This window comes from Chelmon rostratus, chromosome 23 (genome assembly GCF_017976325.1).
Source record: "Chelmon rostratus isolate fCheRos1 chromosome 23, fCheRos1.pri, whole genome shotgun sequence".
NCBI lineage: Eukaryota > Metazoa > Chordata > Actinopteri > Chaetodontiformes > Chaetodontidae > Chelmon > Chelmon rostratus.
The window spans coordinates 842689-914777 of NC_055680.1; the positions used below are offsets into that span (position 1 = coordinate 842689).

General features: G+C 41.4%; 2 protein-coding genes across 2 annotated transcripts; both read left to right on the plus strand.

The window, feature by feature from the left end:
- Positions 1–1403: 1403 nt before the first annotated feature.
- znf16l (zinc finger protein 16 like) lies at positions 1404–12147 on the plus strand. The gene is made up of 3 exons (XM_041964914.1): positions 1404–2232; positions 3163–3354; positions 7726–12147. The coding sequence occupies exons 1-3, from the start codon at positions 1482–1484 to the stop codon at positions 8430–8432; spliced, it is 1650 nt and encodes a 549-aa protein (XP_041820848.1). The 5' UTR covers positions 1404–1481; the 3' UTR covers positions 8433–12147.
- A 27141-nt stretch (positions 12148–39288) lies between these two features.
- On the plus strand, positions 39289–40395 carry sstr1b (somatostatin receptor 1b). Its single transcript, XM_041965128.1, has one exon. It carries the CDS (start codon positions 39289–39291, stop codon positions 40393–40395), a length of 1107 nt encoding a protein of 368 aa, XP_041821062.1.
- The last annotated feature ends 31694 nt before the right edge of the window (positions 40396–72089 follow it).

Consider the following 72089-nt stretch of genomic DNA (forward strand, 5'->3'; position numbering starts at 1 on the left):
CTAATGGAAATCCCACTTGTCACATTTTAAGTGGCCTATAAAACCATATCTTACTCGAAAGTAGAAATTGCACCTGAATTGAACAGGAACAGGAACAAGTACATCTTGAAATGTTGTTATTGAAGCGTTTTGGATATCAGAATGTAAACACAGGCAGTTTTATGTGTTTTCAATCTGTAAATTCTCTTCCATACACAACAAGATCATACTTTGTCTTGGGAATATTGTATCTGACAACCTCACAGCAGGAATAACTAGAGGACGTAATCAGAGTAAACTGAGAAGTCAGAAGTCAGTGAAAGTACAACAAGGATTTTTTAACACCATGAGAATATTCGACATTTTACCTTGTCCCTGCTAAAATACATAATCTGTGGCATCAAAGAAAAAAGAGTTAAAACAGTGGGAATTATATAAGATAAAATCATTTAAATAAACATACTGTTGTGTGCAGGCAGTGGGGCAGTCAAGGTCTAAAGGTTTTGAGGTCACCGGTCGAATCCCCTGGACTGGCAGAAAAAATGTGGGCATTTTCACCTCCCTCAACACTCCACGGCTGAAATGCCCTGAAGCAAAGCACTTAACCCCCAACTGCTGCCCACTGTCCCTGCTCACCACTCATAGTGTGTGTGTATAGGATGGGTCAAATCACTGTGTGATCAATAAAGTACTTTATTCTTTCTATACTATTTTCATTATCAAAACATGTTCAAACATTTGCACTGATGATTTGTATTGCAAATGACTCCTGCGTACCTGTGTTGTGCTTTCGAGCAGTGCATTTGAAACAGCACAGCTTTTCCTTGCTATTAAAACAGGGGTTGACATTTCTGTGCATGTTGGGTGGTACCACCCCTTGAACTTTGTCCACTGAACCACTGGTTCTCCGCTTTGCGCAGTTTTGCAGACAGTACACATGAACTTACGTACACCCTTCTTTCGCATTTTCTTTTTCTTTCTTTCTTTCCTCTGATGGAAATCGCACAGTGTTTCTGATAAGTCCAGTACAGCTGAGCCCCGAGTTGCCTCTCATTCAGTAGCTGGGGTCTTCCACCTTTGCATAGGACAACTTATAAACTGCATACAACTTATAAACCCTGCCGTGCCTTAGTGGAAAGTAGCACCATGATATGTATAGAACTGTCTCAACTGTGTCCCACTCCGTACTGTAGAGGGCGCTGCTAATGAGAATTGATCTCAACTCTGCCGAATTCAGCCATTACTGCAACTGTTTGGCTGTCAAGTAAATTAAAATAAACTAGCACACTTCCGTTTACTGCTTAAAAAACAAAAGTATAATTGAAATACGTCTATGTGTCTTTGATTTTGTTTTGAAAACATATTCCTGTTACATCCGGCGTTGCTCCCGCTAACTGACAAACCGAACTACAGTCTATTAGCATCATCCAAACATTAGCTCGCCGAGTAGCTTCTAGCTAGCCAAACTCTCCAGAAAATAGAGCTTGCAGCCTGTGTAATCTATGAGTCGCAAAAGAAACCACGGTTTCGCCGAAACGAGTCTTTCTCCTGAACTCCACGGCGCCTTCATGGAGCCTCCAGGGTCAGCGAGCCGAGCCGACGGCGATTTTCTGGAGCTGGAGACCGACGAGGAGCTGCTCTGCTCGGTCAGCGACATCACCGAGCACCTCGGCAGAAACATCACGGTGGTGCTGGAGACAGCTCTGTCTGAGATCCGCAAAATGGTCAGCATCAGGATACGAGTCCTGAAAATGGAGCTGCGGGAGAAAACCGAAGAAATCGAAGTGTTAAAGGACAGACTGGATGCAGTCCAGAGGGATGGTAGGGACCCTTTCCCCGGCGTTGCGACCACGGATCCGTCTGCAGATGCTGGCCTCAAGAAATCTGATTTCAGCTCCGTCAACAAACACAACAATGTCGACCCCAGGAGAGCCAAAGCTGTCATGCCTGGTGTGAAAAAGGAGAATATAGATGCCATTTGTGACTATTTGATGAAAGACAAGAACTCGAGGGGGTGTGCTGAAATGGACGGAGATCAGAGCAGTCAAGCCAGCGGCGACAGGGAGGCTCGCCAGGAGCAGGACCCGCACTCCCTCAACCTGTGGCCGGACAGCGGGATGGCGGGCTCCGGGCCTGGGCACGGAGACTCCGAGTCCGCCACGGATGACATCTTCAGCATGCTCCCGTCTGGCAGCAAGCGGATGTATGACTACGAATGGATAGCACCGATGGAGTATTCTGCAGACCTGAAAGGTAAACACACAGACCGATGACAAGGTGTGTATGGCGTCACAGACACCTGAGGACACTTCTGAAGACATGCACTGTGGAGGAGCCAGCACAACGGCTGGAAAGTTAGGAGGAAACTAATATACTAAAAGTTATGAGGTCTGTCAAACTTAACAGATAGTCACAGTTCTGAGACTCAGAGGTCAAAGTTTGATGTAATAAAAAGAAGTTTGGGGCTGTCACCTCACAGCTGTGGCCATCCTCCCTGCCAGCATGTGTGAGGAAGACTGCATCATGGAACATTGCATTTTCCTGTGATTTTTGCATCACTGGGATTGAGTACTTTGGTTGGTCTGCCGAAAGCAGACATTGCTGCCACAATGACCCCCCTGCCCTTGTTATACCAACATATCTCTTTATCATGTCATATCATGACAGTTAAACAGGAAGTTCTGTGTCATAGTGGCCCCAATATACCACTAATTTGACTTTACTAACCCTTTTGAAACTGATTTTGCACAAAATGTGCTACCTATATATTGATATTACAGTATAAAATGACGTATAGCAGGAGAGTATTTGGATTTTATCCATGTGGACCACCACTGATTTGTAAGTTAAAATAATGTAATATGAAATCATAATTATGAGAAACCAAGCACAAATTTCTAAGATACTACATTGTGTTGACATGCGACTGGTGGGATACACCCTAGACAGGTCCCCCAGTTAATCACAGGACAGACAATCATTCACATCTATGGACAATTTAGAATTAACCAGTTATCTCACATGTCTTTGGACTGTGGGAGGAAGTCAGTTTTTGCTTTTGCTAGTGGAAACAGGCATGCATGTGATGAAAATAGGGAATTACAGAGTACCTGATGGAATTGGAAAAACGTGCACAGTAAATTCAGGCGTGGATCAAGTTTTATGTGGTCATATTTTTCTCAGTCATGAAGGAGCCTGAGTGTGAGAACACCCCCACCTGTGAGACGGAGGACGATGAGGAGGACGAGTCGTCGAGGAGGGAGGGGGGTGGACTGGTCCAGACCCGGCTCTCACACGTCCAGTCCTCTGAGTTCTCCATGGAGCCCCAAAGCTCTCCGGGGGAAGGAGAGGGCAATGCAGACAGGCCCACAGCAGGTGGGTAAGAATGGGGAGAAGGGAGAGGGATGATGGCCAGAATTCCAAAAACAAAGCTGTAAGTTTAATACACTTCACAGTTAGACTGATAGATGTTGGTGTAAGATAGAGCTGGATGAATGACTGTCACATGACTGTGTAGCCATCAGGTAAGTGGAGCCAGTGTTCCTGTCATGTATGTGATGGAGTGGTTACAGGATGGACCCAAATAAATAAAGTGGAAAGTAAAGCGTGCTCCAGTGTTGGGAATGTGGACGAAGTGGAGTGTGGCTGGCTGGAGAGGTGCAGGATAGCAGGCAGGTAGACGAGAAGGCACGCAGAGAAAAACAGGTTAGAGCACACACACAAACACACAGACACACAACCCACAACCCACTCGGAGCAGCAAAAACTGCATATGGCCTGAAGACAGCTACCACTGCAACGAGGAGCCGGTGATGAGTGGGAGTAATGTCGAGTTTGAAATACTTCCAGGCTGACAAGCAGGTGGGCAGGTTCAGAGGGTGTGTCTCAAATGCAGAGATCCAGGAGCTGGGAAAGTGAGGGGGGGGGGGGGGGGTCACACAGAGAGACAGAACGGAGCACAGGCAACACAAAGAGGGGGAAACACAAGGGAAAGAACTGGGACACGGCTATGACCGTAACAGAGTATCAGCCAGAGGACTGAAACCTTCAAAGCTGCACGAAGGATCCTCACTCCTCTTCATCTGTTACTCTCTTGCAGCATGTTCCCTGTAGACATCCTGTCCTTCCTCTCCTCTCGCTGTTTTGTAGCATGCTTTTTTAATAATTTTGACTTGAGCCAGTTAACATCTTGAAAGCAGAGAGCTTCCTGCTCACCCACACTCTGAACTCTGATGATGAACAATCTACATCTTTTATCAGCGAACAGCTCGGCTCTGACCAGACTCAAAGACAACTCTAGTGACTACTGGCTAAATTATGGTGGTGGGGGACGGCTCAGACCTCCATGGGCCTCAAACTGAACCAAACACACAAATTCCATGAAGTAGTCATAAATGAAATCTAATGAAACAGAGCACAAGAAGAAGTGCAGCATTTAATAATAGCGTTTCCAAACACACATGCATTGACTGAACTAAGCTAAAGCTAGGCTGTAACCAATCAAAACAAAGCACGGGATCGTTTCTCGTCATTGTTCCTATCTTATCCTTCATACTGTATGTCACAGCATCCCATAAGTCCAGTGACATGACCCGCTCCTTGAGCTCCTCCACACACAGGTGCCTTTGTTGTGCAGATATGGCACAAACATTTCCAGGACACACGGATAGAGGAAGAGGTTTTGACCCCCTCTGGACTAAAATCCTTCACAATGAGTCTATTTATTTCAGTTCCCCGACAACACAGACATGGTAATACCATGTGGACACATAAGACAAGACATCTATTCATGTATTCATGAGAGCACAATCATGACCAACAGCAGAGTAATCATTAGAGTAGACTCTTACTTCTTACCCTAATGACATATTTCAAAGAATATTGTAAGCTTGTTTTTCATCACCCTAAATACAGTATATGTCTGAGGTGGCTTGATTTTCTGTAATAACATGTTTTAATATGATAGTTTGTGTCTGTCCTCCCTCCACAGACCTTCTGAGTTGATAATGACATGTTGATGTACATGTCTAACCAGGGAACTGATGGTAGCTTGTGATAAAAGAAACGTTGGACTGAAATGTCAGTTCTGCTGCGCCTCTGTGTGCGTGGGCTGTAAAACCCCTCATCTTTGCAATCTCCTCAGAGACAGACAAACAGACACATTCCTTCACAACAAAGTGTACAAATACTGACATGAATTCATTTATTTGACTCATACAGGTACAGTTAAAGCCTGGTTAGAAGAGTCAGTCCCGTGGTAAACTCAAACTAAATGCTGAGTGGCTCAGCGTGAAGTTCTGATCACTGACATGTTCTCCTTGTGTCCACTAATCAGTGCCTCTGATTATGCAAGTTGTGTGTGTCCCATGGTGCCCCGAAGTCATTCTCATTTATTTCATATAAATACACAGTGTGCAGAATTATTAGGCAGATGAGTATTTTGAGCACCATCCTTTTTATGCATGCTGTCCTACTCCAAGCTGTATAGGGTTGAAAGCCTACTACCAACTAAGTATATCAGGTGATGTGCAGCTGTGTGATGAGAAGGGGTGTGGTCTAATGGCATCAACACCCTATATCAGGTGTGTATAATTATTAGGAAACTTCCTTTCCTTTGGCAAAATGGGTCAGAAGAGAGATTTGACGGACTCTGAAAAGTCTAAAATTGTGAGATGTCTTGCAGAGGGATGCAGCAGTCTTGAAATTAGCAAGCTTTTGAGGCGCGATCACAGAACAATCAAGCGTTTCATGGCAAATAGCCAACAGGGTCGCAAGAAGCGCGTTGAACAAAAAAGGCGCAAAATAACTGCCCGTGAATTGAGGAAAATCAAGTGTGAAGCTGCAAAGATGCCATTTGCCACCAGTTTTGCCATATTTCAGAACTGCAACGTTACTGGAGTGTCAAAAAGCACAAGGTGTGCAATACTCAGGGACATGGCCAATGTAAGGGAAAAACGACCACCACTGAACAAGAAACACAAGATAAAACGTCAAGACTGGGCCAAGAAATATCTTAAGACTGATTTTTCTAAGGTTTTATGGTCTGATGAAATGAGAGCGAGTCTTGATGGGCCAGATGGATGAGCCCGTGGCTGGATCAGTTAAGGGCAGAGAACTCCACTCTGACTTAGACGCCAGCAAGGTGGAGGTGGGGTACTGGTATGGGCTGGTATCATTAAAGATGAGCTTGTGGGACCTTTTCGGGTTGAGGATGGAGTCAAACTCAACTCCCAGTCCTACTGCCAGTTTCTGGAAGACACCTTCTTCAAGCAGTGGTACAGGAAGAAGTCGGCATCTTTCAAGGAGACCATGATTTTCATGCAGGACAATGCTCCATCACATGCATCCAAATACACCACAGCGTGGCTGGCCAGTAAAGGTCTAAAAGAAGAAAAATTAATGACATGGCCCCCTTGTTCACCTGATCTGAACCCCATAGAGAACCTGTGGTCCCTCATAAAACGTGAGATTTACAGGGAGGGAAAACAGTACACCTCTCTGAGCAGTGTCTGGGAGGCTGTGGTTGCAGTTGCGCGCAATGTTGATCATGAACAGTTCAAGAAATTGACAGAATCTATGGATGGAAGGCTTTTGGGTGTCCTCGTAAAGAAAGGTGGCTATAATGGTCACTGAATTGATTTTGTTTTGTTTTTTGAATGTCAGAAATGTTTATTTGTATATTTTCAGTTGTTATATTGGTTTACCTGGTGAAAATAAATAAGTGAGATGGGTATATATTTGGTTTTTATTAAGTTGCCTATTAATTCTGCACAGTAAAAGTTACCTGCACACACACTAAGCCTCCTAAGATAGCCCAAACTAAAAAAGCCCCACTCCAACTTCCAGAAATATTCAGCTTTGATATTATGCGTCTTTTGGGTTGATTGAGAACATAATTGTTGTTCAATAATAAAATCAATCTTCAAAAATACAACTTGCCTAATAATTCTGCACCACCTGTACTGACTAATGTGCAAATCCACCACTCCCTCTTAGCGAAACATAATTATTAACTATAATATCCTTTCATGTAAAAAACGATGACCGCCAGTTCAAACAGGTGCCCTGCAGTGATTCCACCTCCTGCATCAGCACAGATACTTTACATCTTAAAATGTTTTTCTTTAGCTGCATCAGATTGTAGACAGCTTGGTTCTGCTCGAGGTTTCTGCCTCCTTAAAGGAAGTTTTTCCTCGCCACTGTCGCCAAGTGCTTGCTCATGAGGGAACTGTTGGGTCTCTGTGGATAAAGAGTCTGGTCTGTACCTGCTCTATATGGAAAGTGTCCTGAGACAACTTCAGTTGTGATTTGACGCTGTATAAATAAACTTGAACTGAATTGAATTTAATGCTTGTTTTATAACACGTTGCAGCACACTATGCTTTACTCACCACATTTCTGGATTCAAAAGGGGTTCCTGTTATATTTTGTGAAAAAAATATTTTTAAAGAAATTACATTAACGTCATATTTTGTGTACTTTGAATCTCTGGTCATCCATCAGTCACATGACTGATCAGTTGACTGTTGACTGTTGGCGAAGTGTTGAACACAGCATGGTGGACTGGAGATGCATCGTGTTTTAGTTTTTGACCTGTTTGGCAGCTGACATTGGTCTGCACCTCTCTCTGTCTCTGTGTGTGTGTGTGTCTTCTCAAAGGACAAAGTCAAATATTCTAGTTTGCCATAGTTCAAACTTGAATGGGCTGCTATTAGCTGATGAAGTTGTGTTTGTTTGTGATTTCAGGCCAGCAGTTCCCCAGTCACACCTACATCTGCTCTCTGTGTGGAACCTTCTGCCCTGACTCTGTGTTTCTGGAGGAACATGTCAAACTCATACACTCGGACTCTGCTGATGCCCAGGCTCTCCAGGCCCTGCAGTCTTCCTGCTCAGCTGCACCCACCGTGGGGGATGGCAGTAGTGACTCCAGGATGGGTGGAGGGGGGCAGAACGAGGGCGGTACGGGAGTAGGCGCTGGTGCCGGGGTCGGTCGGGGAGGGGGGCACGTGAAAAAGGATATCAAAATCGAGGGCGGGTATGAGTGCGGGGACTGTGGCCGCCATTTCAACTATCTTGGTAACCTGCGGCAGCATCAGCGTATCCACACTGGAGAGAAGCCCTTCATGTGTCCAGAGTGCGGGGAGAGGTTCCGCCACGCAGCCCGCTTAAAAAGCCACAGACTGGTGCACAGCGGAGCCCAGAGCCCCTTCCCCTGCCCCCAGTGCGGGAAAGGATTCTCAGTGCTCTCTGGACTCAAGAGACACCAGCGGGTGCACACCGGTGAGAGCCCGTACGCCTGTCCACAGTGCGGCCGGCGCTTTAAGGAGCTGGGTAACCTGTACACCCACCAGAGGATCCACAGCGGAGCGACGCCATATTGCTGCCAGCAGTGTGGACGCAGCTTCCGTCATCTGGGAACCTACAAGAGCCATCGCTGCACCCCAGCACAGTGACCAGTCCTGCTGCTACGCTTTCTATGCTTACTGATACCAAGACATTTAAAGACAGGACATGGTGCTTACTCTGAGGCATGTTTCTTCATTGTGTAGCTCTCTGTTGACACCGGTGGGGGGTTGGGGGCGCTGGTCTTGTGGAGAACAGGGGTGGTATCCTGAAATGCTGCCCACGCTTTCATGCTCTGTCACATTTCACTCCTGCATCAGCCATGCAGAAAAGCTGCATCACTGAGCGTGACCTCAGACACAGCAGTGTAACACCACTGTTAGCTCCAGGTCTGCATCAGCCACATCACACACGCTGCAGCAGACTTTTCTCAGTTGTCATGAAAGTGTTTTTCTGAGGACTTTCAGGACATCTTGTCCCTGTTGATTCTTCTTCTTTTCTCCACAGTTTCATGACAACAGAGCACACTTCACCTGCTGACGGACACTGCGTAGGTGTGGCTGAAAGCTCTGCAACGAGCTAGAGGTCAGAATGTTTTGTTCATGAGCTGATCAGAGCCCTTCAGGCACCGCGTGGAGCATGTAAGAGGGGATTGTGTTTTCAGGTCAAGTCAGAGTTATCATGGATCCACCCCTGAAACCCCAGAGGATGACCTCTTTTTTTTTTTACTGGAAGGCATCAGTGCAGAGGGCTCAGTCTCACAATCACTGTTTTAGTATGTTTGAGCTGATTTACTTTAATTTGAACATACTTTAAAGGATCTTTCCTGCTTATTAAAAACTTTGTCATTCATCATTTCTATCTGTTGTAATATTAAGTCCAATGGGGTAAGAAAAGCAAGCAGTCAGATGATCAGACAGGCTGTGAACAGACTCCCTGATCAGGGAGTGAAGGTGAAGTATTACTCAGACTGTCTGTAAACAGCCATCACAGTTTACAGACTTCAACTTTGACCTGCTGTGCTTCCTGCAGTTGTGTGCAGTTTTCTGTGCAGTGAGGGATCAGTAGTAACATTTCCAGCCCCTCACTCAAACTAAATCTAGTGGTTTAGATAATCTGGATAGAGTGTTCAGCACAGTTCAGTATACAGAATATTCAGTACGCTGTGGAAATTAGCCTGAATAGACTTGAAGCTGGCTTGAGAGAGGTCATCGAAGCAAACATCATTGATTTCATTTTGTGCTGTCCCTTTGTTGTTGTGTACACTGTAGTAATGCAGCTGATCAGCAGAGTGTAAGAGTGCAGTCATGTTTGGTCGCCAACTCTAAAAGTGGTAGCCTGCTCATAATGTCCGTGTCAGACACTCAGTGTTTGCTGGAGAAGGAGCTGTACCAATGCAGTGGTTTCCTTCGTGAATAGCTGAAGCCCTAACCCCAACCCTTCCTGCAAGAACAGAATGTGTGAATATGAAAATTCTCGTCTCATTCATTTCAGTGACTCCAGTCTGGTGTCAACACAGAGGGCTGTGGCAAAAAAAAAAAAAAAAAAGCAAAACGCTGGCTTGTCTGGTAACAATGCTGAACCTGGCTCAACACAGCGAGGCGCTGCGCTGGCCAACTGCACACGTGCAAGCTCACATTCCTCACAAAAAGGCTGTATTTCTGCTGTTGACCTGAGATAATTGTGGTAACTCTCCTGAGTTGTAAAATACCATCTCTGATTATAAGAAACAGAGTGTTTAGTGTCTGAGAAGCAGTTGCAGGAAGTCATTTAAAAGTACACTTCTACACACTACACACTATATTTTGGAGGTCAGTATTGTACGTTTTACCCCAATACATTTATTTGACAGCTTCAGTTACTCGTTACTTCGCAGATTCAGATTGTTCATACAATATATCTGAATCAGCTAATGACCTATGATGTATTAATATAGATTAAGCAACCCGACAGCATATAAAGTAGTTGACCTTAGCTCCACCTCTACTAGCTGCAACATGAGTGATGTGTAAACGTTAACTCGTCACTAATTATAATCCAGTGATATACGTTATTCTGTAGAACAACTGCTTTTATTTAATCAAGACTTATTTAATCAAGAAGTATTGTTGCAGTGTAATAATGGTCAGTTTTCTGAAGGAAAAGATCTGAGTACTTGTTCCACCACTGCTGAGAAGCTTTCACATTCACTGATCTGTTACTCAGACTTCCTGGATTGTGTTTCATAGGTATCTGAAGCAACACACCCCCACCAACGCAGCCCCTGGCATTGTTCTAGCAGGGCTGATTTTGATCTGAACACCCGCTAAAACCACGGCTGCAGCATAATCCACCTTTCATGGAAACGTTCATAGTGTTTCAGACTTTTTCTAAAAATGTGTAAATGCTCCATTTTTCGCAGATCTTCATAATTGGAACATGGTCGCACGTTGGAATTTACTGTAACTGACATGAAGCACTTCTTTGTGAAAGAATAAATCCAAATTTTAGCAGCCATTAAAGCCTACAGGGGTGGATGTTTGATGCTACACCCACATATAATCTATAATTTAGTATTACCTTAATGGACAAACCACACCAGATTGACTCCTTTCTCACTGTTTGTGCCACATAATGCCGGTCATGATGTTCATTAAATGATGCGCCGCGATACAACTCGGCAGGTGTGTGTTGCAGTTAAGGCTCAGAGGTTCGGAGCAGCAACATTTCTTACAAGTTTACTTCAATTTTTCATGGCACAGTAACTGAACTACAACTGAGTTCAGTGAAAATGCTGCTGATGGATTACAGATCTCAAATACATTTCACTGTGTTTCATGAATGGCTGCCAGCAATGAATGTGAGTGGAAATGGTTGAGAGATTTGAAGAGACATGGTGGAAAATCTGATTTTATAGAAAGATACTATTGATTCAGAATTAAACAACATTAAACACTGATACTGTACACGTGGTTTCAGCCCAACAGGAACTCCGACATAATAAGAAAATCTGGGTACTTTGGACATTGGCCACCAGTCTGTGGCTTTGATTAGGAAACATTAACAGTGTTGAATAGATCCAGTGGTTTAGATTATGAATCCATTCATTCATTTCTGCCTTAACCTGCTGAGCCTTCAGGATATCCCGTCGCGACCTTGCTGTGTGGTGATGGATGGGACTGTCCGAGCACCATCACCCACATGTGGTCTGACTGTGGAATCGCAGCAAAACAGATCTCATACTGCTGACTGTCTTTATCATGACACTGCTTGGTGCTACGTGTAGAGCAGAACGTTAATCATCTCATTTTTAACCAATGTAATGTAATGTTACAGACTGTATATTGGTTATTTTGTATGTTTGCCTATATGACAACTGAAAATTGTGTAATGACAAAAAAAAAACATTCTTGAAGGAAAATAGCATCTCTGGTGTCTGGTGTGTTCACTCACTTGGTCCGAGAATTTGACCTGTTACTCAAGCTCGTCTGTAAAATGAGTTTCTTAGCACTGAAAAACAAAAACACAACTTGTGGAAGTGAAATTCTGATCATTGACGATCTGCTTTCTTACAAATGTTTGTCTTAATGTCATAAATGAGTGTGGCTTTTTAACAATGGTGGAATGTAACTGAGAACATGTACTATACAGCAAGTACAGTACTCAGTACACACAGTACTTGTACTTTCCATTTCATGCCACTTTACTACATGTCACAAGGAAAGAGTTTTTACTTTTTATTCCATTACATTCATTTGACAGCAATAATTACTACTTTTCAGTTCAATTTTTCCAAACAAAACATGATTTACGTATTAAATATGATATATTGTCGTTCTGTACCCAATGTGTATAAAGTTAAAATTTGCTCCAAATACAACGTCAAAATGTTAACGCATCAGTAATGATAATCAAATTACGTAATAAATAATAATAGAACATGGTCAATCAGTCTAATTGATTGTTTGATATACATATATTTGGATTAAAATAATTCCCTAATTTTATTTAAAAGACCATACCAGTAGTTTTGCATGGTTTAACCCTTTAACTACAAATCACAGTGTTTTTACATCCCAGTTAACCATGCACTTTGCACACAAAGCTGCTGTACTTTTTCAGTGTGAATGTCTTTTTTCCAGTTCCAGACATCTGTTGGCTTCCATTTACTTCCATACAGTGTGTAAATCATAGCGAACATCAAGTCTGCATTACACATAAAATAATGTTACTTTGACAGATGTTTGAAAATGGTCGACAGAAATGTGAGGTGAGGAGCTAAAACATGAAAATACACTACGTACAGCATGGACTTGCTTCTTTCACATAAGTAAAGCAGATGAGTAAAGGATGTTAACAGATAATATTCTGTACATGCAACATACAATATGTAGTGTATACAGTACACCTGTACAGACGCTGGTGCTCGTGAGGTTGGTGAACAAGTCTGGAGATAAATGTGATCCAAAAGTTTTGTGAGCGTAAAAAAACTAATAAAAAGATTAGGAAAAAGAAGTGAAACTGAAAGTTGAAGTATCAAAATTTAATCCATTAAAGAAAAAGTGTTTAAATCAAAATGTAATTTTTGTCCATTTCTGGATTTTTTTCTAACTACATAAAAAAAAATAAATCCCCAGTTCATTTCATTTTGCAAAGGCCTATGTGTTTGCTGAAAAGAATTTAGTAAGCCTTTGAAGCCAGGTGCGTAAATCACGCACAGCTCCTCTCTCTATTTGGAGACGCATGAACTGATCCTACTGCAGTTTGGCCAGAGTGAGATATGTGCCTGACAATGCATGCTTCACACCAAAAGTGTGAGAGTTGGCAGCACTGTGATACTGGAGGAGATGGAGCTAAGTGGATGTCAGGAGGGACAGCTCAGCCTCGGTGGGCTCTGGCCCAATTAGATGATTATTGCAGTCGATGAGAAATAGAGCACCTTTACTCGTTAGTCTGTCATTGATGGAGCAATCGATCATTGTGAAAAATAAATTACAGACATCTCTATGTTGTCTAAATGAAGTAGACAAATTGACACTAGTTTGATGTACATACAAATGTACACTGGGTATCAGTTGGTCAAAGAACTACTATCTCTCTGTTGTTTTTATTGCTTTATGATTTTATATTCAAGTAAATGACATGGGATGAGTGGATGAACTATGAAGGAATCAAAGGCACCCTGCTGAGACAGTCAAACAGCCTCTCTAATACTTTATACCTTCTCCCTGTAGGGGGCGCTGGTCCTCTTCACATCAGCCAAGGGGCAGCTGTGTGTGGATGCCACAGTTTATTACTGTGGTATACTGATTTAAAGAGCTTCTGTTGGTGGTTCTAATATGTAAAATAACCTTCAGTGGGAGATTCTAAAAGGCTTCAAACGTTTCTTTGAGTGAGAAAATGGATCAGCCCACATGAGAGGCACAGTGAGATTCAACAATGACGCAAAACAAGCTGGAAACATGAAACATTTGGGAAAAATTTGAAAAATTGTAAAAAATATACAGTGGATAATGGGGGTGCAGGGAAACTTAATTGAACATCTAATTAAAGCAAAACAGGGCTTATTGTAGCTTCATGACACAAATGACTAATGACTAAATGTCTTATACAGGGAGCATAGGGGTGTGGAAAGATCATGTGACATTTTGAATCATCAGAGAATCTGCAGCGCAATAAATAAATCCCCAGTTGAAATTTAACAGGAGCAAATGAGCTTCACGTGACTGTATCTGGCTTAATGACTGAAAACACAGCCAGTAAACTGATCCAGGATGATCCATCATAATGACACGCTACAGTATGATGAGAACAGCACGTGAAAGAGGTCATGAAAGACTTCATGACAACAGATCCTTAATTGAAAATGGGAAGGGGAACTAATGAGTTTACTGCAGATCAACATGGATTTACATCGAGCCTTTTAGAGCATCCACGTTGAACAATAAACATCCCATTAAAAAACACTCAAGATGACAAGCTGATTCAATCTACTGTTTGATGAAAGTGCAAGACGATGCTGAGCTCCAGAGAGAGATGAAGTATTACAGCAGGTAGATAGCTATAGCTATAAAAAGCATCTTGTTAGCACAGGAGTTCACCAGATACCTGATATTCCTGAGCAAAGTAACACAGTAAATATCATATGAAGTTGTCGAGGAAAATGGTGTGTTCGTATAATGTGTATACTTGTATTGTATTCATAGAAATGTAAGAATTGGTATAAATAAAGGATTCAGTGCAGCTAGCAGCTCTGTAAGGCTGACCTAGGCTCAGTGACTGTGACGTGAATTAAATGCTAAAGCCAGCATGTCAACATGTTCACAGTCACAATGCTAACATGCTGATGTTTAGCAGGTGTAATGTTTACCATGTTCAACACAGGGATGTGATAAAGAAGTGGATACTGGACTCCAACATGGTGCCCACTCACTTGAATGAAAGCTCTCTCAGCATGAGCCATAAGGTTTGCTCAGTCCTTTGACTTCACAATGTGATGACATCACCTGCAAATGCAGACTTCTCTCACTTGATGCGTTCTTTCATTCCTCAGTCTGTCTCTGTCTGTCCACTCATCTCTTTGGTCCAGGGTGATTCATCTCAACAGCTACTTTGATCACCACAGAGTGAAGCTGAGCGCTCCCATGAGCTTTCCTTTACCATTACTTTCAAGTCAAGGGATGCATCCCAAATCTCTTGATTGCATCCATGTTTCCCTCTTTTGCATCTTTTTTCTTGAGTTTTAATCCCTCCCACCAAGAGTCGATGGAGGGATGCAGGCAAACCATGAGAGCAGAGAAGAAATGAGAAATGAGAGGTCCTTTTCTCTGAAGGATCAGCTATCAGTCAACAGCTGTGGAGACTTTCAATGAATCTACACACTTGTGCATTGTGCTAATACTGCTAAAGACACACAGTCATCAGACCCAGAGCAGCAGTGTCTTCTCTCTGTAGCCTGTTTAACAAACACCTGCACATGAAGAACAATGTAGTAACACTCTATCATACCAATATAACATAAAATGTCTGTATTTATACTGTGTACTGTGCCCAAACACTGTGTGTTACAGTACCTTGAGATGAGCAACAGAGAGGTTAAACATTTTAGGAAATTATACCATTAAATGTTACACATTGTTGGCACATTAACTATAAATCACACATTGTCCATCTTACCTCACTTGCTGCCAATTTCCCAAATCTGTTTCCATATGTTTTAGTTTCCTGCCTTCCAGGCAGTCTTTGCTTTCCACTTATCTCAGTGCACTGTTAAACCAGTGTGTGGACTTTCTTCAGATAAGTAAGCTATCATGGTGACCTTTTCATTGCATGGCTATAGGGAGCAGGGACTGACTGCATACAAAAACACAAAGCATTAAGAGTCAGCTCTGTAGCAATTGCCATTTTCCTTCTCGCAGACTGTCAGCGCCAGTGAGCCAGTGAGCTTTGCATGTGAGTTATCTAGAAGTAGTAAATCAAAGACAGCACAGCTTTCTGTCCGGATATTGGCATTTCTCCACTCCATCTAACAGGTTGCTCATTCTCCACCCATCCAGCCATTACCATTCGGAACAGTTTGCAGGCCCGTGCATTGGAGGGAGCGACTGTATTCTCCACAGGGTGCAGGTAAAGCAGCAGAGCTTGAAGCAGTCTGTTTCCATGAGGTTGGCCATAAAATCACGTGCAGGACAGCAGGTGTCATTCATTTCTGCCTTGTATGGATCTGCTCACCTGCTGCTTCTGTCAACAATGCTATACTACTTAAGAGGATTTGACGAGACTGATGCTGATGTCACATTGCTGCTATACAGCTTCACAGTATGCTCCTGCTGACGTACATTAGTAACGACTGGGAGGAGATAACATAAAATAAATATACCTACATCTTGACAGACGGATTTACATTTACACCTTTGCACCTTTTAATCCATCTTGAATGTTTCTTTGATGTATTTATACTTAACTCTGTTGAGATTGGATCGCAGCATCACTCAGGATGCATGCAGTGACTGAGTATAATTGTTAATGGGAGACTAAACATCGTGTAATCAAAAATAAAGCACAAAAAATGGGGAAAAAGGTGTCAATTTGTATTAAGACTGTTTCTTAATTTGAACAACAACCTCCTGCCTAGCTAATTAAAAACAACCACCATACCCATATTGCATGACCAAATTATTATTTTACAAGCTTGACTTTGTACTTTGAGGTCTGTGGTGGGTGGCACTAATGCAGATATTTTCTCTGCTGTCAGAGGTGATAGAAGCCATATGTGAGAGTGGCTTGGGACAGCATCAACATCGAGAATATGTCTTGAAAGTACAGCTCAAGCTATTAAAAATGATTTTGCTAATTATCTCAGTTATTACTGCTACACCTGGTCCTAACACACAGCCAAGATGCAGCCATGGAGCTAGCGTTAGCATTCTCGAGGACAAAGCTGATGATGAAAAGAAAAGTCATTCCTAACATCTGAATTGATTACAGACGTGCAATGCCGCAAGGTCACAAGAGCAGGCTTGTGCATTTGTTTTCTGAGTCCAAATTCACTCAAAAGTTATGAAACCAACTGAAACAAGGTTGTGCTGAAGAGAATTGCAGATGAGAATGAATATGGCTTTAGAATTAGGCTTACTGGTGCCTAGCCTGGCTTGATGATTGTTGTCCAGCCTTTAATTTATTGTGTCTGTGCATGTGATGACTCATTGTGTGGCTAAATCTGCTATATAGAGTTGCTTTTTGCAGTACTGCGAATAGTGCAGTAAGTTCTGTATCTTAAACCAATAAGATGAGTATACGAGACAATTAGCCACAATGTCTATCACACGCAGCAAGCAATTTCCCAGAAAAAAAGAAGCAATCTCCCAGTCTTGGGATTAATAAAGTAAATAAACCAAAAGAAGTTACGGAATAAGTAACAAGTAATACGAGTAATATACCTCTCGCACATTACTGAGAACCAAAGAGGATATAGGATTAGTCTGGTGCTATTCAGTGTATCCATCCATCCATCCAGTTCTTCAGTGCAGCATCTCCAGCTACAGCATAGGTTGTGAGATATGGTCAGTGAGCACAGGTTCTGGTTTTGACTCCAGGAAGCTGCACACAGCCACTGGACCTGACTGCTGTTCACCAAGAAATATTCTCCATGCTAAAGTAGGCCAGCCACATCCTGCCTCCAGCTTTGTTCTTAACACACAGACATGACACTGATGAGCAAATAACCTTATTTCCAAAACTAAGTATTCCTTTAATGTCACTAGTTTGATTGCATTTCCAATAACATCATATTCAGTGTAAGTAGAGGGTATTATCACTACTGACTGTAAACATCAATCATCTGTATTTGCTCCTGCCGGTCCACCTCACTGGCTCTGCCTCTTCTTCTGCTGCAAACTTCAGCACTGTGACATGTAGAGAGACATGAGAGTCAGTCAGCATCACCTAATCTTTACACAGTTTCTGTCCAGACTCACCGAGCACAAAGCCCAGCTCCAGAAAGTCAGTAAAGGTCAAAACACAACAGAGGTCTGAGGACTGAGCTGAACAACGGTCTGTACACATGTGCCATTCACCTGAAGGTACAAGGGGTGTCTCTCTACCTTTGGCAACGGTTGCCAAGGAAACAGCAACAGGCCTTGTAATCCATGAAGTTTTACGTGAGATGTTTGGCATGCCAAACCTTTAATGAGCTGCCACACACACACACACACACACACACACACACACACACACATTCTTAAGGCAGAAATTACGAAAGTGGAGTCTCATATCATGTTCAGCACCTGCTACCGAATGAAAGACGTATGGCATAATGCTCCCTCGTGGCTGTCAGCCACTCACTGTTCGAGTGAACCTGTTCAGCTCAGAGGTGAGCCATGTGGTGCACATTATAACAGCATTAATAACGATTCACACCTCCCACTGCGCAAATGCCATCCAACACTGGAGGTTTCATTTGGCATTTAATATGAATCGCTCATCAGTAACATGTTATAAATGCATGATATTCATCTGTATTTATGAGAGAACAAAATATCATTTACAGTGGAGGTTGTAAACAAGCACAAGAGGGTGCCTACAGAGGGACTGTTTCATCAGGTGACAGATGGTGGCTGATGGCAGATCAGTCACTGGGGGCTTTAAAGCTCAAATATGCAACACTAGTACATACAATGGCAATAAATAAATACAGTGTTCTACACTAATAGCCTGCGTTCATGCCTGAATCCCGACTCAAATTAGGTTGGCATTTTAATAACAATGATGAGGATTTTAGTTTGACAAAATAATCTTAATGTCCACTTACTAGCTTTTCCTGCTTAACTGGTTTGTTTGAAAGTAAAGATTCATGTTTTCATTTCTCAGTTGGGGTCGTACAACCAGAATGCAAAGTGCTGCAAAAGTGACCAAAATGTTTGAAGAGTAGGCATATAAAGGGCATCACTGTACCAAGTATGGTGCTTTTGGTGAATTACAATAATATTTTGTTACTATAGCGCCCCCCTATGGGTGCATTGACAATTAGAAAATCAAATACCAAATAAATAAATGCATGTGGTCATTTTGAGGTTGTGTAAATATAGTCAACTTTGCTTGGTTTTGTGAAGGTTGGCTGAAATATGTTAGATGTAGGTGTTTTTTGTAGAAAGGGGTAGGAAGATGGGTACGGTTTGGTGGTGCTATTGGGACTGTGTTTTTGGGACACTGACAGCAAAATGATAGTATTTTGTTATGTATTCACCTGCTTACGTCTCAGATCAGAAGAGTCGTGCTAGCATTCAAACATGCTGCAACATGCAGCACTCTCTTCCTACTCTGGTACTTGCATTGTTGATCAGCTAAGATTTATGACCACATATGTTTATTAAAACAGATGAGCTCTTTCAGCCGAATCCTTCTCATGTTCTTTCAGAGTTCCTCCAAAGAGCAGAGCCTTTTCTCCCTGATCAGTGTAACCATTTGCTGTAAATGTCTCTGATTGCAGGCACATTTTAATGGCAGTTTTTTACTACCCATCCACGTCAGAATGACAGAATTCATGTTTCATTCTGCAATATGGAAATTTGATTTTCTCATCTCTTGCATTTTTTTTCTTTTAGTAGCTTAGTAATTGCTTTGATTAATTTTTGTGTCTTTGTTTTATAGTTAATTTGCACTCTTTTATGAATTGTCTCAACCTTTACATACATGCATGTATATTTCTACTACACTAAGTCTATCCAAATCCTCTTCTGCTGCCTGTCTGAAATCCCCACTCTGCATTCTTATTTATCTCCCATCTCTTTTTCCCTCTACCTCAATGCAATAACCCATTTTCAGCCCATCAAGCTTTCAGTATTTTCCTCTTATCTCACCTTGAGATGTAATTTTCAGGGAAATGAGTGGGTTATGTCTCCCACACAGGTAGCAGAACGTATCAGGCAGAGGTGGCGCTGAGATTTGAAACAGTGGCAAAAAAGGAGATAAAAGAGCGAGTGTGTGTGTGTGTGTGTACATAAAGCATAATATTTTAGGGTGAAAACTCGGGTTGGGGATAGGGTAAGGGTTAGGGTTAGGTTAGGTAAGTAGTGGTTATAGTTACGGTTAGGGCTAAGTCTACAGAAAATGATTGTAAGCCAATGTAATGTCCCCAAAAAGTGATGGGAACACAAGTGTGTTTGTATTTGCGTGTGTGTGTGTGCGCGTGCGCGCATGTGTGCATGCGTGTCTGTGAGAGAGAGAACATGTGAGCTTGCTACAAAAACAAGTGTCTGACAGCACAGAGGGAGAGACAGCGGGCTGAGAGCGTGTGGAGAGGCAGAGTGTAGTGGCATTAAGCAGCTCACAGATCAGTGGATGCTGACAGATGCACAGCTGCTGATGGGAAGAGAGACCGAACAACACACCACAAGATCCTCTCTCTCTCCAGAGGAGGAGACCAAACAGACTGTCCATTTTCATCATCACAGCGCTTAGCATGGGAGGACAGCAACATCTCTGCAGCTACTGATACGGTAAGTGACCAGCACACACCTGCAAGAATGAAAGTTAATCATCAGATTAAGTGAAGGTCAATGGAAACAGGCTGTCATGTGTTTATGAACAGGTTCAGGTTTGGCTCCTTTCTGCAAATTTACTATTATACTATTTGAATAGGATGCTCAGTGTGAATGCAGTTTTTGAGAGTGTCACAGTCCCTGCAAATGGCAGCCCAGACTCCTATTCAAAATGAAGACAGATCCTCAGGAGCTTTTAAAACATGTCTTTTGTCTGACCTTCATGTTTTGCATGGCCAACAGTCATTTCATCAGTGACAACTCATACAGTCTACTGCATCTTTGTAACTGCTGTCTAAATGGTGTTATAATTTGCTCAGTTACAATTTTTTTTACCTAAGAGTATATAAATAAGATGTCGTTGTCATATAATCTGAAGAAAGCAGGTGAGATAACGAAACTAATTATCTCAAAGCTTATCTGATGTGCAATGATGCAGGAAGGCTGTATCTTAAAGCAATGAGGTGAGTATATGAGATGAATGGCTACAGTCTCTCCACAATGATGTAGGTACACAACAGACAGATAGACAGATAGATAGATAGATAGATAGATAGATAGATAGATAGATAGATAGATAGATAGATAGATAGATAGATAGGTCCTGCATTTATAACAGCTATACATCTTCAATCAATCTTGCGAATGGAAAATTTTGATGGAATTAGTTATTTTGCTTATTTTGCTTTTTACTTCTTAAAAACATGCTTCATTTACATAATAGAGGCCTGATTCTTTATGAAAGATAATGTACTTAAATATAGGTAAATATACACTCAGTTTTTTATAAACTAATGCATTGTAATATCCAACAGTCCTGCCATAAATCTGCTATTGTTGAAGGTTGTACTGTTCAGTTTGTGTAACTGTGAAACTGTCTCATTCAACTGTATGATCATTTTGGAGGTTGTGATTTGTGGTGCTGTTGGATTACACTATCATTTTGCTGCATTTTTTCTAATATTTAACACATATTTGAGCATATTGGCATAAAAATCTTCAGTTAATTCTCTGGTAATATTTTGCAAAGCTGCCATGCCACACCTAGAAAATGCTTGTAATAATATCCATGATTGTAAAATTGTACTGTAAAAGTGACCTTTCACGACTCAAGCAGTTATATTTGTACATGTCGCTACATGTAGAACGTACACCAGAGCTCTGCAGCAGCTGGAACAACGTGCTCCTCACTGCAGGCAGGCAGGGGGAGAGATCGAGCAGGTCAGGTGTCACACTCACCTGCTGAAATGAAATCATCAGACTCCTGGGACTGTGATTGTTGAGAGAGTCAATAAGATGGAGGGCAATGCTCCAGTCAAACCTCAGTGGAAAATGAGGAGGAAAACAGGATGGAAATATGATGTTCTGTTTCTCTGTAATAACTGGAGGAAGGCTACAGCCTCTGATATCTGTTTTTGTGTGAGTATCTTATAGCGATGATTAAATGAGCACAACATCAGAACTATTTAAATGATATGATGTGGGCTTTCCTTTAGAGATTTGGAACCAGGGTTTCTCTTTGTCTCTCTGACTGTGTCAACTGTCTGCATCCATGTGTGTCGGGTGTTGCTGGATAGGCAATGCACAACTGGTGATAACAAAGAGAGAGAGAACATAGCCAAAGCACTGCATTAGCCTAGCAAGCTAATGGTTGTTAATAGTTGTTGTAAAGACGTTTTTTCTAATGCAAATTTATTTGGCAACCAAACTGCCGATGTTCAGTATTCACAATTTAAATGCTGTTCCATGATAGCAATAGAATTGGCAAGCCTTGACTGCAGAGACACTTCCTGAAACTGTTGGCCACAGCCATCAACGTTTTCCTAGCATTGAGGTATCAACCAGAAATACGGCCCCAGACCTCGAGTTGTGTTCAGGGCTCAAATTGTAGCTGTATAAGTCATGTTGCGTTAGGTCAGGTCTTACAGGAAAGCTCCTACCTATTAAAAGTAGAAATTATTCTTGTGATTTCTGTTGATAATAGCAATATTGTTCTCATCAACCTAAATGCTTGGACATGACAACAAACCCATGTAAATCCATCCTCTGCAAAATGTGATGCTAAGAGCAACGAGACGTAGTATAAACAGGAAGAAAGTCCACAAAAGGAGGAAAGGGGCATGGATGGGTGGGTCAAACAGACACACTGCATTCACCAAGGAGACCAGGGTTTGTGTCCCCAGAGAAACCAAAAGTGAACCACTTTTCCTTAAATTTAAGCAAGTAGTTCTGATGCCTAAAACTCAGCAAGTTTTGGTGTCTAGGGCCGTAAATGGGTTTCCGCTGGAGTTAGCTGAAAGCCCACCCGCTGCATCTCATAGACGTTCTTAAGGCTACATTTTGTGTCCGTATGAGACACTGAGGGACGTGACAGAGTGACAAAGCAGATGCTTTTAGCTTTGCTAGTAGTAGTAACAAGTAAGTTATTCTGCTGACTTTGACTGTGTCTTAATGTGAACAGAGACAACGCATAAAAAACATTAGTCTTGTGTAAAAGAAGGAGAGATGTGATCTACCGGTGTTTTAGGTACGTGGAATACTGAAGTAACCATACTTTAAAAACTGCAGCAGTACACATCATGATGAGCAGAGAGTTTCCCAACAGTTTTCAGCACATACCCATGATCAAGGCCGGGTATGTGCTGAAAAATCAGTAAGATTTTTGCCATTATAAAGACCTTTTGGTGTTCTCTCTCCTTCTAGCCAGTTTCCACAGAGGTGCAGGACTTACATGTGAGGCCACAGTGAGTTAAAATGTGACTGAAACTGAAAGAGAGAAAGCAACCAGGAACTGCTTGAGGTTCAGAGGTTCAGTCTTCCTCCAGATTGTGTTGATGTTGTCTAACGTTCTAGCTGCTCCTCTCAAGCTAAACCTAGGAAGTGAACATAATTTTAATGAAGAAAGAAAAGCGAGTCCTATATATCACAGTCTGGTATAAACAAATAAATAGTGCCTTTTCCACTAGCCTCTCAATAACACATTTACATTAAACCAGACTGGATATGTTTTTCTTTACTAAAACGACTACTTTTAGAAAAAAAAAAAAAAAGAGCAGACGGAAGAGGTCCAAACAAGATCCACAGGAGGGGGTTTGGGTGATCCTGAGGAACAGGGTCCAGACGAGGATGAGTGGCAGGATTTCCACACGAGGGCTCACAGGAAGAGCTGAGCTAACTGAGCACAAGCAGAAATGATGCAGACTGGCAGACTAAGCTCATAAGGAGGTTGTCATTACCACACTGATAGGCAGAATATTCGACAGATACTGATTGAATCTCCAGGGTTGATATACTGTGGGTGCATCTCAATTCTCTTAATTGTCATTTCCTTGCTCCTCGATCCTCACTCGAACCGGAAATACTGCTGGTCCGCCATCTTGCAGACCGTCCCAAATCTTTTATTTCTGCTCCGTGGAGCGAGGAGGAGCCATGAGCGAGGATACATGAGTGCATCCTTCCCGGACGTCTTTTAACTGAATGGTATGAAGACTCCACCCCCACAGCTGGCACATTTGAATGAGATGGAGAAACTGTTTAAGTGTAAGTATCCTGCAATGAAGGCTGTAATTCAGATGTGCCTAACTTAACGGTGCATTCTCCAAAGAGCAATAATACAAGAATATGAGGATCCGCCATGCTTCAATTAAATTAATTTTATCTACAACCTGTTTAGTTATGATATAAATCTCACTAACAGCAGCCTCCCAGCATGTGTGGAACATATTTGATCATACAGACGACAGCACCCTGTTATTTATCAAACTTCACGTGTTGGAACTTTGACGTTATGATTACAAGCCTTCACGTGGCCACGTTCAGTTTCCAGAACTGTCTCTGATATATAAACCAAACACATCGGCCTCTCGTCATTTGTTCTACGTGTTATCTGAGTGAAATGAAGTGTTTCATGGCTCGTAGGTTTGCCTTCACTGACAGCTCTGAAATGTGTCTCATTGAACAGGGACAGAAGACACAGCGAGGCTGATAAAGTTCAGGTCAGAAAATGACCACCTGTTCACCGGGAAGAGACGTCCAGCCAAGAATGAACACATTAATTCTCATGTGTGTTAATAAAAGTGTTACGTACTTATTTGCTAGTGCTGGAGACTTTTTTTTTTAAATAATGTAAATATAAGTGAATGTGTCTAAGCGGTAGATGCAGCAGATCCAGCTGTCTAATTGAAATGATAAAACAGCTTTCTGTGGATTATACAAGTGTTTTTGGCGAAATATTTTACTGGATTGGATCATCTGGACCTTTGGCAATGTAACAAGACCGTTTTCATCGGTACAATCGATGCCATTTCATGTTGGCATTGATCGTACCTGTTGTGGTATTGTCATTGTATCTTGAAGTGGTTTGTATCGATCCAAACACAAGAATTACAGCTTTCCATCCATGTATTGCATGGGCACAAGCTTAAATGTAGCACTTGTGTACAAGGGGTGTGATGGGTGGAGTACTTAACACTGAGATGGCCTGAGTGGCAGCTGACTGAAGAATTAGATCCTCCAAAGGTTTATCTCCATAAACAAACTCCTAATATTCACAATCAGGACATAACAGTAGTGGATGTACACATGTAATCATTTGTTGTTGTTGTTTTTTTTTGTTTTTTTTTTGCCAAATGTCTGGATAGATACAATTTTTGTTAATTTTGGATGCAAACTTGGCCACAGACTAAAACTAACAATAGTCACAGGAAAACTAAACATTTGTGTCGCAAGCCTGATTTACTGTTATTCATGAGTGATTGTTTTTCAGAGGGCTTTTCCGAGTCACAAAGACCTAAGACTGTTGTTTTTCAGAAAATAGATCAAACAGTTGAGGGAAAACGTGTTTCATGAGGAGTGATTCTGACCGATAGGGCAAATGGTACATGTGAGTGACTGCCTTGACAGCCAAGGAACACCCCGAGGTACAACAGTGCTAACAGTTAGCCTGATTGCTTCTTTCACACCCAACAGTTTCCTCTCTCCTCCTGCCATCTTGGCTGCATGTATGTGAAATGTATTTGAAACCTCTGGAGGACAGACGTGTGGTGACTAACGGTGTGTATTGTTAAGCTGGGTCTTTAATGTCCAGCACTTCCAGACCCAATTTAATGAAGATGGCAGCGTGGAAGTCTCAGCTGAGTAAATGTAAAATAAACGACACATCCATGTTCCTCTCTTAAATGGACTCAGCACTCTTTAATTAAGCACCCTACAACCACAAAAAGTTATTATTCCTCATTCTTGATTCTTTCTCAGGGGAAACTTGGTGGTCAATGCGTTCAAAAATCAATTCTGAATACACGTTTCTGTATGCCAAGCACTATGAACTGAATGTGTATGACTATTTAATATTCTATTTAAACTGGCTAGGACAAACTGAAATACTAATGATGCAGCAAATATTTAAAATAAGATAAAAAAAAAAATGCATTGAATAACAAACATTATTATAATGTGCTACTATTACTTCATATTGTATGTGATTAATTTTTTACATATTTTTCATTCTTGTGAGAATATTATTCAATATTATCGACACCTTACCTCTTAAAATATGTTGTATCCTTTTTGAATTCATGGTGTTATTACTTTAAGGCTTCTCTGTGAAAATCTGCGACTTACACACACACACACACACATACATATACATACATATATATGTATATACATATACATGATAGTATATATGAGAGAGAGAGAGAGACAGAAAGAGAGAGAGAGAGCTGGAATGTTCATGACACCCCACAATGCAAAAATCCTGGAGCAAAAAGCATCCCTGTTGCTCCTGTCATTTCAAGCATTTCAATATTCAGATGAGACTTAAGACCCTTACATTTACTGAGCTACATATGTATTTGCATGCGTGTTGGGCAAATCACAAATCTGGTTATAATACATCTTTGATTTCCAGGCCAAATGTAAATCACACTCAGTCCTCCTCAAGTCCAAATGGAAGTAATGAGGCACATAGTCTATTTTTGACAGAAGCTGCATCAAGCTGCATCGAGCTGATCCTGCCAGGCAGGAGGTCAGACACAGAGATAGACAATCCAGCCCAACGTAAAACACCCTGAGCAGACTCCTGATCTTATATCAACAATAAGCACAAAACAGACAAAAAACAGAAACCATTTAATTATGAAGTCAACTTATCCTTCATTGAAGCTCAAACATCAAGGAAAAATGGGCACATCAGCAGAATCTGAGCAGACAACACAATCAGGCTGGCAAACGTTCTGCTTCTGAAAAGCTCTGAGTGGGGTTTGAAGTCGTGTCGAGGACGGAACAAAAGCCAAACCAAAATTCAGAATAATCTTACCCACAGTAGTACTGTAATCCTGTTTTCTTGATTGGTAGCATTTTCTGTGGGTAGCAACAAGCTACAGTTCCTCTTTGAATAATCTTCTTTAACCAACACTGCAAGACAGTGTACACCCAACTTCACTGTGTGGGGGTTCACAGCAGATTCCCCACGTTGTTCTCAGTCTTTTACGCTCACAACTGTCCCTCATAAAACAATGGCAGGTAGAAGCTAAAATTACTGTTTGGCAAAGGGCACCTGAAACAGCAACTTAAAAATTACACATATAAACTTAATATAGTCAAAGCAGCAGCATGTACAGTAACTAAGGTTATACTAGTCACAGCACTGTGCTGCTGACGGCCTCATTTGTCTTTTATTGAACTGTTTATTATATTTCCTGTCATTTTCAAATTATATTTAGACCCAACATAGTCTGAATAAATGTTGGGTCAAATCCCTCTCTACACAGGAATAACATTCTGGTGGAGAAGTACAGATTATTTGAAAGAGAAATATTTAAATATTAAATATAATATTGGTGAATGCCACAAATTATCTTAATCTGTATGAATTTTGAATAAAATAAGTAATAATTTAAATATCAACTAAAAATAATAAAAATAAGTAACTTTAAAAAAAGAACTTCATTATTTTATTGGATAATTTTGTCATTTGATAGGCTGCAGTCCAACTCCAGACAGCTGATTAAAGATGTGAGCCTCTGTCTGGGTGAACATCCTCTGCTGTGACTGACAGCAAAAAGTTTTAGAGTTTTAGAGTTTTCTAAAAGCAGGACTTGAACCTCCTCAGCGTGAAATTGTTCATTTTACTTGTTGGTAACATGTTTGTGAATTAAGCTTTATTATTAATTCATTATTAATCAGGCTGAAATGAAAACAAAACTGCAACTGAAAAAGGAAATAAAACCCAGATATTTTATTTGGATATTTTCTGTACTTTGATATGTTTTTCAGGGACTTCTGTTTTTTTTTTTCAATGACATTAGCTCTGCTAGCTGACATTAGCTAAGGTTAGTGGTTGTTTAAGCAGAAAGCAGCATGTTAGTTAAAAGGTAAATTTAACCTCGCCTAGTTCAGAGAAACAAGGGCAGCGAGAAACAGACGTCATGCACTTGTGGTTCGTGAAGCCAGTGCTCAATGCTTGGTGTGTGGTGATGTCAGAGGCTTGGCAGAGAGCCGCGGGGCCACAGGAGTGATGTTTCCTCATTATTTTACAGATGTGTAAATTGCACTCTTCTTGCCCCTCCCTCAAAGCCCTCGGCTCTACGCTAAAACAGCGATACAAGGTTACAGAGCTAATGTCACTGAAAAAAAAAACTAAAAATACAAAAAATATGACAATAGAATGTTCAAAATTACCTTGTTTCAGTGCCAGTATAACTTCTTATCAATAGAAATGTTTCATTGCCAACGTTTCCTTTGTCAGTTCAGGTTTTGTTTTCAATTTTATTTTTGATGCTTTTTGAAGCCACTGTTCCAGCCCCATAGAAACTGGGAATTCTGCTGTAAAATACAGGAAATTCTGCACAGTGATGTCCTGCTCTTCAGAAATACAGCTGAAAACTGTACATTACAAATCTTCCAAGGAACAAAATACAGTTTTTTCATTGCGTCTGCTGCTTGAGTCTGTCCATTTCTCATCTGAGCAGAGTCGTGTTGTCCCACCGTCCCACTTAGCACACGGTCAGCGTGAGGAGTAGTGAGTAAAAGACAGGTGTAAAGTATTGTAGATCATTGATTTTATTTATGGTGGAAGTGTCAGGAAGGGTGGGGAATTAGGGGAACTAAGGGTTTAACCCAGATGCAGACACAAGGGGGCGCAGATATAAATTAACAAATTTATTTAACACAAAGAAAACCAAAACTCAGGAAACCATGAATAAACACACACTAGGGTAAAAGGGTTTACACAGAGAACGAAGACAACACAGAGAAACACTGAGCAAACACAAAACTCACCGGGGCATGGGTAAAGACAAAGAAGGCAATAGAGACTTGCTAACAAAACACATGGCATGACAAAAACCCAAGACAACACTAAAACACACTTTGGCTGTGAACAAGGACAAGAACAAGACAAGAAACAAACTTACAGGAACTGAGGCATACTAAAGACAAAGACACAACGAGAAACACACTTACATGGACGGTGGAAATGCTAGGTAACATGGACAATACAAAAGACGCAGGACAAACATTTGCACTAATGCTGCAAAAGCAAGAACAAAGACAAACCAGGGAAACACATGAAACACGGCACGGACACGAACAAAGAAATCACAACGACAGCACTCACTATGGGGCTATGGCATAAAATCTCAAAATGGCAAGGGAATGCAGACAACGACCCAACAAAGACTGGGGGACACACAGGTGAAACACATCAGACAATCACAAGGGCGGGAAAACACAGGTAGTAAAGCAAACAAGGAAACATAACATAAACCTTCAAAATAAAACAGGAAGTGACAAAAACCAGACAAAGACAACACACAAGGGGAAACTTAACAAAAGGCTGGCGTGCACAGCATGGGTCATGCAGGAAGAAAGAAAAACAAGAAGAGAAAGAACTGATGAAGACAATTTTCATCCTACTCTGACCGGACAGCAGCGAAGTGGCTGGAGAACCGAGTGCTGGTCCAGTGACATGGTCCAGTATCCACCATCCGCATCCATCCACATCCATCCTGCTCCTGTGCTTTAGCTCACGAGGTAGTCAGAGTTACCCTGTTATCTCATTTTGAATTTACACTGTATTAACTTTTCTTTGTGCTAATCACATGATGCTAGCATGTATGCAGGTGTTTTCAGTTAATGTTAGCTAGCATCTCCCCTTTAGCTGTTGCCTGGACAGAATCTGATAGCTCTCTGTTAAACAACATTACCAGTAATATGTCAGTTTATTTGATTTTCATTTGTTTTCATAATCAAACATCCAAGGTAAGATGTGATCCTCTATTGATTTGTTGTAAAATCTACATAAAGGCTCTATTTTACCATTTGTTGCTGAGCTGTTTCACGTTTTGTATGATGTGTCGAGTCACTTTTTTCCCCATCCGGGGTGGAAAAACTTTATCCTATCTTATCTCCAACTTAACTTAACATGTTTTGTTTCTCATAATGATAAAATAGTTCATATAAATGTGATGATTGTTTATACAGACAATCTTTATTCACCACATCTAATATTTGCTTTCTCTGTTATTACACATTCAGACACTTCATTGGTATCAACCCTAAAAGAGGAACAAAGGCCAGCGAGGGGACGCACCTGTTGATCTACATGTGGCTGTCCTCATGAAAAATTGACTCTGAGTGGGCCTTTAGGCCTCAACACGTCTCCACACTGGACCTCACTTTCACAAAGGACGATTAAACACTGCAACCTGACAATTATGTTATTTCTTTGTTGTCTCTTTCATACGGTTCCACGCTTGTTCTTTAAATGCTTTCTACTGGACATGATCATTACTCATGAAAGATGGATACTGAAGGCAGGGTGCATTAAGTATGATATGTAGCTTGTATAGAAATTGTTGAGAACCTGTGTGACATGATTAAATGTTCCCAAGGATTGTACTTAATCCAATAATTTTATTATTTGAAGCGCATTAGCTACTGAATGTAATGAATGCATTGTCATATAGGCATCTGTTGTCATAGCTTAAGAAAAAAATGAAAGTGAGTTTAGGGTAAATGGACGAGGACATGCAGACTGAGAGCCTGCTGAGAGCCATGAGGAATGGTGTTTTTATTGACCATGTTTAACGTGTTCTACAAAAATGTGTTTCTGCACTGATATAATAACAGACTAATTTTGTAATGCCTTCACATGTCCAAGTCATTTCTCTGCTAGCAATTTTCAGGGTTTTCATTCTACGTTCTATAGTTCTATAATACATCTGACAGTAATAAACTGTTACAGATTACAGTAGGAACACTGTAGAATGTCAGCATCACACAACCAACCAGCTGACAGTATGAGACTGCAAAGCTAAAACTGATACAGCACTGTACCGTCATTTTTTACAGTAATAAACTGTTGTTATATCTTACAGTGTACCAGTGACCATGATAGTGAACCAGTTAAATCTTCCTGAACACGTTCTTAACAGTAATGTTCTCCATCCATTGTCAGATGGTCATCAGACACCTCAGTAGGACCAGGGTAGCTGCAATGCCGAGCTGAAGCTTCTTCCATATTTAATCACAGGCTGCACTCTGAGCTCGGAGTGCACATATGTCTATGAAATGAGATGAAAATAGGCCCTAGCATGTGCATGACAGTCACCATAGCACAGAGTGAACAGAATGCAAATGAAAGAGAGAAAAAGGGTTTAAAGGATACACTCCATCACAGTTCATTCTTCCTGCACTGTGCCACCGGCGACATGATTATGGAAATAGGGTGAACGTTTCGATAGGGGCCAATTTCAGGTCTGCTCTGGGTATTCATTTAGTGTTTGCAGAAAATGAAACTGCTCCTTTAGGTTTGTCAGACAATCATAATGGCATATCATAATTTCCTCTGGAAGGAAATGATGTTTTGAAAAGAATGAAAAATCATATAATGTCTGTAGGTAATGGAAGTAAGTTAAATGTGCCATTATACATCAAGTTCTGATACTGTTAGAGCAAATAACTCCCCTTCATATTAAACATATCTCTCAGCTCATTTCCAAGCCGCCTGGATACTTAAATTCTTTTTCTTGCCATGATAGGAAAAGTGTAGCAACAAGAACAGAGGCACCACACTTTGACTAAATCAAAAGCCAATAATAAATACTCTTATTGCAGCTCATAACTTTCTCTAAAACCACAAGTTGTTGTTGTGTTGTTGTTTTTCTGTACAGATTAATCAATCAATACACAACATGTTCAGTTGTGAGCTTTAAAGGGCTTGGTATTATGTATTTTTGAACTTTGGACAGAGCCTGCTTCCAGACATTATGCTAAGCTAAGATACGATAATCAGATCCTGACTCCTGAGACTCCTGGATAACTGGTGTCACAAAGCTGGGTATCAACTGGATCAATCAAGATTCAAGATTCAAGATTCTTTATTGTCATTGAGCATGACATGTCAATGAAATTTGCATTACAACCCCCATGTTAGAAACAAGATAATAAGAAAGATTAGAAAGAATAAAATTAAGATAACTACAATAAAATTAACCAACATGCAATAAAAATATTCGTAAATGTAATTAAAATTATACCAGAATGAAAATATACTAAGGCAATAAAAATATACTAAACAATAAACAATAGAATATACCAGTGAAATGTGCCAACAGAATGAGATATACAAACAGAATAAAATATACACAGTGAAATGTACTGACAGCAGCTGTAATATACTAAAATGTATATAAACAGTTAACAGTCAAATATACCAGTGAAATGAAATACCAATGAAAATGAAATGTGCCAATATACTAAAATGTATATAACTAACTGGGAGCTTTTAACTCTGGCTAGGTGCACATTCACAGAAGAGTCTCACTTTTTAATTACATGTAGCATTCACAGACATGAGACATTGGATGAAACTGTGAAACAAATATAGAATAGGACGCTACAGAAACATGAAAAATAAAATCTAAATGTTCAAAGTGAGGTTAGTAACATATTATGTCAGCCCTTTAAGACCTGCAATAACTGATTTTTTTGGCCACCTTTGGCCATGTATCATCACCTTTTAAGCTGACATGGTGAACATCGAGCCAACAGTTGCTTATTTACACATCCAGCTGCTACAGAGCAGCATGATCCATTTGCAGTCCATGCTACACTATTTTCTTCACCAGCTAGTCACTTTCTGTGTGTGTCCCCTGTTTGTAGCTGAGCAAGGATAATGTGCTACTGTCAGTGGGTGTTTGTGGTGGCCTTAGAATATAATGCTATGAGAGCAAAACAGTAAAGCTGTCACATCATCTGAGACATTGTTGTTCTGAAAACATCCATTATAGCTGCTTAAAATATTCTGATTAGGTGATCCAGTTAAAATCTGTTAAAAGTTTTTCTGAAAAATTAGAAATGAAACGTAAAAAACAAAACAAAACAAAACAAAGGACTGAATGCCAAATAAGGTTTGTGTTGTTCTATCTGTTTGGTAGAAGTCCTACTTTAAACCCAGATTGGAATGTGAAATATCAGCTTGGCAACACTAACTGAGTAACTGGAAGAATATTTATTACACCAACGTGTTTTGGCGGAGTGGAGTACACAGTCCATGTGTACTCCACAAGAGCGCTGAATCTTTATCAGTTATCCACTGAGGGTACAAAAAATCTGAAACAGTTTCCATCCAGAGTCTTAGAAAAAATCTACATCAGTCAATTCATTGACTAATTAACATGGGAAAAATTTAACCGTTCAAAACTGGAAAAAAATACCCCAGTAGATCTTACATGCATGCCTACATATAACAACACAACAACACCAATTTTGTTCATTCCAAGGTGGTGGACTCCATCCAGCAATCACATTTTACAGGGAAGGGGGAGGTGGAGGATGTTATGTGATGCAGCAGGAGGATGGAGGTGGGGGTTTACTCTGGGAAAGGCAGAGAGGAATGATAATGATGATGATCAGACTGTGAGTTCCTCGGCTTAGGGACGACTGAGGGTGGTACAGAAACTCTGATTGAAGCTCTCTGCAGCTAGCTGCTTTCACTGATTTGTTTTGACTCTCATAAAGTGACACTTACTGTGCTGGCATACTAAGATAATAGACGAAACAGTGCTTGCTTGATAAAATATAAAAACAAGACCAAAGCTCTGTTCAGAGAAGACTGATGACAGCATGAGTGGTTTCAAATGCCTAATACAAACTATGTCTACTTTTAAAGCTAGAGTTGGTAATATATTTTAGAAGCATTTTTGTTGTATTTGTTGAAGACTGAAAAAATATGTTTGTAATGGCTATTTTTATATGATTGCGGCATTTAACAGAGTTGTTTTTATGTATTTATTGAAAGAACGGGTCTCCTCATCACTACTCCACTCCCTATGCTCTCTCATCCTGCAGAGGACAGGCTGCTCCCTCGTGTGTTTTGGGGGAGTGGCTTTGGAGGGACTCCTGAAGGGAAGGGATGAGGTTCTTTGGTTGTGTATTTTAAAAATCTAGCTTACTTTTTCTGGTTTTACCAACTTTACCAACTCCAGCTTTAACTGCCAAGTGACTTCAACAACTTCAACTTCCTGTTTCCTACCACCAGTCAACAGTGGTTTCTTTTAGTCAGTGATCATGCTCTTTCTCTAACTTGAACCACGCAAACCAAAACCTAACCAAACCTTGACCAAAGACGTAGCAGACCAGACAACAGCCATTTTTAACAGTGATTTGGAAAGATGTGCTATTCCTGTTCATAGGGGCACCAGATCAGAAAACACTAATATGGATCATTATTACAGGCGACTAGGATCAACATGGTTTACCTTTACGTTGGAGGACTTGTTGGTTTAAATTAAATCTGAAATAAAATTTAAGAGGTGCTGCAAAATTGCATACAAAGTGAAGAGAATTGCATGAATTGCATACAACAAAAGACTGCATGGATTAAGGCAGTGTATCTACAGGCTATTTCAGTTTGGTCAAGGAGGGCTGAATCATCAAACCTCTGAAGGTTTGGGCATTGGTACAATGTTGGCAGGCACTGAGGGCTGGAGCAGAGCAAGTGATGATGCTGGTGGTCTGGTCTGAAAGCTCTGGTCAAACCTATCCAACAGATTTTCATATTTTCAAAATATTTGCACCCTCCTACCGCATAGAAATACCAGTTATATGACCATGATCATATTTACAGCAATGGAATTACCCTTCAAACTTTTGTTTGTTGTACTGCTTGACCTGTAAAATTGTCATATTACAGTTGGTGAAGCTGCAGTGACCTCTTCACACAGTTAATCGCCTTCAGCACTACAGATGTCTCTTTGCAATGGTGCCACACCATACCACCATCTTTACTAGCAAAGCCATTACTTATAGGATAAGGCTAGTGGTCTAAAACCAACAATATGTCAGTCCATCTCTGAATAACTTGGGGATGTCTTTAGTTATAGCTGCCCTCCAATAATGGGACAAATGTTCATACAATTCAAGGCTTTTATCTATTCAGCAGATGGATATCGTTCATATGTGTGGTTTAATATCTGAAAAAAAAATAATAGGTTGCATATTACACACACACGTACACACACATAAATCTCTGATATATTCCTTCTACCAAGCAGCACTAATGCAACTTCAAAAGGATGATTGACTGTCATTAAAGCTAGTATAAGGACTGGAGGTTGGAGTGGAGCTAGCAGCCCATCGAGAAGTGGAAGCCTAATTAAGACTTCTTACCCTCTCTTCTTCCTCATCTATCATTGATGTTTCTGGAGGGGTACAGTTTATTCTGCAGATAAGCAGCTGGTCCGTCTGTACTGCTCATACATACAGACCGTGTGGCAGTTTTCTCTTCGGCCACCAAAGAGCTCTGTCTCTGACATGATTTTTGAATGTATGGGCGAAATGGAGCGATAAGCGGCCTTTTGACTCACACCACCTCCATCAAAGCAATCCCATGGAGCAAGTTCAAACTAATTTTGCTGTTGGGACCTCAGCACATGGATGGACAGGCCTGTCCATCCATACCAAAGAGGGTAATAAAAAGAACAACCTCTAGGCCCCGCTCTCTTTTAATTAAGTCGACCCTCCAGTACTTCCTCTGCTGCCTATGAGGACCAGCCTCCACCGATGGCCCAATGGCAAACTACAGCTAAGTTAGCCGTGTTGTGGGTGGCTGCTTCGGAAATGACATCATCCACGTCAGAGGTAGTTGCCTAGAGACGTCGGATGTTGATAACATGCCACCACGGGCTCAGAGGGGAATAGCACCAGCATATCATAACAAAATATTGGAATATGAACGAGTTTCGCTGCAGATTATGCGTTTATAGAGGCTGCGCATGGATGCCCCGAGTACTCGCATTATACGGCTAATTTCTTCAAAACGACTCCAAATGCCACCAAAGTTGTCTGGGTGAGTAAATGGTCGTATTTAATGCTAGAAATAAGGTCCAGGTTGTAAAAAACGAAAGTTATCCTTTAAACACACCTTAATCGATCCCGCAGCAATCTCTAATAAGAAGTGTTTGTCTGGGCAGAGACATGCTGATGATAGTGTGTTACTGTAAGCTTGTTGCTGACATACCTCAGTCATTGCGGCTTGTTTCTGCGCTCTGAGCACAACATATTGATCGAGTCCTGCACTGATTAAATTACACAAAAAAACCCCCCCAAAACATAACATATTTATGTGGAACCATTTTGCATTACTTTCTTGCATATTTTGAGAATTCATGCTATCAGGAATGCAAAAATCAAGCAGCAGAGAGATGATGAGATGAGGGGAGAGAGATGTCATAAGATGAGTAATAAAGGTCACCAGGGCTGCCGCAGTGCATGGTGTGCACTCCAACCACTGGGCCACCAGTTCTGTAATGTTCAGTAACGAGTGGACCCAAACACAGCACACAGACTCACGGAGGAGTTCCCAAAGGTTTAATGCAACATCCCGATTCAGAAGCTGAATGATAGCAGGAGGAGGACTGGAGGTTTATGGGCTCAGGGAAAGGTGAAGGCAGGCTTGGCGGAGAGCAGTTCTTGGGGAGTGGATGATGAAGATGAGCCATTCACTTGCTGGCAGGGAGGGGGGAGATGGCAGCAGAGAGTAAGGAAGTAGGCAGTTGACTGTCGATGGGAGCAAGCAGGCTTGGAGATGAAGAAGATCTGTCTGTGATGAGTTAGGAGTGTGAACATGCGTGGTCAGTGTTTTATCAGAACTGTCAAACTACTGCCTCTCTGTTTTCCATCTTTTGTCTGCTTATGATGTTCTATAATCATAGACATGGATGTAGTCCTTGATGCAACCCACAGGTTTCTGAGGAGCCACTGTGGAGCTCATTGAAGTGCAGTGCCTGAATCCTGAGGCGGATCAAGTGAAGCCCGGTTGCTAAAACACGGCCACCTAGCTCAAAGCTACCATGCTAGCTAATGCTCTGAAGCTAGGCTAAGAAGCTAGGCTATACACTGCTCTGTGTTGTGAACAGGCTAACACGGTGGTCTCCCAGTTGGCAGTCAGTCGTCCTAATTTACATACTTGAAGTAAGTTAACATGAAACTATACAACAAAACTTGACTGGGGAGGGGTGATGTTGGGTCCCTGCAGAGAGTGATGAAGAGGGGGCGTTGGATCCCACTGGGCTTAAAGTTCTTTACATTTCCTAAAGATATTGAGATTGTCAATAAACCTCATGTTGAGGAGAGAGAGAGAGAGAGAGAGAGAGAGAGAGAGGTAGATGTATACAGATATTGTGTAATTATCTTACAGATGCCAGCAAGATGTTTAGATATTATCACACATCCATGTCTAAACCATTGATGAACTTCATTGGATGTTGGGGAGTTGTTCTGGTCATCTTATCCAGTGTTGGGAGGGTTAATATGAAAACCATATCAGTGTTATTAACACCTGGCTACAGCAGTTCAGAATCTGACAATTGTGAGTTCAACTATTTGGCAAAGGAATTGGAGGAAATGGTGTTCTTGACTTTTATGTGATTTAACTACAATTATTTACATTCTATAACTGGAATGTTTAGCTTGCATGTGCAAATTTCTCATAAGTAATAATTTGACTTTCTAAAATTGATGTGGTTACTTAATTTTAATGTTTAAAGTTTACTTCAGCTTCACAGATGTGTTCAGTAGTTTTGGCTGATCAGACCTGCTGTGCTTATGCGACACCAAAGTTAATGTAATGAACAGCTTCAGACTCACGTCATCAAAAGCCCTGATCTGTCCAACTTGGTTGATCGGTAATGACAGTGCCTGAAAACCAATCAAACACAGAATCTTGCAATAAGAGAAAGTGTGATGGTGGTGTGAAAATGTGATTAAATTCAAATGTAATGGATATTGTCCTGTGTTGACCATGTACTGTATTTTTCATTTTCACTTTTGTTATCTGATGACATGGACACTTGCAGGTCGGTAACATGGGAATCTTTCCCATCTCTGCCACCCATCCCATGTAAACATGATTATAGTATTATTGAAGTTTGCCAAAGCTATGCTGGGGATTAAGTCAGGAGTCATTGGGAAAATATCTCTGTACGTTGTCTTAACAACAGATCTTAAGGTGTAACAGATCTAACAGCAGAATTACAGAGATGTCAGTCAAATCTGATGTGCACATCCACACAGCCCTATGCACAACTACAGTAATTCTTCTGTAAATAATTATTGCAAGGCCTGAAATAATATAAAGAAATGTCTTCAGGCTTAGAAATTCCTGGGGCAGTGGTGGATCAGAAAATCTGTTGCAGGTATGACTCACTTGTGTGTTGATGTTGTGCTCGGTGTCTGTCAGAGGCAAACTAACTGACAGTTCTTTGTTTTCTCACAGGCTTTCGTAATCCAGGTCACAGAAAATGGGAGCATATTGTATCCTGAAGGGAGGCTTCAGTGGGAACCTTGTGGTTTCTGTGCACTCTGCAACGGCTGTAAGATTCTTTCAGAGGAACAAACAACACCACCTTCAAGTTGACATTTAATGGGATTTTACCTGCCAGACTGCGCTGTTTCAATCAACGGATGTTTTGTATGCACTGCGTCTAAGTGGTCTTGCCCTGCTTTTTATGCCCTGCAGCTGCTACCATCTCCAACAGATGGACACTGAGATGTTTAATTATGAATGAAAATGAATGGTAAATGATCACCTTCTAGGAATCCTGTGAATACGTGTGTACAGATGTGCCTTGAGAGAAATTGCCACCCTGGTTTTCTATAGCTACAAGGAAAAGAATGATCATGTTGTCTGGACTTTACAATCACCAATCACTGACAAGTGAAGACACAAAAGACCCAAGAATTTCGAAGATATATGGAGTGTGACAAGAGAGAACAGTGGACATTTTCCTCTTAGATGACAGTAATTAAAAACATATAAGTACATATACATATATATGCTCTTTTAATGTAAACATGATCCTCTCTTCTGTGAATTCTTATAGAAGCCAATGAGACAACAGAGGGCCAAAGTCCTGACACCATTTCCAGTCTTGTTGTTGTTTCAGCTTTCACAGCTCAAGGAATGTCTCACTGAGGATTTATTTCATCACACTTTACTGAAATGTAAAGATAAATGAGTACTACTACAGCACTTGCTATTAGAATTTGAACCCTTCATGATTTGTAGCAATGCTTAATTAGATAGCACTCAAATGACTTCAGCTCCAGTGAAGTCTTTCCAAAGTGTCAGCATGTGTAGACTTCGTTCTTGACGTCTATGTCATTCAGTACTCCTCTTCTATTCTGAAGGCTGCAGCCACTTGACTGGCTTGGGCTTGTGGAAAATGCTGTTGCTGAAAGTTTTCTATAACTTAATAATTGATTAAACAAAAAATTGTAAAAAAGAAAAAATGGAAATGACCATCCCCGTCTAGACAAATATAGGAGGCTGTGCAACATGGCTCTTTAGTAATCTGTGGTATTACAAATGCCAAGAAGCCCAAAGTTTGGTTGGCTAGCATCATTCACACTTAACGTTAGCATCACAAACCCACCAAAAGTGACCATGGATTTCAATGGGAGCCAGGACTATGGGTCTCATCCCACAGGACTGTCCTATAACACAAGCACGGACTATGAGGACTACTACCAGGAGTCTGATGCCAGTAAAATCATCATCCCATCCATCTATGCTCTTGTGTGTTGTGTAGGTCTGACTGGCAATTCTATGGTCATCTATGTCATTCTGAAATATGCCAAAATGAAAACGGCCACTAATATTTACATCCTTAACTTAGCTATTGCTGATGAGTTATTCATGTTAAGTGTTCCTTTTCTGGCCACATCAGCTGCTGTTCGCCATTGGCCCTTCGGGTCGCTGATGTGCAGGTTGGTGCTCAGTGTAGATGGCATCAATATGTTTACATCAATTTTTTGCCTGACTGTGCTGAGTGTGGACCGGTATGTAGCAGTGGTCCACCCGATCAAGGCTGCTCGCTACCGCAGACCCACTGTAGCCAAAGTGGTCAATGTGTGTGTGTGGGGTCTGTCACTCATAGTCATCCTGCCCATCATTATCTTCGCAGACACTGTCCCAGCACAGGACGGTGGCGTGGACTGTAACTTCTTGTGGCCTGAAGCAGTGTGGTCAGAAGCATTCGTGGTCTATACTTTCCTGTTGGGGTTTCTGCTGCCGGTCGGAGCTATATGCTTATGTTACTGTCTAATGGTGGCCAGGATGCGAGCAGTGGGGCTAAAAGCAGGCTGGCTTCAACGACGGCGCTCAGAGAAGAAGATCACCCGCATGGTGCTGCTAGTTGTGGCAGTGTTTGTTCTCTGCTGGATGCCTTTCTACATCGTCCAGCTGGTCAGCGTTTTCCATCGGCCACCAGACCCCATGGTCACTCAGCTTTTTGTCATTCTCAGCTATGCCAACAGCGGGGCCAATCCGATCCTGTATGGCTTTGTGTCTGACAACTTCCGGCGTTCATTCCAGCGCATTGTGTGTTTCCGATGGCTGGAGTCTGGGTTGGATGCAGAGCAGGTGGATTACTGTGCGATAGCTTTGAAGAGACAAGCAACATGTAGCCCTCTGGATTTTCCCAAGGACTGTATGGCATCTGATATGGTGTTTCGCAATGGGACGTATACCTCCCGTACAACTACAGTGTAGTAATCAACCACAACATGATCTAAAATGAAGAGTCACCCTGGCATGAAAAAAAAGAGTTTTTAAACCTTAAGATTGCACAGGGAAAATTAATATTTCGTTTTGAGTGACATACATGTGATAAAAAACTAAACTACATAGGTTTTGAAATTATTATAATTTCTATGAGATATCCAGGCGCACCATACAAAATTTTACTTGACAACATGTAAAGTCTTTAATTTCAGATCATTTCACAAAGTTAAGAAACCCTGCAAAAGAATGAATTGATGAGCAGAACATGTATAGTACAGCTGGGTGACATGTTGGGAAAAAAACTGACCATGAAAAAGATGTACTGCACATTACTGTAAGGATCTCATTAGGTTTCCAGTGTGCCAGGCTGTATAGAACAGGTGAATGTAAGCACAAAATGGTAATGATTATTAACATTTTGATTCTGTGTTGTGACCAGTCCTAGACACAAGAGGCTGCTTAGGAGCATAAGAAGGCCAGGAGCTAAGTACAAATGTGAAATCTGGTAATTTGTTCAAATGTGATTGTTTATTCATCAAAACATTCTTATAAAGCACCCAGTGGCACTCCTAAAATCCCCAAATTCAACAGTTTATAGGTGGGTTTCAACAATTAAAATTGAAACTGAACTTCAAACTGATGATTAGACATTGAAGTAAAATAAAGTAAAATCCTAACTTGTCAAATAAAAAACATTAAGGCAGAGGTGGAATTACTTGTATTATACTGGCTCACATGGTATGGTGAGTGTTGTGTGCTGATGACCACAATGCAGCTCTTAGTTTTTCAACAGAACACTGTTAAATTACAGTTGCTTCTCTCTTTTCCTTACTGATGACTGTTGAATTACAGTCAGTGAAACTCAAGACTGTCAATCAAAACTGCAGCTGTTTCAAATTAAATGGCTGCACTACTGATGCCAATATATCAGTCATATAAATACATTATTGTTAAACTTTTAAAAAAAAATTGCAGTGTCCTTTACAAATGTATTTCCTGACAACACATTAAAATTTACAATAACTTCAAGAGTAAATAAAAAGTGTTGGTTCACATTAGGTAATTGTATTCATAATTCTTATTACTTTAAAAAATATCTTTACAGTGTTGCAGTATACTTTAACATAATTTATATATAGTTTCCAGCATTAAAAAAGTTTCAAATTCCAAAATTACCAGAGCAAAATAAATGTATGACACCTGAAACTACAGTCATTTTTGGACTCTGCTTTAGAGTCTCTTTTGGACACCTTGCAGCTGGAAGAAAATTTGGAAATTAAGGGTGCTACTGGGTGTTGGGGGGTTGGGGTGGTAGATGCTGTATGTTTGTTTTTTCAGGCTTTCAGATGGTGTTTAATTGTCTCTGTGTAAGTTTCTGTATTTGCTATATTTGTTAATTATTCATTGTTGCATCTGTTTACATTTGAGGTTTGTCTTTGCAAAGTGAGCTTTGCTGTTCTGCTTCACTAGCACAACATGACAGGAAAATATATGTATCTGTTGAGTTCATGTCTCTTCATTACAAAGGCTCACAAAATGATTATCTTCACCTGTAGTTTCTGGTTCCTGTAGATACTCTACAAAAAATGCCCTCCCAAGAAAATCCAACAACTGCCTCAAAATGACATATGTTTATATTCAATGACGGTGTGTGAGTTATGGACTGATCATTGACTTGCTAGAGTGTGTTTCTTAAATTGGTATTCATGGTAACACCTCATGCACAGAGCATTCTGACGCAGAATGCTGTGCAGCATGTCGTGGACAATATGGAAACGGGCCGGTAGCCTTTAGGTACTATAGAACCTCAGAGTCCACATGTGGAGGAGGTTGGGATGGACACATGGGTCTACAAAACATTTGACTTTAACATGGGAGACTGCTTCTTCCTACCTACAGTCAGTGTAGGTGTCTTTTAACCAATGCAGTGGTAATTCCCTAAAACCTAACCAAATCATTTTTGTACCCAAGCCTAACCAAACCTTAACCATAGTAAATCAAATCAGTCAAAGTTTGGACATTTTTGCCATTGTAGATTAATACTGAAGACATCAAAACTATGAAAGCACACATGGAATGATGTAGTAAACAAAAGCTAAATAAGGCAAAACGTGCTTTATATCTTCGATTCTACAGAGTAGCTGCTGTTTGCTTAAATGACAGTTTTGCACACTGTTGGCACACTATTCTCTCATCCATCAACCTTCATGAGGTCGTCACCTGGAATGTTTTTTAGTTAACAGGCATGCCTTGTCAAAAGTTAATTAGTAAATTAGGATGGAATGATCAGGAAGCAGACAGATGGGGTCCAGAGGTGGAGGTTTGTTGAGTATCCACATGTGGCCTTGCAAGAGAGGAGACAGGCAGGGAACAGACAAGGGTAGGTGACTGGATTCACCACACTGGTCAGGAACAGGGGCAAAGGGTATCCCACGGATGCTTTGAACGGGGTTAGACCTGTGGCAGAACTTGTGAGATTTGTAGCAGATAAGCACCACAAGGCTGCTTCCACATCCTGGTTAGTCCTCTCCATTTGGCCATTAGACTGTGGATGAAAGCCTGAAGTCAGACTAACTGATGCCCAGAGGGCTCGGCAGAACTCCCTTCAGAACTCCCTTCAAACCTGGGAGGTCAATTGCAGGATAAGCATCTCTGCATTTTCTTTGGCTGAGGTGAGTTTCGTTAGAGAGATGAAATTGGCAGATTTAGAGAATCTATCCACAATGGTCAGAATAACTGTGTTACCTTGCAATGGCAGTAATCTCATAATGAAGTCCAGGGAATTAAGAGACCAGGGGCGACCTGGCACATTGCAGCACCTGAGGACGGGTACAACAGATAGGGAGAAACGGGTGGCTAGGTGGTCCTTTACCTGGGTCGGGTCGGTGGCGTTGAGCTCATTTGATGGCGGCCTCGATCTTCCATGTGACCACAGCCACTACACAGGACTGTGGCAGGATGTTATCAGGTTCAGAGTTGGAATCATCCCTGTTGTGTTGTTGTGACAGTGCATCAGGCTTCACGTTATGGGACTCTGGACGGTAGGTGATGACGAAGCGACGAAAGCGATGAAACAACTGGAAAACAGTGACCACCGGGCCAAATGGGAGTTCAGCTTCTTAGCTGTTTGAATGTATGCCAGGTTCTTGCGGTTTGTCCAAACAACAACTGGTTGCTCCAAGCTCTCCAGCCAATGCCGCCGTTCCTCCAATGCCAACTTCACAGCCAAAAGTTCCCTGTCGCCCACATCGTAGTTCCTCTTGGTGGGGGACAGTTCTCTGGAAAAGAAGGCACATGGGTGAAGTTTTTGGTCAGCACCAGAACATTGTGACAACACAGCCCCAACCCCAGTATCAGAAGCATCCACTTCCACCACAACTGTAGGGCTGGATCAGCTTGGATGAGGATGGGGGCTGATGTAAACAGAGGTGTAAATCTCCTCGATTCTGGAAGTCCATCTGCGTGACCCAGATGGGGCAACAGCTGAATAGGAAAAAGTAGAGATAGAATTAGTGAATTTCTCAATTTCTATAATCAGATTATGTCCCATTTCCATCACTACACCTACACCTGTTAGGCATGTTTAATAAAATCTGTGGTTCACTGTGTCAATTAAGTACATTCAGCAAAACAACACCACACATCCACCTCTTTTTTGATACATTTAGAAACGTTACAGGTACATTAAACATGTGTATAGACTAGAATGTCCTGAATACTGACCTAAATTTGTATAGGAGGTCGTTTTTTTTCAAATGTAGTCATACATTTTGTCTTTATGATTATTTCCATAATTATCTACATAACAGAGTAGAAACAGGTCAAGCTGTCTTACTTTCTTGTATATTTGAATTACTCTACCTTTAGGTAATGTGGGACTTAACCTGACCGGATAGAAAGATTTCTTATATGCAGAGATATAACTTCTGCAGTGTCCCTGAAAAACCCAAAACATACACAACATGGTTGTGTTTGTGTTTCCATGCTGCCCTGTAGTCGAAGGGAAGCATAACACAAATGGATATGACACAACTACAATTTTTGTACCAAAAATGTAACTGCGGAAGAGATACAAGATGACGTTTATATGCTTGTGTGCAACAGCAAAAGTGTTTCAAAAACATGTGATGCAGCTTCAATTTATGTTTTCAACATCAACATAATAAGGAAACAGTGAGAATCAGTGTCAAGTCACATAATGTCGATCCTGAATATATAATATTGCCTGACAACATAATTGATTTGTCAATATCCGCACTTGCAACATGATATCTGACGGAGGAAGCTAAAGCATGATTAAAATGTTTAGGCACTCACAGCACTTGATTAATGACAGGGAAAGACGGTGGTTAATATTGAAAAATGGTCAATAGCCTCACTTGCATCACTAAGGTAAGATAAGATAAGATAACAAAAAAAACTTTATTAATCCCACGCCAGGGAAATTAAATTGTTACTATGAGACTGTGCTTTAAGATAAATGCTAATCTCAACATGATAAAATGCTCACAGTGAAAATACTAACAGACTGATGTTAAGCTGGTTTATTGTTATGTTCACTATTTCTGTCAATTTTGTGTGTCATGTAACGCCAGTAAGCAGAAACATGACACAAGGTCATCTTAAAATGACCTGCTGTCTGGGATGCAGAGAAGATGGAGCCAAGTTTCCTTTGGAGGTCATTAAATCCTGCCCATGTGCTTCTGTGTCTGCAAAGGTTTTAGTTTTATCAGCATCAACAGGTGGAGGAATGCTGTTGTCGGCAGGTGCATTGCTGCACCCATGCTGCTGTCTTGTGCAATATGGTTCTTGTATGTAAACATGTAGAAAATAGCCATCAGAAATCCATCATCCACTGGCTGCTTATGCTTTTCAGTATTGCAGGGGCTGGATCCCAGCATGCATTGGATGTTGGCAGGGTCCAACATGGACATGTCAGCAGTCAGTCACGAGGGTGACACATTCAAACATACAATCACATGTCCATAGGTGTGACACAGAGGGTCCAAAAAAGAAAAGAACATTGATACCTGACAATTCTGCAAAACCCTTCATTCTTCAAAATTGCATTGTATTTAAACATCCTGTGGTAACATTTAAAAAAAAACCTTTCCTCTTTATGACATCTATTAAAAAGAGTAAACTAGAGCAACAAGCCTAATTTTTTCTGAACGACTGATAAAATATATGCTGAATGAGAGATTACATTGAGTTACAGAAGCCAGTCCGGACATGACTTCATGGCATCATCTCACCTCCTTATCCAGTGCTGACTGGGAAATAATTTGGAAATGAGTAAGTCAGTAAGTAAGCCCTCTAAATATGCAGGATACAAGGTAATTCAAGATTCTGCACAGAGCTTGTATCACGACCCTTCAGAAAATGTAAAAAAGTCATGACTATGTATAGGTGTCTCTATTATTCAGCCATACTTTGTACAGGATTAAGTCATCCTGCACCACTCTGTAATTCTAATTTAGTTGCATAAATATGCTACATTCTCTTTAAAGCAGCAGCACAGCCAAGAGGAACGAGCTGAATGACATAAATGAACATGAACAGAACAGGAAGTTCCTCTGGCATATAAATGATGTAATGTCTACGAAGAATACCATGCCACTGATTACAGCAACACTGCAAAGCCCGGGATACAAATCTGTATCAATGCAGAGCCTAGACTAGAATTAAATCTTGTGCAAACATAATCTGCAATACCCTTTACTTAGATGTAATCAATCTACACTTTTCTGACAAGTAGGTTATCAAATAGGGACACTGAAATTTTTGTTGAGATCATGAACTCACACAAGAAAACACAGCATTATTACTAATAAACACCTGAAATCAGCCTCATCCAAATGCATAGCTGTTGCTTCAGCAGTTTCCGACCTGCAGTAGTAGTCCAGCTGTATGACACTTGTGCATACATGGAAGCAAGGAAGATGAGAAATTGGACCAAGATGCAGGTGCTCCAGGCAGTTCAATGATTTAATACAGTCCAACATCCAAAAGGCTTACAGGGATGGTGAGGCAGGCACAGGTCAAAAACAGAAAAGGAAGTCCAAACATGTGTACAAATCCAACAGGGGGCAGGCAAGAATCAAAGTCCAATACAGCAGGCAAATTCCAGGGACATGAAGCAAAATCAAAAATCACTAGAAAATCACTTCTCCTTGTGTTTTTTCCCTTGTGATTTCCCTAGTATCAGAAGCATGAGGAAAACCTGGACTACTAGACACACAAGGTACTAAGAACTGGCAAGGAGGAAGGGAAAAAAACACAGAGTTGAATACAGAAGAGAGGGAAGGCTAATGAAGGATAGGTGAAACTAATCAGCAATCACAAAGGCATGCAACTAAACATGATACATGAGGAGAGTGACTTTCAAAATAAAATAAAAAGAGACAACAAGAAAGCCCCAGAACCACAACAACCTCTGTGACCAAGGAAAGGAAAGATGATGGCAGTGATTTGTCAGCTTGAACTGAGTTTTCTTCCACTGTGCCGCTAATAAGAGTGTGGCAATGCACCGTGGGTTAATGATTATGTGGGTGAAAATATGCCTCCTGATAAAAGCTGCTAACAATAACTATCCTCTCGGTCGGAAAGATTTCCTGGTTGCAAGAAATAAAAACCTTGTAGGTTAGCCTATGTATTAACAGCTATGGCTTTGGAAATGTTATAATGTCCTCACATGGCCAAAGATTCTGTCGCCACCCAATAATTTCCTTCAATAGCCTAATCATCCTGTGATCATAGTTCATTAAATCTCATCAGACATATTTGCCAAAACGGAAAGGTCCAACCATTAAGCAAATCAATCCCTGACTAAAGAAGAAATGCCTCAGGAGTGCCACTAGCTGCCACAAAAGTGCCACTAGGTGCCAGAGGAGTGCCACTAGCTGTCACAGGAGTGCAACTAGCATTGTGGTAGTTAGTGGCACTCCTGATGCTGATTAGATGTTACAAAATCAAACTAAGCATATATCAGTGAAAAACAAACAGGTTTGTAAATAAAAATGTGTAGCTATGTAGGCGAATTTTTAGCCATATTTGTATTTTATATTCATTAAATAGCCTAGCTGTTTTTTATATGTTTTAAAGAATAGATGTCATGTCTCATCAGATTTGTTAATGTGTTTTGTTCACGAGCGTCATGTCTTGTCTTGCACTTCCTGTTTTATTGTGAAACCTAACTCTCCTCTCATTTCAGGCCCTTGACTTCCCAGTGTGTTTCCCGCCTGTCTGATAGTCTACCCCGCCCTAATTGTCTCCACCTGTTCATTGTTACCTCGTGTATATATAGTCCGCGTCCCCCATTGTCCTGTGCCAGATTGTCTCGTGCCATGTCTTGTACTGCCTTGCTATCTAGCTTTCCATGATCCTTGTCTCCTGCTCCCCTAGTAAGTCTTGTAGTTAGTCTAGCCTTGCTCCTTTTGTTTGTACTTTGTTATCCAGCAATAGTGATTAGTCTTGCCTTGCACCTTTTGTTTGCTACTTTACCTCTGAGCCTTTTTGAGCCATTGTTAGTTTTGTTCTTTGCCAGTCTTAATTATCCTTAGCGCTTTTTGTTGTACTTTGTTACCTAGCCTAGTTTATTTTGTTATCATCCTGAGCAACTTTTGTTAATAAATTCATCCTTTATTTTGAAACCATGCTGTTGTGTGTGGTCTGCATTATTGAGTCCAGAAACCCTGTGCCTCCGGGATTGTCAATAGAAGAGAGAATTTGTTTTTCATTTGTGTAACTGATTGTTATAAATGACGATTAAAGTACTTGCCAGTGAAGGGTGCATTTTTGTTCCTTTTTATATAGCTAAAAGGGCAAAATCAAAACATGGCAGAAATAATGACATGAAGAGAACGAAAAACAACATGTGCTTGCTCAACAACCATCCTTAAACAGACTAACAACTGCTGACTTGTCATGACAACAAACCATACACAGAAAGTGACTATTAATAATGTGTGTCTTTTTGTTCCTTTTTAATCTGCTACTTGGGCAAAATCATAACCTCAATGGAAAAAATAATTAGATGAAAAGAATGAAAAACAGATTCTTGGATGGTGACCTGTCATGACAACAAACCACGGACAGAAATTTTGCCTCACCCTATTTTGGCAGAGAGAGGTAACTACTTCCCTGTCACAGGCTGCCACCGCAGTGCCACACTAGGATGATCTCTGTGTCTCTCACAATGACACTAAACCTGGCAACGTCACTGTGAAGACAAGACTTTGGTGAATTCTCTCCACTGTCTGCACCCAGCTGTTTTTAACAAGAAATAGTTCCAGTGTTGCCACCGAATGCCACCAAAAACCATTAAGTTTAGTTTTTACATTAGTTTTCTGCATGATTCTGAATGTTATCAATCTTCTCATCTCCCTCTCAGACAGAAAGCAAATGAGTGCAAAAAATACAAATAGTTCCCAAAAATATGGAACTATTCCTTTAACTCTAAACGTCAGTAGTATTGATAATTTTCTTTTGTCTGTCTTCATTACAATGAACATGTGGCTATTTCCACAGACAATAAACACTTAAGCAATTACTTGTCTGATGTGTAAGTGCCTGAAAAAAACATAATGTTCAGTTGAGACAAATAAAACAAACAAAAACAATGACAAGTGTATGTGTTGTATTGTAAAAAATGTAGAAGCCAAAACAGATATTGTGTAGCTGTAGAGAAACAAATGTAATAATGGGTTGGGAAAATGCAATCTCATGAATGAGCAATACTGGCAATGTGGTCCAAAACAAAAACAAATGTCAAAAAAGACAAAGTGATATATTTTTCTGAGTTTTAATGAGGTGTTTACCCTCAATAGACAGGATGGACATTTTTTTCTAAGTTAAAAAAACGAAACAGAACTGAAACCTCTAGCAATGGCAAATGGTAGAAAGAACTCCAAACAAGGATCCTTTGGATTTTAATATCTGAAGCATTTTACTGCCCAGTTTGAGTGCTTTAGACAAAATAAAATCAAAACCAATCCTTGACCTATACTTAAAGTTTCAGTTCAGTTACGGTAAGAATACATTAATTGCTTTTGGTACACTTTTAGGTTTTTTCACCCTTTACAATCCCCCAAACTGGGTAGATAATCCAGTAACAAATACTGAATACTGAATACTGAATACCATGGCTGGACAGCACAGTGCGGTCCCTGCTGAAGGCCCGGGATACTGCCTACAGAGCTGGTGACAGGCTGGCTTATAGCAGGGCTCGAGCAGAGCTGAGGAAAGGATTTAAACAGGCCAAGCTCCGGTACAAAGAGAAAACTGAAGGTCACTTCAATAACAACAACCCCCAGAACATGTGGAGAGGCATCAGAACCATGACAGACTACAAGCCTAACACTCAGCCACGACCCCACCCTGCCTGACACCTTAAACAGCTTCTTTGCCCGCTTCGACACATCAGGCAGCAGAGAAGCTACACACCTACCCCGGCTGGAGGAGCAGCACCCACCCCTCGTCCTGCAGCAGCACCAGGTGACATCCACCCTGAGGAGGATCAACACCCGCAGAGCTGTAGGACCGGATAAGGTGTCAGGCAAGACTTTGAGGACATGCGCTGACCAGCTAGCAGGAGTGTTCCTGGACATTTTCAACCTGTCCCTGCAGCTGTCTACGGTTCCTGAGTGCCTCAAGTCCTCCACCATCATTCCGGTACCGAAGAAGACATCCATCACCTGCCTGAATGACTACCGGCCTGTTGCTCTGACCCCGGTAATCATGAAGTGCTTTGAGCGGATTATTCTCAGGTACATCAGAGGCTTCATCCCCTCGGACCTAGACAGCCTTCAGTTCGCCTACAGAGGGAGTCGGTCCACAGAGGATGCTGTCTCCATCACCCTGCACACAGCCCTGACCCACCTGCAGCAGCCCAACACCTACATCAGGATGCTATTTGTAGACTTTAGCTCAGCTTTTAACACCGTCATCCCAGACAAGCTGGCGCTGAAGCTACACGCAGTGGGTCTGCCTGTGTCACTGTGCCACTGGATCACTGGATCAGAGACTTTCTCACCAACAGACCTCAGGTGGTAAGAATAGGGAACGTAACATCATCCCCCCTTGTCCTCAGCACGGGCACGCCACAGGGTTGTGTGCTCAGCCGAGCCCTCTTTACCCTGTTCACTCACGACTCACACAGCCGACACTCACGGCTGTCATCAACTCCACCAACACAGTCGTGAAGTTTGCGGACGACACTACAGTAGTGGGTCTCATCTCAGATAACAACGAGACCCACTACAGAGAGGAGATACACCAGCTCACCCAGTGGTGTTCAGCCAACAACCTGGTGCTGAACACAGGGATGACCAAGGAGGTCATTGTGGATTTCAGGAGGTCCAGGAAGACGGATCACGGCCCCCTCCTCATGGACGGAGAAGTGGTGGAGCGTGTGGACAACATCATGTTCCTGGGCCTCCACATCACATCTGATCTCTCCTGGTCCATGAACACCTCCCGCCTGGTGAAGAAGGCACAACAAAGGCTCTTCTTCCTCAGGAAACTGAAACGGGCTGGACTCTCCTCTCGGTTGCTCATCAGTTTCTACAGGGCCACAATTGAAAGCATCCTCCGCCTTGTGACAGTTTGGTATGGCAGCTGCACGGCACAGGAGAGGAAACAGCTGGCACAGATGGTTAAAACTGCACAGGGCATCGTGGGCCGCCCCCTTCCTGACCTAGACTCTATATATGAAGGAAGAGGGCAAGATCCATCGCCACGGACCCCAGCCATCCGGGCCACAGATTGTTTAATAATAATAATATATTTTATTTGTTAGAAGCACCTTTCAGGACACTCAAGGACACTTTACATCATGAGAAATAACAAACAACAATACGATAAAACAGCGATAAAAGGCGATTAATGTTGCGTAGGTGGAAGTAAGTAGACCGGATAACATTATTGATGTGCGATTTGAAAGACGGAGCTGTCGAGGATGACACCCAGACTCTTAACCTGTGGGGAGGGGGAGATAGAGGAGTTGTCAATTTGAATCGAAAAGCTGTCTGTTTTGGATAGTGTTGATTTAGTGCCGATAAGGAGAACCTCAGTTTTGTCACTGTTTAATTGGAGGAAATTTGAGGTGAGCCAGGTTTTTATTTCAGTAATGCAGTCAGTAAGGGAGGAGGGACGGAGAGTGGAAGAAGGTTTACTTGAGAGATAGAGCTGGGTGTCATCCGCATAGCAGTGGAAATGAATGTTATGTTTGTACCTCTGTACCTCAGGAAAGCGGTACAGGAACATCCACAATACCACCAACAGACTGAGGGACAGCTTCTTCCCCAGAGCTGTCAGAGCTATCACCCCCAGCAGCCCCTCATTGGAGTGAGAGACTGTGAGGACTATGAGCCACTGCACACTGCACTTTTACACCTTCACCTCCACCTCCACCTCCACCTGCATCTTCTGTGTACTTAACCTTTAACTAAATTGTCAGCTATTTGCACTCAGTATATACATTTTAGTATATTTCAGTTGCTGTTGGTATATTTTAATAGATAGATAGATAGATAGATAAATAGATAGATAGATACTTTATTAATCTCCAGAGAGAAAGAGAGAGAAATTTACAAAAATGTACAAAAAAACAAGACATTTTTATTGTTTATTGTTTTAGTATATTTTCATTCATTCATATTTTTATTGCATTTATGCATATTTTTACTGCATGTTAGTTTATTTTATTTTATTATCTGTATTTTATTTTATTATCTTTCTCATCTTTCTTATTATCTACACGGGGTAGCAATGCAAATTTCGTTGACGTGTTCATTGACACGAAGACAATCTTGAATCTTAATCAAACCTCAAATTTGAGGTGTTTTTTTTATTTAAGGTCTTTTTAAGGTACAAATTAGATTTATTTTTTATTTTATACATAATTTGTAATTGTTTTATCTTACAAATTAGAGGTTCTACACACAGGACATTTAAAAACGCAAGAAAACTAACAACTGTGCTGCAGGCATGGTTTCAATGTTCACTGGAAATGCTTCAGAAATAGAGTATATCTGTTCTTCATCACCTACATTTCTAATATAGTTAAGAGGCGTTTTCTGACACTTTTCATATTCAGCAAGCATAAATGTATGTTTGCAGCTCATTTAGATGGTGACAGATGCTTTGTGGCTGCACTTGAATGACATGACAACTTTTCCTGTGATGACTCATTTTAAATGACAACACAGCTGATCTCACAGCATCACTGCTGTCATTAACCTAGATTAATGTTTGTTTTGTCTGACGATGTCGTCAAAGGATAAACATTTTAACTGCAGCGCAGCTCAGTAAAGAGCTGGTGTACATAGTGTTTATGAGCCATTATCAAATGTCATACTTGTTTGACAACAGAAGCCTGCCTGTTGCATTTGTAATCGCGAACATGATGGAGGGTCGTCTGCAGACTTCACAACACTTCCTGTTGGGGGCTGCAGGATGAATGTGAATGCAAACTGATAAGGTTTCATGCTGGCTGGGAGAGTGTCTTTGATGTGGTGGAGGATGCTTCTCAAAACACTCCATTAGTAGGAGGGTGAGTGCGACAGGGTGGTAGTCATTTAGTCAATAAACTGCACAATTTTTAGATATAGAAAGTTCCATTCAATGAAGTTAAAACTCAAACTTATATAAGCAAAAGCAAGAGATGACTTACTAGAGCTTGAGCCTTTTTATTTCAAGCATAACTAGTGTACATATATATGCAGACTGTTAAGCTTTTTCCAGTGTTCCAGTGGATCTGGAACATGCACATCTGAACTTACAATAAACCTGTTGCTGAATACTAATGAGACTTCACCCTAGGTCTTGACATTTTCCCTCTCACCCCTTTGTCTCATAATAAAAGAATGTGCTGCCCTTTGAGGCAGTCAGTAAAAAGCAGAGTTAACACTGTTTCTACAAAATGGTGTGAGACACACTGTGGTTAATTTAAATCAGCAATAAGCGAGAACGAGGCACTGTTGTTTCAGCTCAGTTGGCAGTTAGTGACTGATAAAAGGAACCCTCCTGTGGCCGGGAAATCTGCCTTATAATATAAAAAACATGATATTATTGTTTAATATATTATAAATATTTGATTGCATAGACCCAATAGTCTGCATTTTATCACAAATTGTGTGCTTGTTATGTGAAAAACCCACTGCAACAGAGACGAGCATTGGATTCTCCTTAGGAAACAGTGTAGCTTTTTCCTCTTCCACCAAATTAAATTTTGCTGCTGGGTATAAACACAGATGAGGTCTCTTCTCCACAAAAGGAGCTGAGACAATTCTCAGACCAAATTCCAAAAGTCTCTGTTAAATAGCTGTAACCAAGTGCTTCTTTCATACAGTACATCATACAGTGTAAAATAAATCTTTGTAATTTCCGGTAAAATACAGGCAGCTTTTGATTTTTGGCAACTGTAAATTTGACAGATGAGACCTGTTGTTTGATTATGGTAAATTATTAAGAAAAAAACAGTAAATTGTAAACCTGTTTATTGGAATATGCTTTTAAAATAACTGAAATATAAACCTGTTTACTGTAAACTACTGTACTGTGTGAAAACATCAAATAGACTGCAGTAATATACCTAATTAGGGATCTCACTAACCAGTTTATCACTAATCTCAGTGATAAACACAGTACAACTGTCTAATATGTTGGGTATTTTATTAAAGTTACACTTTACAGTAAATTACTGGCAGGTGTGGTTGCTAAAAATATGATAAAACACAAAAGGCATCACAGTTGGTGTCATGACCCGTGCTGTGCACGCTGTTTTTTGTTAAGTTTCCCCTTGTGTGTTGTCTTTGTCTGGTTTTGTCACGTCCTGTTTTATTTTGAAGGTTCATGTTATGTATCTTTGTTTACTTTACTTTACTTCCTGTGTTTTCTGTCCTTGTGATTGTCTGATCGTTTACACCTGTGTGTCAATTAGTGTGCCTCCCTTGTGTATATAAGTCCGTGTCTTCCCTCCTGTCTTTGTCAGGTCGTTGTCTGCGTCACTTTGGTGTCTGTGGTACCCATTGCCCCTTGAAACCTTGCCTTGACCTTATGCCATGTTCCTTTTAAGTGTTGTTCTTTGCGTTATCTTTGTTCATGTCCGTGTCTCTGTTCACGTCTGTGTTATCCCTTGGTTTGTCTGTGTTCACGTCCGTGCCATGTTCCCTGTGAGTTTTCCTTTTATTGTAATGTCTGTAGTCTAGTTTTGTTGTTTTGTTAACGCTAGTTAAAGCAGATTTTCGGTTCTTTGTTAGATTGTTCTTTTGTTTTGTTTTTATTTCATAGTGGCGTTATTTTCTTCCGTGTTTCTGTTGTTTTAAGTTCTTAAGGTCTTTCATAGCCGTCCTCCTTCCTCCTTCGGGAGCGCTTTCTCTTCTTTATTTAATACATTGATAGTTGTTCTTAGTCTTATCCCCTGCTCCGTTGTGTTTTGTGTTTGTGTGTTGTGTTTGCTCAGTGTTTCCGCTTGTCCAAATATCTTTCTGACTTCTCTGAGCTGTTATCTATTATCAGTGCTAATTAAGACAATATAATAATTATTGGTTACTTTAATTTACACATTGACAATATCACAGACAAGAAGGCTACTGCCTCTTTACATCTATTGAAATATCTGAAAATGGAAGATGAACCAGCCCATAGCTGTGGTCATACTTTAGACCTTGTCATTAAACAGGGACTTTCTGTTGACATTTCATCAATCATGGATGTGGTTCTGTCTTATCACTACGTCACTAAATTCGCTGTCTCTCTTCAAATGCTGAATTGTAATTCTGGATGCACTGTGAAATGGCATCTGAAATTGCAGAAAAAATTCTTGCATTTAAATAATAGGCCTGAGTCTTTGCCAACTCTCCCATCATCATTGGATAATCTAAATACAAAACTACAATGAGCTATTGACTTTACTATTAAGTCTTTTGTATAAAATGTACATATATATAGTCAACCTCTTGTTTTTTCATTTCCTTACTATTGCTATTTCTATTGATGCTGCCTGAAACACTGAATTTTCGCAGTTGGGGATTAAGAAAGCTTATCTTATCTCAAAAGAAACTGTTGCAAAGCTAAAAGGAAATGTAGAAAGACAAAACTTCAGGTTCACTGTGATATTTTAAAAGTCTCCTAGCAGAACACAATGCAGGAGTCATGATTGCTAGGCAAATAAATTTCTCTGAACTTGTATATACATTTTTTTCAACTGTTGATAGTCTCCTCTAAGGTTTTTCCAAAGCGCAGCTGGACTTGTTTGTAGTTCTAGATGCTGTTTCGTCTCTCATCCAAAAGGCTTCTTCAGTTCTAACTGACTGTGGATGAGTCCTGGTGTGAAGGGGAGGAGTTTTTCCACCCAACCATCATGTGAGTCATCAAAGTCACCTGGCTCTTCGTGTGAATAGCTGATGAGCTGCCCGGGAAGGGACCTGAGTACTGCACTGTATGTGATTGATAAGTGGTGTCTTAGGCCACCCACTCGGTTCAGTGATGGTCTGGATGGATGTTTTTTTTCACTCCTCTTTCAATTGTTGTGCCTATTTTAGAGATAAGATCGCGTCCATCAGAACAAACATTACCCAGAAAAGGATGGACAATGAACCACAAGTATTACTCCAAAATCCAAATGCACCATGCACTGCTTTACAGCAGTGGACTTGGAAATGATCAAGAAAGTTGTCTGTGAGGTAAAATCCTCTACCTGTGCTCCTGATCCCATTCCCACTACACTTTTTAAATCATTTTTTTAACCACTGCCTAAAATTCAATTCAATTTAATTCAGTTTTATTTAAATAATGCCAAATCAAAACCAAAGTTGTCTCAGGACACTTTACATTTAGGATTTAAAATTCTATACGAGATTTTACAGGCAGCCAGTGCAGCGTGGCTAATATTGGAGAAATATGGTCTCTTTTCCTGGTTCAGCATTCTGGATTAGTTGGAGAGTATTTAGCAACAAATTGGGACAGCCTGACAGTAAGGAATTGCAATCATCCAGCCTGGAAGTCACAAATGCGTGGACTAGTTTTTCTGCATCATTTTGAGACAGGAAGTGCCTGATTTTTGCAATGTTATGTAGGTGGAAAAAGGCAGTCCTTGAAATTTGTTTTATGTGGGAGTTAAATGACATATCCTGATCAAAGTTGACTCCAAAATTCCTTGCGGTTGTACTGGGGGTCAGCGCGATGCCATCCATAGTTACTATCTCATTGGATAGTGAGTTTCTAAGGTGTTTAGGCCCAAATATAAAAACATTGCCGATGCAACCACAGAGTCATAAAATGTTTCTAACAGTATCCTACATACTCCAAATGACCTCAGTCTTCTCAGCAGATCGAGATGACTTTGGCCCTTCCCATACAGGGCATCTGGAAAAATTTCCCCACGGGGACAATAAAAGTGTATCGTTACAGCTGCTGCCGTATTCTGGAGAAGTTACCCCCTCTCTCCTTAGTGTCAATGAGTGTTTGTGTGTGGTTGTGTGTGTGTGCATTGGAGTCTGCCCCGCTGTTCCCAGGATGCCTTGTGTCGGAAGCTGATTGAAGCTTGGATCTCCTGACTCTGTCCACCTGCGCTGAGGAGCTGATCCACCAATCAGGAGCCACCTGGAAGTGTAAAGAGCCAGCAGACCAGCATCCAGGGGCAAGCTGTTGTCGGCTCTGCTCGTGCGCCTCTTTGTGTGTTGTGATTGCTAAATTCTGTAAATTTACTGAGGCACTAGTTTTGTAGAACCATTGCACACATCGTAAGCTGTCTGTTTGCCACCCAAGTTGTTGAGTGTGACGTAATTAGATTGCATTAGTTAACTGTTTTGTCTTGATCTTTTTTTGTTGTTGTTTTGTTTTGCCTATATTGTAGCTATTTTAACTCTAGGTTAGAGACTCTTTTTGTTCGCGTTTTACAGCACTCATCAGTCCTTAGTTGCCTCCCTTTTCATTTTGTAATCAAAACTTACTTTTGTTAATAAATAGCTTTAATTTACCCTCATTACATCTGGGTAAAGTTACTTCCCTTCCCCCTGGTGAGCTGGTTGTAACATAAATGGGGGCTCGTCCAGGATCAAATCCAATAAAGGAGACCCGGAAGCTAAAAGTTATTATTAATTAAAGGTAAGATTGGTTAGCGTGTGTGGTAAGTTGGAAGCTGTAAAATGGCATCGTTTGACTTAGAAAGCTTCCTGGCAAACCCTTCGCTTGAACAAATTAAGAGATGTAGAAAAGATGATTTGATGGCGAAGCTGTCTACTTCAATGGCTCTTTTCCAAAAACAATTTTAAAGAAGGACCTAAAACCCTTAGTCATAGGTAAGCACCACCAGCTCTACTCGTGACTCATTTGATATCGGTAAAAACATTTCTCTTGTTCCCCCATTTAGAGACAATGAAGTTGACAGTTATTTTGCTGTGTTCGAGTGCATTGCTTCTGCACTTCAGTGGCCTTATGGTGTGTGGCCACTTCTGCTACAGTGCATAATTCATGGGAAAGCCCAAAAAGCTGTTGCTGCTCTTCCGTTAAAGGACAGCTTTAATTATGATTGTGTAAAAATGGCAATTTTACGTGCTTATGAAATGGTCCCTGAAGTTTATAGGCAAAAATTCATGAACTGAAAAAAAGCCCCAGCTCAGACGTATGTTGAGTTCGCAAGGGAAAAGGGAAGAGTTCAAGAAATGCCTGCCAGAGCACATTGTGGTGTATTAAAATAAACAGAAAGTTTCATCTCTCTCTGCTGCCTCTGTACTGGCTGACGAGTATGTGCTTACCAATAAATCTCTGTTTCAGCCTATCTATGAAAAGCCTCGTGCTCCGGCATCGTAAAATGTACAGGCTACGGTGTTTAACAAAAGTGATGAGAGAAATTGTTACTACTGTCATCGTTCTGGACACCTCATTGCAAACTGCCCCTCTTTAAAAAGGAAAGAGCAGAATGGTAACAGGTCGCCTCCTAAAGGCCTTGGGCCTCTGCCCATAAAAGGTGTGGTTGTCCTAATGGGTAATGACATAGCTGGCGGTAAAGTAACCCCCGCGCTGGAAGTATTGGAGTCTCCTCAGAGCGCCGAGATTGGTAACGTAAATGAACTTGAAACTGTTCCTATCTTGTGTTATGACACATGCTCAAGCTCGTAAATGGGATGAATTTTCTTTGACGGATACCGTGCTCATGTCTGCATTTTCAGATGAGAACGGTATTGAACCTGTGACGGAAGAAGCTTCTGCAACTCTGTTTCCTAAAGACGCTGAGCCCGTGTATCCTGACAATCTGAGTCCTTCCCCGTCGGATAGTCTGCCGCTGCCGGTGAGCAGTGAACGCCTCACCACCGCGCAGAGGGCTGACCCAACTCTGAAGCGTTGCGAGTGCCAACAAAGCAAGTTGTGAAACTGTTGCCTATGTTATGAATAAAGATATTCTGATGCGAAAATGGTCTCCTACAGTGACTGATTCTGAGAATAGTGTTTTTCAGGTTGTTGTACCCTCTGGGTATCGACAAAATATGTGCTATCGATTGCCCAAAAGAGTAAATGGTCAGGTCATTTGGGAGTAAATAAAACATAAGCTTATTCTCAAATATTTCTTTTGGCCTGGGTTAAAAGCTGACGTGGCCAGATTCTGTCACTGTTGTCAATCCCACCTGCTCCACTCCAACCTATCCCTGCCATAGGTGAGCCCTTTGAGCGCGTGATAATAGACTGTGTAGGTCCATTGCCCCGCTCTAGAATGGGAAATCAATATTTACTCACCATTATGCGTGTTGCCACCCGTTATCCTGAGGCCAATCCTCTGCATAAAATTACGTCTAGCTCCGTAGTCAAAGCCTTGACAAAATTCTTTTCCACCTTTGGCCTCCCTCGTGTAATCCAAACCAACCAAGGCACCAATTTCCAGTCGCGACTTTTCAAACAAGTCCTTAAAATCCTGAACATGAAACACTCTGTGTCCAGTCCTTATCATCCTGAATCCCAGGGAGCGTTAGAACGCTGGCATCAGACGTTAAAGTGCGCAAATACTCCTTAGAAACAGGAAAGAGTTGGGATGAGGGAATTCCATTTGTGTTATTTGCTGCCCGTGATGCCGTCCAGGAATCTTTAGGATTCAGTCCCTCAGAGCTTGTCTTTGGACACACACTCCGCGGTCCACTTAAGTCCCTGCAGGAGAAATTCCTCTCCTCTCAAACCTCTAGTGAAGAAAATGTGCTTGATTTTGTAAGTAAATTACGTGAACGTTTACATCGTGCCAACTCACTCGCTAAAGAGTGTCTTCTGTCCTCCCTGTCGTCATTACGATCGTTCTGCCGTCCCTTGCCGCTTTAGGGTCGGTGATAAAGTATTGGCTTTAATGCCTATTCCTGGTTCTTCGCTCCCCGCCAAATTTACCGGTCCTTATGAGGTCCACGAATGTCTTAGTGACACTGATTATGTTATTTCTACGCCGGAAAGGAGGCGTAAAACGCGTGTTTGTACATAAACATGTTAAAATCATATTTCACGCGTGATCCAAATCCAGTTGCCACTCCACTCATAATTCCTCGGAAGCCTGATCTGTCAACACATTGATAATTACTGAGCCTTCCGTTTGTATCACTGAGGATGATTTAAAGACACGTCACAAAAAACATTCATGAAGTTTGGTTCTTTTGTGACTTTTTTATGGAACAGAAAAAGTGCCCATATCTGCTGGGACAAAAATATACATACAGCAACATGAATTAGCAGTTTTGGTGAGTTAGAAAGTTGTGTCAATGAAATGAGCTTCATAGCATGGCCTCTTAACTTCTTGTGAGTGATTATGAGTGACTACAGCTGGTGACTTCTCTGAGGCCATTTAAATAGGTCTCATTGGATACAAACGCCCACAAACGCTACAATGGGAAAGTCAAAGGAGCTCAGCACGGATCTGAAAAAGTGAATCATTGACTTGGACAAGTCAGGAAAGCACTTGGAGCCATTTCAAAGCAGCTGCAGGTCCCAAGAGCAACAGTGCAAACAATTGTTTGTAAGTATAAAGTGCATGGCACTGTTCTGTCACTGCCACGATCAGGAAGAAAATGCAAGCTATCACCTGCTACTGAGAGAAAATTGGTCAGGAGGGTGAAGAGTCAACCGAGAACCACCAAAAAGCAGATCTGCCTAGTAGTAGAAGCTGCTGGAACACAGGTGTCAGTGTCCACAGTCAAGCATGTTTTGCATCGCCATGGACTCAGAGGTTGCCGTGCAAGAAGAAAGCCCTTGGTCCAAAAAGGCACCTTAAGGCACGACTGGAGTTTGCTGCTGATCACATGGACAAAGATAAGACCTTCTGGAGGAAAGTTTTGTGGTCAGACGAAACAAAAATCGAGCTGTTTGGCCACAATGCTCAGCAATATGTTTGGAGGAGAAAAGGTGAGGCCTTTAACCTCAAGAAGAATGGTGGTGGTAGTATTATGCTGTAGGGCTGTTTTGCTGTCAGTGGAACTGGTGCATTACAGAGAGTAAATGGGATAATGAAGAAGGAGGATTACCTTTAAATTCTTCCAGATAACCTAAAATCATCAGCCCGAAGGTTGGGTCTTGGGGCAGCTGGGTGTTCCAACAGGACAATGACCCCAAACACATCAAAAGTGGCAATTGAATGGCTAAATCAGGCTAGAATTAAGGTTTTAGAATGGCCTTCCCAAAGTCCTGACCTATTGAGAACATGTGGGCAATGCTGAAAAACAAGTCCATGTCACAAAGCCAACAAACAGAACTGCACCATTTCTTTCAAGAGGAGTGGTCAAAGATTCAACCAGAAGCTTGTCAGAAGCTTGTGGATGGCTACCAAAAGTGCCTAATTGAAGTGAAAATGGCCAAGGGACATGTAACCAAATATTAGCTTTGCTATATGTATATTTTTGATCCAGCAGATTTGGTCACTTTTTCTGTTAACCCCTTGACGCCTGAAATTATTTAGAATTATATTTAAAAATTAATTCTTTTCGTTTTTGCTTTCAAATTGATCCTAAATTAAGAGGAGTTTGTTAATTTTTCTGTAGCACATACAATAGATATAAATTTAGGTATGATGCAAATTAGCGACAACAGGCGTTAATGCTTGCATTTAAGCAGTGCTTGCAAAAGGCTCCTAGGTGTGTGTTGAATATGCACAAACTGGCATGAGAGGAATGCATGCGCGATTCGGCTGCAATGTGGATTAAAGCGGTATGATGTGAATTTGCAGCAATCAGTGTTAAGGGGTTATCCCATATTAAAGTCATAAAAGAACCAAACTACATGAATGTTTTTGTGACAAAGAAGCATCTGTTCTAATCATTCTATCAGAAAAAAAATCTGAGTTGTAGAAATAACAGGAAACTCAAGAGACCCATGACATTATGTTCTTTACAAGTGTATGTAACTTTTGACACACCACTACTGTATGTACCACTGAACCAGTATATTGACTATAAATTTCAATATATATATACTCTTTTTACAACAAACTGTGCCATTAGTTGTTTTTTTTCTTTATCCATGTTTTGAAGCAATTATCAATAATATACTGTCGTATAATCAAAGCAAACCATTCCTCTAATGTTTTCTATAGTCACAGAGTAAGTTAGATATACTCTATATGTGATGTTAGTTTCCATCTTTTTACATTTAACAACAAGGATACATAACTAGAGGATATGTGTGCTGTAATCTAAAGCACTGTTAGTCCTCCCCTTGTTTCATTTAGTTACAGAGTAACTATGGAGTATACAGGCAAAGTATACCAACAGCATTATGGACTGAATCAATGAAGTTATGCAGTTATGTCATGATTTCCATTTCACTGTAAATATGTGCGACACATATTGTGATGTGACTTGCTGTGGTTTTCTTCATCTAAAACCAGAAACAGAAAACCAATACACACACAAACTTCAGCATGAATACATTTCACATCATGGTCTTAATGTGTTGTAAACACTGAACTGGAATTATCTCGAGAGTTGTTCTGGAAGCACTGAACCATGCTAATGGTGTGCCATTGCATTACTCTTTTAGAGCTGACTACAGCTACAGCAGATGCTGCCAAATTTGTAACCCTGATGCATCACCTCCCATTTTCATTTCTAATTAAGCACAGGCTTAATGATTCCATTCAGAATTCACAAACCAGAGATGAAGTATCAAGTACTGTATCTTCTCATAAGAAGGGGGGAAGCTGGAGGGAATAAGCATTAACAGCAGGTGTGTAGCGGGGATGTCACAACCATGGAAATGGTATTTCTCTTACCTCTTACATATGTACGAGACACAGTATGGAAGAGACACAAAATGACTGCCAACACAACACACATTGTGTTTCAGTTGATTCCTGTCTGCCAACGTTTTCTGTGCAGTGCTTTTTGTCTTTTTGTGGTCACTTTGTGTCTGTATTTGTTTCACATCTTTTTATGTTTTTTTTGTGTCCCTTTGTCGTCATCTTCTATCTCTTTGTGGTCATCTTGTATCACATAATACAATCACAAGTCTCTATTGTGACATGACAATATCATAAATTGCATAGACAAACCACTTTTCAATCAGGAGAGACAAGTGAATGAGGTGATAAATGATAATTATTTATTATGACTGATGATGTAAGAACAAAGACTCTGTTTTTCCATTCACCTCATTGAGCAGTAGTCCAGATCTTAGCAAATTTTGATCTCATCCTCTTAAGTTAACCTACTCCCAAGCAGGTTAGCTGTGCATAATAAATGACCATGATAATCTACCCAGGTTGAAAGTGAGCCAGCTTCATGATACCAGAAAACCTGAGTTAAAGATAACTGGGCAAACTACTCACTTTGTGATACAGGTTCCAGCTGTCAGTCACCAGAATTGTATTTCCCCATGAGCGTCCATTCTGGCGCTGATGAAGCAGGATGACATCCCTGTCAGTCAGTCCATTTTCCTTAATGAATACAGCTATGGGTGCATTTCCCATAATCTAGTGTGGTGGAAAGGAAATGGATTTGGAAACAATTTTTCCCTTGGTCTGTATCAAATTAACTTAAGTACAGGTGCGAAAGTACTCTTAGACATGTATAATCAGACTTTCAGGTTCAATACAGTGCTATCAAAACTGTCAGGCCGGGACTCAGAAGCAGAGATCAGTTCACACAGTAGTTTATTGTAACACTCAAGAACCAATTCGCAAAGTGTTAAACCAGCTATGAAATTATTCTAGACAAATAGCTATATCAATAATAATATCTATAATAAGAAAAATAACAAAGAACAGAAAACACTCACTTAGAGGAATAACAAAGAATCTTTATGGCTCTGAAAACTAGAAACTCAAACGGCTATAAAAACAGAAATGACTAAACGAGACTAGGTAAAGAAAACACTGAACTCAAAATACACTCCGAAATAATGGAGGAACTGGAAACTAAATAACAAAACTACTATAACAGAAAATCACTCTATAAAGAGGAAAACAATTCGGCAAGGAAGAAAACAGAGAAAATAAACCAAACACTAAGTTATCAAAATTACAAACAAAAAACACTCACGAAGAGGAATCAAGAGCTTACGGACAATAACTGTGGCTGTGGTGCGGGCAAGGGAGAAGACAGGCCTCGGGTGAATCACCAACGGACAAAGACACACTGGCACAAAACAAGGGAGACGCAGACTATTTAACACGTGGAGGGTAATCAGGAACAGGTGGAGACAATAGGTAATCAGGGCAGACACACGGGAAACACGAGGAAGGGCAAGTGCTCTGAAACGAGAGGAGAGTTAGACCTTCAAAATAAAACAGGAAATGACAAGACAAAAAACCCCATGACAAGACAGACCTCACTGCGGTGTGACATTACCCCCCCCCTCTAGGACCGGCTACTAGACGGTCCAGGCTGCTCAGGATGGTCCCGATTAAAGTCTCTGATGAGGGACTTGTCGATGATGAAGCATGAGGGAACCTACTGCCTCTCTTCTCGGCCGTAACCCACCCAGTCCACCAAGTACTGCTTGCCCCTGACCCTGTTGCGCACGGCCAGTAAGCGCTTAACTTTGTAGACCGGACCCCCGTCTACCATCTCCGGAGGAGGAGGGGGTGGGGGGGCAGGGACCATGGCGCTTCCCTTGACAGGTTTGACTTGGCTCACATGGAAGGTGGGGTGAACCTGAAGAGAGCGGGGAAGGCGGAGGCGGACCGCAGCAGGACCGACGACCTTAGTGACCGGGAACGGCTCAACAAATCTCTGTGCCAGTTTCTGGGAAGGCACCCGGAGACGGACATTCTTGGCCGAGAGCCAGACCTTCTGGCCCGGTTGGTATGCGGGTGCTGGTCGACGCTTGCGGTCTGCTGCTATTTTGACCCGGTCCCCTTGGCGGATGAGGACCTGCCGGGCAGCAGCCCAGATGCGTCGGCACCTGCACCTCATGGCGTGGGCGGAGGGGACTGAGACCTCTGGTTCCTGATCTGAAAAAAACTGGAGTGTCATAACCATAAACACATTTGAAAGGGGAAAAACTGGTGGCTGAAGTGGGTAATGAATTATGAGCATACTCGACCCAGACCAGGTGTTTGCTCCATGTAGAGGGATTGAGGGTTGAGACGCTCAGTCTGGCCATTCGCCTCTGGGTGATAGCCTGAAGTCCGGCTGGCTTTGGCCCCAATGAGACAGCAGAATTCGCCCCAGAATCGTGACACAAATTGGGGCCCCCGGTCTGAGACTATATCTTTGGGAAATCCGTAGATTTTAAATACATGATCAATCATGATTTCTGCAGTTTCTTTAGCAGAAGGTAACTTTGGTAAGGCAATAAATCGAGTCATTTTAGAAAATCTGTCTACCACTGTGAGAACTGTGGTGTTACCTTGAGAAACCGGGAGCCCCGTGACGAAGTCCATAGAAATGTCGGACCATGGTCTGGAGGGAATGGACAGAGGTTGCAGCAACCCCATGTGTGACCCAGAGGACGGCTTATTTCTGGCGCAGACTGAGCAAGCCTCTACGTACTCCCGGACCTCCGGCTCCATGGATGGCCACCAGAACCTCCGCAATGGCGAACATAGTTCGTTTCACCCCTGGACAACACAATAGCAGCGAGGAGTGAGCCCAGTGGACCACCTGTGGGCGCAAATAAACAAATAAACGATTTTCAGGGCACCCACTAGGTGGCAGGGTCACTCCATTAGCTCGCTTGACCTCATTTTCTATTTGCCAAGTTACCACTCCAACCACACAGGTTCGTGGAAGGATGGGTTCTGGTTCCTTGGCCACCGGCTCGGGGTCATAGAGTCGAGACAGGGCGTCTGGCTTGCCATTCTTGGACCCCGGCCTGTAAGAAAGACAGAATGAGAATCGGTTAAAGAATAGCGCCCACCTGGCCTGGTGTGAGTTTAATCTTTTTGCATGACGGATGTATTCTAGATTTTTGTGATCAGTCCAAACCAGGAATGGGTGCTCAGCCCCCTCCAACCAGTGCCTCCATTCCTCCAGCGCCACCTTGACCGTCAGAAGTTCCCTGTTACCCACATCATAGTTTCGTTCCGCCTTAGACAGACGTCGTGACAGAAAGGCGCAAGGATGCAGCTTGCCATCTCGTTCAGCATACTGGGAGAGAATGGCACCGATGCCTTCATTGGAAGCGTCCACTTCCACCAGAAATTGTCGTTGTGGATCAGGCAGGATGAGAATGGGTGCTGTGGTGAAGCTGGCTTTGAGCTTCTGGAATGCTTTCTCAGCTTTGGGTGACCAGGAGAAATGGACCTTGGAGGAGGTGAGGGCATGCAAAGGAGCAGCTATTGCGCTGAAGCCTCTGATAAACCGTCTGTAAAAGTTAGCAAACCCTAGGAATTGCTGAACCTTGCGGCGGCTATCGGGAGTGGGCCATTCGGCCTAACTTTAGCCGGGTCCATTTGCACTCTTCCAGGGGCTACGATGAAGCCCAGGAAGGAGATGGTTTCGGCATGGAAACTCACTTTTTTCTGCCTTGACATACAGTCTATTATCCAATAGACGCTGTAGCACGGCCACTACGTGTCTCTGGTGAGTTTCTAGGTCGGGAGAGTAGATCAGTATGTCATCTAAATAAACGTATACAAATTGATCTATGAACTCCCTTAGCACGTCATTTATCATGGCTTGGAACACCGCGGGTGCATTACTAAGTCCGAATGGCAAGACTAGATATTCGTAATGTCCGCTGAGGGTTTTAAACCCTGTCTTACACTCATCCCCTTCCCTGATTCTAACCAGATGGTAGGCGTTTCTGAGATCGAGTTTGGTGAAAATTCGGGCCTGCTGAAGCTGGTCAAATACTGAAGACATGAGGGGAAGGGGATAACGGTTCTTTACAGTAACGTCATTTAGCGGACTATAGTCAATGCATGGGCGAAGCAACCCGTCTTTCTTACCCACGAAGAAGAAACCTCCCCCGGCCGGAGAGGAGGACGGGCGTATCAGCCCTGCTTTGAGAGAGGTTTGGATGTACTCCGTCATAGCCGCCCGCTCCGGTCCGGTACGAGTGACGGAATTCCATCCGTGTGGGATTAAGAGCGCGTGAGCCTCTTTCCTCCAGCATCCGGCTGCCTCGGCGTTGCTTGAGTTCGTGGATCCTGTTATCTTTCCGGATAGCCAGAGCTATCAGCGAGTCGAGGTCCGAGGGGAGGTCCAAGGGGACCAACATCTCCTGGATGGAGGTGGAGAGTCCCTTCAGGAACTTCGTATAGTGCTGTGGAGTTCCGCCGCCAGAGTGCGGAAGTGGATGGCGTAGTCGCTGACGGAGCTGTGGCCTTGTTTGAGGCCGCTCAGCTCTCGAGCCTTCTCCTGGCTGGTTGTCACCGGGTCAAAAGTCCTTGTCAAGGCCTCCTTAAAGTCTTTTAGGGAGGAACAGAATGGTGATTCTCGATCCCACTCTGCCGTAGCCCAAGCCCTCGCTCGACTGGTCAGGTGTGAGATCATGAATGCAATCTTAGATCGTTCTGTGGGAAACGCATAGGGAGAGTGTTCAAAATGAATAGAACAATCTATCATTAATGCCTTGCACTGACCCGGTTCTCCAGAATAGCGTTCCGGTGGAGCGAGCTTGGGTCCTACTCCGGCGCCGGGGAGACTTGGGGCCAGTGTCAGGGACGGCTGTGGTGCTGCGATGGTTCTGGTGGGTTGGCGGAAGTGATCAATCAGGTCCTGGACTTGAGACGACAGCTGACCTAGCTGCGACGCCATGGCTGCCTGGAACTCTTCCTGACGGGAAAGGCGAGATTCCTGGGCATGAACCGCGGTGGTGAGCTGGCTGGTCTCTGCTGAGTCCATGCTGGCCAGTGTGTACTGTCAGGCTGGGACTCAGAAGAGGACTCAGACGCAGAGATCAGTTCACACAGTAGTTTATTGTAACACTCAAGAACCAATTCGCGAAGTGTTAAACAAACCAGCTATGAAATTATTCTAGGCAAATAGCTATATCAGTAATAATATCTATAATAAGAAAAATAACAAAGAACAGAAAACACTCACTTAGAGGAATAACGAAGAAACTCTATGGCTATGAAAACTAGAAATAAAAGACACTCCTGAAGGAGGAAAACTCAAACGGCTATGAAAACGGAAATGACTAAACAAGACTAGGTAAAGAAAACACTGAACTCAAAATACACTCCGAAATAATGGAGGAACTGGAAACTAAATAACAAAACTACTATAACAGAAAATCACTCTATAAAGAGGAAAACAATTCGGCAAGGAAGAAAACAGAGAAAATTAACCAAACACTAAGTTATCAAAATTACAAACAAAAAACACTCACGAAGAGGAATCAAGAGCTTACGGACAATAACTGTGGCTGTGGTGGGGGCAAGGGAGAGGACAGGCTCGGGTGAATCGCTGACGGACGAAGACACACTGGCACAAGACAAGGGAGACGCAGACTATTTAACATGTGGAGGGTAATCAGGAACAGGTGGAGACAATAGGTAATCAGGGCGGACACACGGGACACACAAGGAAGGGCAAGTGCTCTGAAACGAGAGGAGAGTTAGACCTTCAAAATAAAACAGGAAATGACAAGACAAAAAACCCCATGACAAGACAGACCTCACTGCGGTGTGACAAAAACCCAACCTTAAATTCCACCTTAGTGACAGAGGACATTATTTACACAACCACAAAAGGTCAAATAGGTCTATAAACCTTTGAATAAATGACCAGTGCTGTATTATGCTGGTGAAAATATAACACTTGTGTGGGAAAAGTACAAAGCCACTATCAAATTTCAAAGTAAGGCAAAACTAATGTTTGGCCAACTATTACTCATTATACTAACACATATATTCCCACTGATACTTGCATTTCTCTTTAGGAAATTAATTCCTTTTGAAGTGATTATAAAAAGATTTTTGCAGCACAAGAGGTTTTACTAGCTTCTGTCATTTCCATTTAATTTGCAAATGGAGCTAGAAAGAGAGACAACAGAACAGAGTGGATCCCCGCACCTTCCCTCCTCCCCTGTTTTTATCTCCTGTCCTCTGTGGTTGGGAACAAAGCAGTAGAGTCTGAGTGAATAGGGTAATTCTGGACGTAAACCCCTCACATCTGGTTTTAATATTTCCTCTACTGATCTGTCTGCCTTGCTGTTGTCATTTGACCAAGGATTGATTGCAGCTCTAGCTCTGTGGTGTACAGGAGAGCTGAGGACGGACAAGCACACACCACTTTTCATCTCATGAATATTTAGATCACACTTAAATATTTAAACATTTAAATACTGAAAATTGCATTTAAATATTGAATGATACTCAGTAAAAATGTTTGATTGTCTTTGACAAATATTGTCTTGGGTCCACATTTTCTCGGTGACACAGATCCAGGTCGCCAGTCTGTGCTAAATGATTATCAAACTTGACAGGACCTTACAGGAACTGAGTATGGAGCTGATGAGCAACAAAAATACACATGTGACTGTGACTTTTGGAGCACTTTGATCAGGAGATAGCCAAGGGTGAAGATCCACACACAAATGAGTCAATATTTTACATTTGTTAAAGTTTCAGGTCACTCACATCAAAACAACAACAACAAAAAGAACAAGTTTTCATAGTAATGCCTCGTGGTAAACCATGATTTTATTTGACAAGATCTTAATCTAAAAGGTCCAGCGTGTAGGATTTAATGGCATCTGTAGGTGGAGTTGCAAATTGTGAATCAGACCCTTTTTAGAGCCAGTGTTTGATTTGTCCATTCTGTGCTACTCCAGAAACATGGCGGTGTATCATAAAAGGCTCATTCTAAGGAAATGGAAACACAACTATTATAGGTGTCCCGGAGCAACGTTGTGTAAGATGGTTTGTGCTAATTTAATAGAATGCGTTTAGGAATATAACCCTGTTTTTGCAAATTTGTCTTAATGAGTGTCCCCGTATTAAAATCTAGCTTTAAGAGTTTAATTACTTCACATGTTGCATATTTCTAAATCAATATCTTAAATCAAATGATCACAGTAAATCTGGGTTTGGGCAACATTCTATCATGAAAAGTGTATATTCTACTCATACTGCATGGAGACTGGAGAAACAAGTTGGGGGGGCCCTGCAGTTCACTGTTGCCCAAGTCCCCCAGGCAGGTTAATCCAGCTATGGTTCACTTGCTTTGCTATATGCACTGAATTTCAATGATGTGTGGGAAAATCTATTGCAAGTAAAGACAAAAATCCAAGGATTAGATTAAAACTGGAGGTAAAAATTGGATCCCATCTTGTTTTCCTAATGCAACAGAAATATGTTTCAGTTGAATCAAATGATGTAAGACAGTCTTGCTGAAAAAAAGTTGGCTAAACCTGAATGCTTTCTGAGTTTGATGTCTTCATCAGTCCAAAAGGACCAGGACACTCAAAATCACACCTACTGCAGGGCACTAGTTTACACCTGCAACTACATTAGACGATTCATTCCTAAGGGAGCTTATTAAACAAAGTCTCATGCCTGCGAAACAATAACCATGAAATGCAATCTAGACCATGTTGTGTTATGTACATGGTAGAACTGCATGGAAAATGTCAAATCATAGCTGACATTATTTCTATTTATTTAGGTGGAAAGACTCGAGGAAAGAGGCTACAGTGCTGTCTTTGTGTATTTGCTATAAAAAGGTGATGTCCTTACAGTACAGACAGACATTTTATACCAGAGGACATGGAATGATTTATTACTCTCCAAACTATAGACATATAATATAAGAGGGATTTCTTAAATTGCTATGTTGCTATTTGCATAATGAACAACTATATGTGAAGAGTTTTCTGCTAGTGATGGGAAGGGCTTATATGTGGAGTGCCACAAGTTTCAGTATTGGGCCCTAAACTTAACACTAAACTTTGTTTTATATATTAAAAGACAAGGCTGGCTTTACTCACTAGCAGCATGGCTCTAAGGATGGCAATGGCGGTCCATCCACAACTTCTGCCCAGAGCAAAATATCTCAACAAACTGATGACCATAAAAGTTTGTACAGCCATTTATGTTCCCCAGAGGATGAATCCTAATGACTTTCCCACCAGCAGGTCAAAGTTTTCATATATTCAGTGAAATATATCGGCCAGCATCTACCAGATAGATTGCCACAACATTTGGTACAGTATTTTGTTTTTTGAAGAAATACCTGTAAAACTAGGAACACTCAGCCTCAGCTGTGCTTGTGTAATGTGCTAGTTTTCTAGAAAGAAAAAATATGCTAAATTGCTAAACTAAGATGGTGACCATGACAAACATCAACCTCTAAAAACTGCCATGTTAGCAGTGTCATTGAGAGCATGTTAGTATGTTGATATTAGAATTTGGCTCAAAACACCACTGTGCTTAAGCACAGCCTCAGAGACGCTGAGACTCGAACCTGGCTGTAGTTAGCCCCATTCAAATGGGATTAACATTACGGGAGATGGTGGGGAAAAAATATTCAGTGTGTTCCTCAGTAATTTTACACATTGCAGCATTTTAACCATTGAGAAATTACAGGATGTGGTCTGTAAGAAACACGGACATTCAGCAGGACAAAGCCAGAACAGAATGCCAAACGCTCCCCAAGGGGGGCTTTGGAGAGATGAAGGGGAGGCACAGAGAGAAAAACATAAGGCACAGATACTGTGTGAGATGAACTTGAATCAAAAAAATTTCTCTTTTTTAGAGTCATAACTCATTAAAATCATAATTATCATTATCCCCCCGATGTCCATTGTGAATAAATGTCCAGAAATTCACTTAGAAATCATGGAAAAAAGACATTTCAGATCATGTCCTTGAATCATCAGTTCTCTTTAGCATCAAGTAATGTATTGTTTGGATATGCTTTGCAACTTCATCTCATCAATTTGCATACAAACAAGATGGCAGCACTTGCAAATTGCTTGCAGGACATACGGCAAAGTCCAGATAGATAGATAGATAGATAGATAGATAGATAGATAGATAGATAGATAGATAGATAGATACTTTATTAATCTCCAAAGAGAAATTTACAGTTCCAGCAGCTCAAAGGGTGGAAACACAAGGGCATGCAAAATAAGAACAACTTTCAAGTACAAAATGCAAATACCATTTATAAACCAGGAGGCAAAAAGACAATACAAAATACAAAATAACAATATAAGAAAAAATAGTGATAAAAATATAGAACTAAGCTGTATAAAATAAACATCTGGCGGTTAAAGATGTTTATTTTGAATGCAGGTGGGACACCAATTCTTCTTCTTTAACA

Coding starts and splice junctions, on each gene's coding strand:
- znf16l (XM_041964914.1), top strand. CDS start 1,482: ATGAGTCGCAAAAGAAACCACGGTTTCGCCGAAACGAGTCTTTCTCCT. Junction 2,233..3,162: donor GTATTCTGCAGACCTGAAAG/GTAAACACACAG, acceptor TATTTTTCTCAG/TCATGAAGGAGCCTGAGTGT. Junction 3,355..7,725: donor TGCAGACAGGCCCACAGCAG/GTGGGTAAGAAT, acceptor TTGTGATTTCAG/GCCAGCAGTTCCCCAGTCAC.
- sstr1b (XM_041965128.1), top strand. CDS start 39,289: ATGGATTTCAATGGGAGCCAGGACTATGGGTCTCATCCCACAGGACTG.